Consider the following 56,141-nt stretch of genomic DNA (forward strand, 5'->3'; position numbering starts at 1 on the left):
AGGCTGCCCCAGGGTCCCCGGGGGACCCGAGAGAGAATCCCCCAGGGTCATCTCGGCCCCGTGTTCTGGGCCAGAGCAAGACCTGGCAGTTAGGGGAGGCGGGCAGAGCCCTGACCGGGTGCGGGTGTGTGGTGTGTGGAGGGCAATGAGGGAGAGAGACGGCCAGAGCCACGTTCCATCTGCAGCCACAGGTCCCCTGGCCTCTGCCACCCCGGGTGGCCCTTTCTCCAGAGCTGGCAGCAGAACTGATTATAGTAAACATGACTCATCCAGACCTACCGCTTGGCCACCGCCGACGCAGCGCGGTAAAGTCCCTGTTTGGATTTGAACAGAGAGTTCAGTTCTAGAACAGCACCGTCCCAGGCCGTGGACGTGAGGGGAGGGTGCGTGAAAGCTCCTTCCACCTTCTGAACATCCGCTCCACTCACTTGCCCTCTTCAGGTCTAGGTGTCGTTTAAAGGAGGCCCTGTCACATCTGCAGTGGTCTATTAGCACCTCATGTCGTCACGTCAGCAGGGAGCAGTGCGCGCAGGCAAGGATCCCAGGCCCAAAAGTACCCTGGAGGCACGGGAACTGGGAGAGGTCTGTGGTTAGGATGACAGAGGTCAGGCAGATGAGGGTGACAGCCCCCCGGAGAGTTTCTACTGTGGGGGCAGGGCAAAGAGAGAAAGCTCCGCAGGGAAAGCCCAAAAGCCACTTCCCACGTGTTCACCCATGGCCAGCCTGCTTGGATCCCACCTTTCTAGCTAACTCTGTATTTCTGCGACACTATCCTGGACAATATGCACAGATGTCCATCTGTGTTTGAATGGTGTGTCAGTCTTGGAAAAAGAGAATGAAATCTGTGTGGGATCAGACAGATCGATGTCGCAGAGAATCCTCTGATGTTTCAGGGATTGTCTCCTGGAAGCAATGTGTGACTGTGTGAGGAGTCAAGAGCCCTGGGCTTGAACTCCACATCCACTTCTTCACGGTGTGACCTGGGACAAGCCATTCGGCTGCTGTGTAATCTCTCTGTTGGTAATCAGGAGAGAATAATACTTACTCCACAGCGTCAGGGCAAAGATGGAACAAGCTCTGTAAAAGCCACACTAGCATCAGTTAGGTGATAATGACTGTGGTGACGATGACAGTCTTTTCAATATTTATGGTGGTGTCTTTCCAGAAGACTGGCTGGCCTCACCTCACCTCCTCTACTGCAATAGGCAGACAGCCTTTTTTTTCAGAACACTGGTGTCTTCAGATTAGCTTTTTATTATATTCTTAATTCTCTAATGAGGGGTTCAATACGGTAGCCACTAACCACATGTGGCTGTTCATTACTTGTAATGTGGCTGGTTTGAATTGAGATAGCTCTACGTCTAAAACACATACCAGATTGTGAAGACTTACCACAAAAAGAATGTAAAACATCTTAATAATAATATTTATATTGATCATATATTAAATAATCATAGTTTTGATAAATTGGGCTAAATGCGAATCTTAAAATTAATTTCTGTTTCTTTTTGCTTTCATTTCTAAAAAAATAAAATTATGAATGCATTCTATTCAATTTCACATTGCTGATGTAAGTGTTAGGAAAAAGACTACTGTTCAATGTCCAGCCCTCATTTCCCCCAAAGGCTGGCTGGTTGGGTGACAGAATGCTCTCATCTGTCTTTGTCTTACCCTTGGGAAGCACAAACCTTCTGGCTATAGTGTTTTCTGACATGAAGTTGCTTTGAGGCTTTGAATCTTGCCTTGTTCCTATAAACCAGGAGGCAAAGCTGGGCTCTGCCATCACGTTGACAGACGCTGTTCTGGAAATGAAAGCTCTGGCTTCTACACCTTTTCTTTTAGCATAGGTGAGTATATAAAGCCCAAGTCAAAAGGAAAATCTGCCAATGACCTTTAGTGTTTGAATGTGCTCTGATACCTTAACTGGTGTTCTCTTCTCTCCTCTATAAGTTTAAATCAAAGCACAAGACAGTTAAGGCCTTAGGGAATATTTTCACATTGTGAGACCTGTGGCCACCACTTGGAGAAAGAGATGTTCTTCTTGCCCTCTTTGAGCAGAGGTAAGCCCTGAAAACTTTAAACTTTAACAGGAACGACTTTACCCCCCCCCCCGCCCCCCCACTTACAGTGATTCTCCACAAGGATTTCAGAAAGGGAAGAATAATCCCTTCTCACCTCCCCTGGGAAGCAACTGAGCGTGTCTCACTTAGCTCCCATCGAGGAAGCGATTTCACACCAATCTCTTCGTATTTTGGTCTAGGCCAAGCAGAATAAGTTGCATTTTCTTAACTTAAAAATGTCTTCTAAACAGTTCAAAATCCTATTGCATTTCTTCTTTTATGAATGCAAATAGGCTCATAGAACACTGGCTGGGAGTCAGGGCCGAAGTGGGGATGTCCAGTCTGGGGTGTGAAGCTGGGCTGCCTGGTTCTGTGGTCAGAGGTCCTACCCACCCTGGCACCCTGTGTGAAGGCCCTTTCTGGCTGGCCTGCAGCACAGATCGAGGCTGCATCTGGCCCTTCCTGGACGCACAGCAGCCTCAAGGACATGGGTGACAGAGAAGCCCTCACTTCTGAGAGTGGGAGATGCTTCTCCAGCTTCATATGGGATATATTCCTACAAAGGCTCTACTCTAGGCTTGGCCAACTGCAGCTGGACAAGACATTCAGCTTCTCCATTAAATAAGGGGGTTGGCAAAATGGGTTTTACGATTCCATCCAGTTCCCAAGTTCTGTGACTCTAACGTGAGAAAGGAGAAACGGCAGGGTCAGGAGAATCAGGTTCACAGAAGAGGAGACTGAATATTTCTTCTCAGAACAGCACATACCCAGAAACAACACAGGTGAAAGGCGATTACTGTCAAATGAGGTTTCTTATCTGATCATCCTCTCCTTTCTAATGAGAAGCATGCCCAATGAAAACCATCAAATCCCCAGACTTGGATAAATCACTGGCTTTAATGCTTCCTGTCCTAGCACACCCATGCTGTGACTATCTTCCTGTGAAAGGGGGCTTGGGCCCCCTCAGACAAGGCCTCAGTAGGGGCTGTTCCCAGCTCCAGCCCCTGAGAACTTGAGATGCTGCACATCTGTTGATTGCATGGTTGGCAGGAAGGTGGTGGGTTGTGGGCTGGAAGGACATGAAAGAGGAGGAGAACTATGTCTCCAACTGGCAAAGGTCCGAAGCCACAGGAGTCGTCTCATAGATCTTACCTCCCCGCCCTCACCCTGCCTCGCTCCCTCACCTGCAAAGGATGCCTGGTGTATAAAAGCCCGAAAGTCCAGATGTGATCATGTTACTCCTTTATTTAAAAGTCTCCAGTGACTCCCTGCTGCCCACATTTGGGCATTTGGAGCCATCCATGACCTAACCCAAGCCTTCCTTTCCAGCTTGCTTCCTCACTCCCGGATCAGACTCTCTTGTCTTCTTTATCTTCCTGTCTCCATTCTTTTTCTGGGCTAGGTGCCCTTATAAAATGCCCCAACCCCATAGCTACCTCTTCAAATTCTTGTCATCATTTAAGGCCTAGCTGGTTCTGCTGCCTCCTTCATGAAGCTTTCCTGGATCTCCTGAGCCCAGAATTTTCTCTCCCTTATCTGAACATTCATAGTCTTCAGTTTATATCTCTCTTTTGATACTATTAATACTTGCTTTCTACCTATTCTTAAAATTATTCCTACAGGTCTTTGACTACGCCTTTATGTACCTTAGAGCTGTGGTCCCCAATCCCCGGGGCCGTGGACTGGTATCTGTCCATGGCCTGTTAGGAACCAGGCCACACAGCAGGAGGTGAGCAGTGAGTGAGCAAGCGAAGCATCATCTGTATTTACACCCGCTCCCCATGGCTCGCATCACTGCCTGAGCTCTGCCTCCTGTCAGATCAGTGGCAGCATTACATTCTGCATTATGGTGAGTTGTATAGTTATTTCTTTATATATTACAATGTAATAATAGAAATAAAGTGCACAATAAATGTAAAGTGCTTACATCGTCCTGAAACTGTACCTCCTCCCTCCCCCCAGTCCAGTGGAAAAATTGTCTTCCGTGAAACCAGTGCCTGGTGCCAAAAAGGTTGGACACCACTGCCTTAGACGATTTAGCTCATGCAGTGTACTTAGTAGATACTCAGCAAATGTGTCTTGGCTGGCATGTAAAATGAAGCTGGCACAGAAATGCCCGTGCTAGTGCTGAAGTGGCAGTGCGGCAGGACAGCTGCAAGGTGAAATGGAGATCTAAGGGCAGATGCCTCCCTGACCACCTCAAAGCACACAGGCTTTATTCTTCAAGAACTGAGTCTGCCACTAGCTTGCCAACCCTCTCTGCCCCCCAGAGAGGACCTATTTTTTCCCCTTCTCTTGTCTTCTGTGAGCCCCACACACCTGCATCCCTCTCAGGTGCAATAATGGAAGAGTTGGAAATACAAGATGTGCTTAAGGAAGAGAAGTACTAATTTTGAAAGATTATGTTGCGGTTAGATTAATCTCACAGTACAGGGAGTTTAGTTTTGATCACTTTCTGCTTATGGTTTACTTTTTTGTTTTTAGACTCTTTAAAGTTAGCTTTGGGGCCTCCTGGATTCCAAACCAGTGCTTCTCAAACTCAAACGTGCATATGAGCCACCAGAGGACCTTACTAAAGTGCCAATCCCCTTTCACAGTCTGTAATGTGGCATTAGTAACGAGCTCCCCGGCGGTGCCTTTGCTCTGGTTCCATGAACCACACCTTGAAAAGCAAGGATCTATAGATAATTCTCAAATTGTGTGCAGTAACTATTAATAAGTTTCTCAAATCACCTTTCTCACTTTGAATTCCTATCATATATTGTTTGTACTGTTCTTAAAGCCCATATAGCAGATTTTGCTTATAGCTATGCCATCCATCAGAAGTAAGCATCTTCAAAGAGGCATTTCTTCTTTATGTCTCTATATTTTTCCTCACAACCTTCTGCTAGCACGGAGTAGAGCTCACAAATGTTCAGTAAATGAATGAATGAGTGAATTAATGGTCCAAACAAAACTGTAAGGCTATACTCCAGGGCATGGTTGTGCCCTTCAGAGAAAGCGAAGTCCAGGAAAAGAAAGCAAGGTGTTCTATGGAAGCCTCCCTCTCTCAGGAGCTGAGCTCTTCACCTCGGGAGACAGGCCACTGTGAATTGACCAAATGCCCTTTTGGACACCGTGGGTTCCAGGTCACACTTTGGAATGTGCCACTGGAAAGGACACACCAATTAGCATATGGCAGTTACCGTATGCAAGGTGCCTCTGGGACTTCTCACTGCAATCCAAGTAATTATTCGAGTGCTAATTACAGAATCCAAGGATCACCCAGGCTCTTAGACTTTCTTTCATATTTCTCCCTCCTTATTTTTTCTGGTCACTTCCCAACATTTTGGCACTACCCATCACGTCATTCATAGAGCTTCGAGGGGGAGCGTTCTATAGGAAATCCCTTCAGAATACCCCTCTCTTCTTGTGAGCATCCTGTGACTCCCTACTGCCAACCAGAGTCTAGAACAAGTGCTCAGCACAGCCCTCCAGTCCCTTCCCCCTCCCGCCATGCCCTCTACTCCCATCAAGGGGACCATTTTCCAGTGCCCAAGCACATTCTTGGGCCTCCATGGTTTTGCTTTTGATGTTTGCTTTGTCTGAAACTCTTTCTCTCTCATCCACCCAGCAACCTCTTCCTCCTGTCCCTGCCCAGTCCAGCTTCCCTGGGTCCTTCTGACATCCCAGGCAGAACGAGTCAGCCCTCTCTGGGCCCGGCCTCCTTGCTCCCCTTGTGTATGTTTCTGAGTTTGTCACATTGCATCGTCACCGGAGCTCCAACCCTCTGACCCACCGGCCTTCTCTCTTGTGTCTTCGACACTCAGTGTGCCCTCAATTCATGGTTGTTGGAGAAATGAAGTGCACAGGGGAGCACTTTAGCCAGGCACTATTCATGACACCCTTCGTCCGTGCTCCTAGCAATCAGAAGGAATTCACATCCAGCCAGCACCTACTGTGCGCCAATTTTATTACCTCCCCGTCTTGTTTATGAGTCAGTCACAATTTCTCTGTGCAGCAGGTGTCATTATCTTCATTTTATACACAAAGACACTGAGGGTCAGGGAAGTTAAATTACTTGCCCCAGAACTTTCTGAGGTTTTTGTCTTCAAACTTGGGCCCAGAATTTAGCCATCTGCTGAAAGTTGGGACTCTGGAAGCCTAAGTCCCATTGAGGACGCACTGACTGCCTATGCCTTCTTAATAGGGCGGGCTGTCAGCAGCATCTGAGTCACTCGATCCTGATCCAAGACTTCAGATGTTTAATGGAATTTCCCCTTTTCCTGTCGCTGGTACATTCATATGACTCAAGTGGAGGGCATAGAGAAGAGGAAGCTGGCTGCCTCGGTAGGTATGACGTTGAGGGTGGGGCAATATTTCTAAACCGCAACTAGCTAAATGATTTCCCCTTCCAAGAGGCGTTATTGCTGGCCCTACTCATGCAGCCATCCTGTGAAAACATTTTCAAAAGTTTTATTTCTTTTTCTATTAAATTTAAAGACAAGTGATTTCATGCTTGCATGTCTGGAGTTTTAGATACACTGCAGCTGTGGGTAATAGACTAATCTGAAAGCAAAACAGACACAAAGACACTCACTATCCGTGTGACCCTGAGCAAATTACTGAACCCCTTTGAGCCTCTGATGATACCTTATTTGGCTGAGAGGGCTATATGAGAGTGTGGATTTGTGAGAACAGAGGATGAGCCTGTTATAGTGGCCACTCACAAATGCTTGCTGACTGTGAGGTCTCAGATCTTTTGGTCTTCCCTACCATGTATCGCTCATTGCAATCCTGCTCAAGCATTGAAGTGCTTAAGCAATTCTAGAAACAGGTTTCATATAAATTACAAGTAAATATTCAATGATGTATCTCAATATTTAAATAAAGGTGTCCTTTGGGATTCTATTTCTTGTCCAGAAAAATGTGGTCCATGTGAAATGAAAGGGAATGAAACTCACCCACTCACTGAGGATTTAGGGCCAATTGGACCACTAGCATCTGAATTCCCTGAGTTTTTTTCTTTTTTCTTTTGAGACAGGGTCTTGCTCTGTCACCCTGTCTGGAGTGCAGTGGCATCAGCATAGCTCACTGCAACCAACTTTAGCCTCCTGAGCTCAAGCAATCATCCCACCTAAGCCTTCTAAGTAGCTGGGACTATGGGTGCGCACCACCCTGCCCAGCTGATTTTTCTTATTTTTGTAGAGGCAGGGTTTCACTGTTGCCCAGGCTGATCTTGAACTCCTGGCCTCAAGCAATCTTCCTGCCTCAAGCTCCCAGAGTGATGGGATTACAGGTGTGTGCCACCATACCTGGCCTTATTATTATTTTAAAATGCCCCCCTCTAACCTATGATAATCACTGGCTGAGGGGCCCAGGAATCTGCATTTATACAAACTCATCAAGTGATTCTTGTGAAGATTAAGACTTCAGGTGACTCAACAGCTTTTCTGAATCCTGTAAAACTCACTAACAAAAGGTGCTATCCCAGACAGCCCTGTCCCTGCTCTGGTCACAGCCTTTCCTTCAGGAGACCCCAGATCCATGTTTGGCACTTGTCAACCCCCTTGCTGATTTCTGCAAACAAAACTCTCAGGGCTGAATGTGACTGGCTGACATGTGTGTTGGCAGAAAGACCGTGGAGATGTTAGAACTAGACACTAATCACTGCTGCTGCTCACAGCACCGGGATTTTAAAGCACAGCATATAATTAAAACCAAGCAAGAAGATTGATTTTGACAATTTTGGTACTGATGTCTGGCATTAATGTTGATAATTCAGAAAATCTGATAGTCTCTACAGGGAATGAAGATGAATGAACCTGCTCTGTTGTGGCAGAGAGCATTTAATCCAGGGAAACTGCTCTGTGTAAAACAGGACGTGTATTTTGGGGGCCACGGCACACCTGGATGTTAGACTTCTCTCTGTGCACACTGGCTTGGTGGCTCAGAGAGGTCCTTCCACCTGTGCCTGCCTCTGTGTCCTCTTCTTGGAGTAAAGGTGTTCTAGCATCCCATTAAGTCTGGGAGAGCACATGACATTTTGACATTATTGTTTAGACACAAGCACATCTGATACAGCCTTCCAAAAGAAGCCTTAAAAAAAGAAGCCCAAGAAAAGTCATGAAAAACCCCACATAACTCTTTATTTTTCAGCTGATTTTATTACCAAGGAAAGTAAGAGCTTCATTCATCCCAATCCCCGTTCAGTCCCTGAACCTCACCTCCACGCTAATGCTCCAGAATGCCTCTGAGGTAGGGATTGGGGCTAAGGTGGGGACCAGGGATGTCCCCAAGGCAGGCAGAAGCTGATGGAAAACCACAAATAGGAACGTGGCAGTCCTGTGTTTACCATGCGTCTTCGGGAAGGAAGGGCATGGTCACCGTGGCGAGGATTATTTCTTTTCTGAGAACCCGCTTGAATCCTGAACATTCTGCATCTCACATCCTCTGACTTGGCTATTTGAGTTGCAACACCCAACTTGGTGACTTTCAGTTAATAATAGATTTGCAAATACCTCTGCTTTTTCTAAGTTTCTTGATTATGTCAGTGGAAATATTTTCTAGTCACTGGAGGGGGAGAAGGAGGGGAGGGCAGGATATTGGAGACACAGTATGATCCCTTTTCCTCAGCAACAGGCTGTCCAGAAAACACTCAACTACGTTTCTAATAATTTTCTTAACATATTTGATATTGGCATTAGTTAATGTTGCTAAATTCCTTTATGATGACAGTTTGGAGGTGGTTTCCTAAGGGGCTAACCTAGTTTGAACAGACTTTTCAAAAATATTTTTACATTTTATAAAAATATTTAAAAAAAATAAGTAAAGATGCACATAGTGGAAAAAAAAAAGGCAAAATTATGAAGACAGTGAAAAGATGAGTTGTTGCCAGGGGGCTGGGGGTAGGGAAGAAGAAAGGGATGAACAGGTAGAGCGCAGACGATGTTTAGGGCAGTGAAACTGCTGTGTCTGATCCTGTAAAGGCAGATACATGTCATTACACATTTGTCAAAACCGATGGAATGTACAGCACCAAAAGTGAACCCTCTTGTGAATTATGGACTTTGGTTAACAATATGTTGATATTGGCTCACCAATGGTAATACATGTACTACACCAGTGTAAGAAGTTAATGACCGGATGTGGAGGGGTGAGGGAGTATATGGGAATGCTCTCTATTCTGCTCATGTTTTCTATAGATTGAAAACTGCTCACAAATTTTAAAACGAGATTTTAAAAAATAAGATGTATTTGGTAAAAGAGAAAATATTTAAAGAGTTCAAAAGGATATATTGTGAGGAGTGAGCTTCTCCCTATCCTTGTTCCCCGGTCTCCAAAATGCCACCCCAGAGGCCACAATCGCTGTTTAAAAGCTGTCCTTCCAGAGAGCTCTCTGCAAAGTACATGTCAATATCATAGCCTACCTTTTTCCATACAAATATTGCATGTTATATATACATATCACTAAAAAGAAATAAATCAGAGGACTAACACAGAACAGAAGGCAATAGAGGGAACAACATCCCCTGTAAACAGTGGTGGCCAGGGGTGGAGCACGAGTCGGGGGCACATTCGGGCCTTGAGGATACCAGAGAGGAGGTGACATCGGATGGGGCAGTTTCCATGCAGGTGTTGAAATAGTTCTTTTGTCAGAATAGCTGCACCAAGAAAGCTGTCTGAAAACAGCCTGCTCTGTTAGAGTAGCATGGTGATCACGCGGAACCCCTGGTCTCTTCAGATCCTTGGCAAGCACGAGCAATCCCTCCATTCCAGTGACGTCACCTCCCAAATGTCTTTGGAACCTCTCCTTTGTAGTCGCCCTTCAGAGTCTGTAGAACAATTTGTTCTCTTGCATTTTTTAATGGCAAGGGCCCTCTGAGGCCCGGAGACACCTGGTAGAGCTGCCTGTGTGCCCGATTTGCCAACGTGGTCATTCTGTTGTGTGCTTTTTATATGATGAAAAAAATAAAAAAGGCAAACAAACCAGCAACCCCAGCCTACTCCCACCACCTGCATTATGGTATGAAAGATGTGGATTCAGAGGGCTGCCTTGCGTCTTACAATACTAATATTAGAATACTAATAGGTCAGCTTCATTTGTTTCTGAAGTTTTTTCCAAATGAAATGAAATGAAGTGAAATTCAGGAGATGAAGACATTAGACCCACGCTGTCCAATACAGTAGCTACTCACCACGAGACTGTTGAATACTTACTACTCAGTAACAGGCTGTAAAGAATTTATTTATTAGTTTATTGTTCATTGTCTCTCCTCACCCTTGTCTCATCTCCCTACTGCACCCCACTAAAGCATAAGCTCCATGAAGTCAGAATAGCACTGGCACATAGTAGGCAATATAAACATAAAGATTTGTTGCATGACTGAGTAAATAAAAGACCCCACTTCTGTATTTGAAGAGTTTTCCTTTTGGTTGGGAAGGGAGCAAATGTACATCCATGAAATTCCTAGCTGACAATTTAAGGATATATAAAATTGATTTCCAGATTGTGTGGTGTAGAGTCTACATGCTATTAGAATTCACAGGAAGGAAATGTAAGTGAGGTCTGGAGACAGACCTGAGATGAAACTTGAAGGAAGTATATGACTTGGGCCTGGAGTTTGGGTGAGTATCAAGAAAGGAGATGTAACTTTAGTTAGATGGATGGTAGGCAAAGAATTAATTCTCCAAGAGGGTAATTGTAATGCATGAGGAACAAAGGGCCAAGGCTTCCATTGGGGGGCACACTTATGGTGTCAGACTGGGAGCAGGAAGAGAGACCAGCCAAGGAGCCAGGAAAGAGAAAATCAAGGAGGTACAGAGAGGCCAGGGGTGCTCTGTGGCCAGAAGCCCAGGAAGGATTTGCAGAAGGGGGATGTGTGCTCACGGGGTCCCATGCAGGAGCAGGGGCAGAGAACAAACACTGACATGAGGGGCAATTTTGACCTGAGGGAGATGACCATTTGTCATCACTTAATAGATTCTGAATTGCCAGGCTGTTTCTTGGTGCAGTTATTGCAATTTGGGGAGTGGCCAGTGTAGGTGCTACTTACTTAGGTTTGATTGATTCGTGAATAACAAAGGTTATAGATCACCCTATAATTCAGTCTCTTACCATTTTCTTCTAAAAATATATCTCCTTTGTAAAATAAGCTATTATTGATTTCTGATTATTAAGAAAATGCTACCTAATGTAAAGTAACTAAATATCAGTTAAATCCCATTGTTGTCAAATTCTATTATTATTAGTTACTGCTTAGCTAAATCTTGGTTTTCTTTCTAATTTAAAGGAAATGTTAAAATTTCTTTCACTTATTAAGATAAAAATCTAGGTCCTAATTTGCTTGGGACAGTCTCTGAGTGTGACTCCTATTCTAGCATCCCATCTGGATTAGGATTTGTCTGGGATTTTTCTTTCTAAAGGAGGTATTATTATTGCTGGCACAGAGAGAGGCAGGCGTGGGTTTCGTAGGCCTCTCTTTCCAGCGTCTGGTCTAGGCAAGCAGCGTGTGAGACACAGGACAGCAGCCAGAGCTCTCCCTCCAACATATGGTTACATCTGAAAGGCAGCTGGACGTACCTGTCCCTTCTCTTGAAGCTTTCCAGATGCAGTGTCACTAGCACCTCATTTCCAAGGACAGCATGCAGGGTGTCTGTGGATAAAATGAAGTGCTCTTGGACAGAAACAGCCAGGGGCAACCAAGGCACCCTGGTCCCAGGTGGTGGTAGTTGAGGCACTGTACCAGCTGTTGATCACTATTGGTGACTCAGTGTACCAGCCAGTTGTGCCGTGACCCATATGTTGGCCTATGTGATACCATATGCTCAAAGGGCAAGGCTGCCAGTCAGTGTGAAATATGGGAAAATACAGGCTAGGTGTACTTTTGATGGGTCTGGGAAATAGAGGTTGAGAAGTTCTACTTCAGGGATTAGAGGGGAGGGAGTAGTTGGAAATTTCCTGCTATGCTGGTTATGTCATTTATTGTATTGTGTAAACCTACATCTAGTTTTAATATTGCTTAGTGTGGTAGGCTGAATTATGCCTCCCAACTCTTCAATGCCCAAAGATGTCCATGTCCTAGTCCCTGGAACCTATGAATATGTTGTCTCACATGGCAGAAGGAATTTGCAGATGTGACTAAATTAAGGATCTGAGATGAGGAAATTATTCTGGATTATCCAGATGGGTTTTATGTAATCGTGGGTCCTTATAAGAGTCTGATAGGAGCTCAGAGTCAGTAGTAGATGACACGATCAAAGCAAGAGGTTGGAATGATGTGAGGAAGGGGCCGTGAGCCCAGGAATGCAGGTGGACACCAGAAGCCATACATGCCAAGGGAGCAGTGTCTTCCCCAGAGCCTCCAAAAGGAACCAAAAGGAACCAGCTTTGCCAACCCCTTAACTTAACGCCAGGAAGACTGATTTGGGGCTTCTGACCTCCAGAACTATAATAATTTCATGTGGTTTCAAGTCACTAAGTTTGTGGTAATTTGTTATAGCAGCAGTTGGAAACTAATACACCCAGTTATGCTTTTAAAATTTTATAATAAGCCTTTCTGCCAACAATCAGCTAAAAAAAATAGAAAGTTCATGTTAATGAAAAACTAGATACCATATTTCTGTGTCTCAAGATAGTCGATAATGAACATGTAACTTGTGCAAAGTTTTGTCAATATTTATTGTCCACCGTGGGTGTGTATCATGGGGTGGCATAGTGACATCACTGACCAGGAAAAGCAGAAGACACCTATAAGCATCTACTTCAAAAGTTTGTTGTAATTTTAAGAAGACTGGGCAGGGTGATGCAGCTGCAAGATGTGCCTTTACATGTGACTGAGTAAAGCATGACTTTTCATTTAGATCAAATGCTATTTCTTTCAAAGTAATTTCACTGATGTTCAATTCCAAGTTTTGTTATTATATATATACTATATGTATATATATTTTGTTAATATATATACAAAAAGTCAAGCAATTGATTTCAGTGTGGTGGCCCAAGAAACTTTTTTTTTTTTGTAAACAAGTCTTCTGGCTGCATTTAGATTAAAATCAGTTGTAAATGTTTATTCAAAGTATTCAATGAAGGACCAAAAAACTTAAGTGCTGGAAGCTTTTTAATAAATTGCTAAACAGGAAGGTATTGAAATTTATCCTTGTAAAAGCAAAAGAGAAATTGAACCATTAAACATTGAGCGTCCTTAAATTTAGTTCTCCACTTGCGTTTATTTTTCTCTGGACATTAGGTCACCTTACAAATGATCCACAGAGGTATCAATAAGAATTTTAAATATATGCTCTCATTTGTGATAATCTAGCATCTTCTGGGTTATCTGGGTAATCACCTTGTTACTGAAGTTAAAGCCATTTCTTTTCAGTGCCAGGATTTTGTTGGTGCTTAGAATTGCTGCCCCCTCATGACCTGCTGGGTGTCCTTTCCTGGGTACCAGGCCTTCTCTACACACTGCAAGACTTAGGGCTGGCAGATGATTTGGGGACTTCATTCTACACGAGAGCCTGTGCCCTGGACAAGGAGAGACGGAAGGAGAGTCACTGTGGCTCCAGTGTTCACCAGGGCCCCTATTTTTCTCTAGGCACAATCAGCAAGGGAATGAGCTTAAATTCCATTCAGGGTCTCGGTGAGCAACAGCTCTGGATACTCGAACACAACAAACAAATCAGAATCAACATCACTCCCCTCTTTTATCTTATGATAGTAATATATATTTATTGTAAGAAATAGAGAAAACACTGATATGAAAGTAATAAAAGTCAAATGACCCATAATCCTACATCCAAAAGTAATCTCCATTAATTTTTTGATGTATATCCTTTAAATATTTCTAAATATAAAATTAGATCACATCCTGTTTCTACTTTTCATTCACATATTCAGCAAATACTTACTGGGAGACCCCTGAGAGCTCTTGCTCACAGTGGAACAAGACAGTCCTGGCCCCTAAAGAATTACAGTTTGGTAGGGGAGAACAGACATTTCCACAAATATCCAACCCAATTCCAATGTCTACCGGAGCAGCCATTCCTTTATTTCACTAAACCAAGCATAAAAGTTGACACAAAGTCGACACATTGTGGTAAAAAACACATAACATCGCATCTGCCATCTTCGCCATTTTTGAGGGTAGCGTTCAATTGTGCTAAGTCTTTTCGTATTGTTGTGCAACAGATCTCTAGAACTTTTTCATTTTGTGAAACCAAAACTCTATACCCATTGAACAACTCTCCGTTTCTCCCTCTCCCCAGTCCCTGGCAACCAACCGCCTTTCTATTTTCTGTTTCTCTGAGTTTGACTACTTTAGATACCTCAACCAGATGGATATTCTTACCCTAACTTTGCAGAGGAGTGATTATTATCCCCATTTTATAAAGTAAATAATCTGAGATGAGAGCCTATATGCAAAGTAAAATCAAAACCATCCTCTCTCTCTCTTCCCCTTGAGTTCAGGCTGACCCACGTTGCTATTCTCCAAGCCCCTTGCCAAAGGGTCCAGACATCTTGCCCAGGAATGCTCTCTGCCCTTGCAGTAAGAGAAATCTCCCTGAACTGGTTTCTTGGTATCTTTCCTTCTAGTCTCTTCTAACTGACTTATCCTCAGAATGCCCTTAAGCCCTTGCACTTTTTTTTCTTGGCAAAACTTATACTCATCTTTCAGTACCAAGCTCAACTGTCTAGACTCTCCCAGTCAGAAGCTCACTCCTTTATTTTCCCTTTGCAACATATAAACCCCTAACATGGCTCACGTAGTTCTCTTATTTGTTTATGTTGATATCTTCCACTAGATTGTTCCACTGTCTAGGAGCAAGAGCATTTCATTTTTGCATTCCCAGCATCCAGGATGGTTTGGTGAATAGTGAGTTTAGCATGGCTGAAATCATCCTGCTTTCTGACTCTAAGCTTCTTCAAATTCCTTATCCTTTCTGTTTCTCTTTCTGACTGCCAATCTCAAATTCCCTCTTCTAATTCCCAGCTCACTTCTTTTAGTAAATGTTTCCTAACCTACTCTTCCTCTTGCCTGCCCCATAGGTCCAACTTAGGTGCTGCTAAATTGTTTCCTTGGGGTGACTTTTGCTTTTTTGTTGTCTCGGAGGGAAGGCAGGGTTTGCATTTCAAATCATAATATTAAATTGTGAGAGGAGTGTGTGTTTCTTAAATCCCTGTCAGGAATCCAGGTTTCACGGTGGGGCAAGGGCTCTCATTCTGGAGGTCCCCCGCACTCAAAGAATTCACGGGGGTGAGAATTAGGCTCTTGCTTTTATTTACCGCACCTCCAGGCAGAGTCTGGAGACTAGAAATGCCCCCAGGCTGCAGAAATGCTCTCACTTCAAGAAGCCTACCTGTTCTTGCCTGTGCCCTGCCCCTGTGGGGGATTTTATGTGAAGGAGGCCGGGGCACTGACCTGTTTGGCTCTGCACTGTTTGCGCTGTTGCCCTGGACACTGGGAGGACAACTGAGCCACTGTCTTTCACAATCAGCTCACCTGCTGAGTAATGGGCTGGCTGAGGGCCTGCCTCATGTCCTCCTGCCTGAGCCACAGGCAGGATTTCCTCCCTCTGAAATGAGCTGTGGTTCTTGCCAGCAGCACTGAAGGAGTGAGTTTCCACCCCTTGGTCCTTAGAATGAAAAATTGTACAATGGTAACAGGCCATTGGAAATGGGGAAAATATCCGTGCCCTTTGTCCTGAGTCCAGAGAGACCTAAAAATATCCGGGAGCAAGGAGGCACAGGCTGCATGGTGCAAAGGTGATGTCGGGACAACACTCTGGAAGCGTGGACATTCCCAGGCTGGAGATGACACCACTGGGCTTGGCACTTTCTCACCCCCCATCCTTCCCACATTTCTCCATTGGTATCAACTAGGGCTAGGAAAGCCCCTGCCTTGTGGAGAAGCAACCCAGAGTACAGGAGCATTTTTTCTTTAGAGTGGTTTTCTATTGCAACCAATAAAAGGTGATGAGACCCTTGCAGGCATTTTTGCCCAGAGAGTGGTGGGTGGGGGCAGGGGAGTGTGTGTCCAGGTGGGGGAGAATCTGCCGTCCACAGCACTGCTCCCTGCGTCCCCTTCTTTGCTGGGACTCCCAGGTGCTGGGCGTGGGGAGGGAGGATACAGGAGCAGGGAGCCACCAGCGGGAGCCACTCCCTGGGGAGCTCAGAGCACAAAAATTGGAGCATTTCCAGGCAACTTGGCTTGGGTGTGGCCAAACTTCCCAAACAGTTTTACTGTAGTACAGTGCAGAGGACTGAAGACCTACCCTGGGGGTCTCCAACCCGGGAGCAATTTTTCTTTGAAGGCTCATGGTTTTTTGTTTCTATGTTTGTTTTCTTCTTAACTCGGAAAAAAAAAAAAAAAATACTTTGAAACTACCCCAAGCTTACCGAGAAAGTGAAAGTACAGTTCAAAGAACTTTTCCCCATCTGAACCATTTAAAAGTCAATCACCTGGCTGGGCCCAGCGGCTCACGCCTGTAATCCTAGCACTCTGGGAGGCAGAGGCAGGAGGATAGCTCGAGGTCAGGAGTTCGAGACCAGCCTGAGCAAGAGCGAGACCCCCCCCCCCGTCTCTACTAAAAATAGAAAGAAATGATCTGGACAGCTAAAAATATACAGAGAAAAAAAATTACCTGGGCGTGGTGGCACATGCCTGTAGTCCCAGCTACTTGGGAGGCTGAGGCAGAAGGATGCTTAAGCCCAGGAGTTTGAGGTTGCTGTGAGCCTGACGGGCACTCTAGCCTGGGCAACAGAGCGAGACTCTGTCTCAAAAATAAATAATTAAATAAAAATAAAAATATACAAGTTGATCACCTACATATTCTATGAAAATGCCACTTTGATAACAGCAGTGACCTCTGAGAAAGAGGCTGTGATTGAAGGGAAGGGCCAGAGACTTTTGTTTTTCCTGTGTGGCTTCCATACTGCTTGATGTTTTTAACAATGAGTGTCTATGGGTGCAATACTTCTTTGTTTTAAAAGTAAATGAAAAGGTAAAAGTAATAACGAAAACATTTTTTAAAAGCATAAGTTACTGGCACAATGCCCAGTAGCAAGGACATTCTGTCCATAAGCCCAGCTGGCCTATTCAATCAGGAAACCCACGGGGACACACGCCTGCCACCACCCGTCCGTCCATCTGAACGCCCCACTCAGGTTCCTCCGATTGTCCCAGCCATGTCGGTTACCTGTTTTGCTCTGCCCCAGCCCAGACTTTAGGACCTGGTTGTTCAGGAAGGGAAAGGGCAGTATATAATAATGTAGAGTTACATACAGTTATATATAGTTTTTCATATTGTTCTACTAAAACAGCTCAAACTTTAACTGAGATGTTCAAGTATATTTTGCCCCTCTGAGCAGCTGCCCCCTCACAGCAAGCAGACAGTGCGACCTCGGTGTGGAGGAAGCCCCTGTGCCGGGGCACACGGCACTTGCCTCTAGTGGGGCCCCTGGGGACAGCGTACGGGCTGGACGCCTGCGTGCAGTGGCCCTGCAGTCTGGCTGCCTGAGTCCGTCTCTGAGCCACAACCAAGTCCCGTGTGAACTCGGACAACCTGTTTAACTCTCCACGCCACTGTAACCCAAGGCGTCAATGAAAGCATCGTCCACGGCATTGCTTGGAGGATCGCAGGAGCCATAAGTGTTAGCTCCTGTCACTGTGGCTGAATTTGTCCTAATGTAATGAAGTCCGCCACAGCCCAGCTGGAGGGCCCAGGAACATATGTGGGTTCAGCCTGTGGCTTCAGGAAGCCCCAGCACACAGCCCTGGGTAACTGGGGTGCATTTATTCAGTTCCAGGGACTGAGGCTGGCTTTCTGCACCCCCTTCTCAGTCTGGAGGCGCCGGGAACAAACAGCCAGAACATCCAGGCCTTGCTTCCCCGCCCCACTGCCTACTTCCTGCCCCATCTCCACCTCTCGCCACATCCTGAGGAAGAACAAAGCAGCAGATGGGGGAAATGAAACAGGACCAGGCTGAGTGGTTTCAGAACAGCACCCTGCACCCAGCTCCCAGCGGCTGTTGCAGGGAGCCTGGCCAGGGCCCCAGGGAGCCAGGATGACAAATAGCTTTGGCAGCAAGAGGGCAGGACCCCAAGGCTCCACCTCCCACCCCTCACTCTTGGGATGGTGATACCTCTAGGCAGCAGGACAAAACTCCATCCCTGCTCCCAGCCTGCTTCGAAGCTGGCCAGCTGCTCGGTTTGCAGGGCTGTGCCTCTGGGGATTTTTCATGACACACCGAGTCTCCCGGGTTATTTGGGGATGTGAGGTTTGTGTATGGGACTGGGAGCCTACTTTCCTGGTGAGGTCACTGCTCCTTGAGTTATTACCTTGCTTTTCTTGGCCTGAGCAAACAGCAGGAATGCCTTGGAGGAATGTTTGTGAAACACCAAATCTCTGCCTAGTGACACAGAGCAGGCCAGCTTGTACCAGACCCTGGGGGCTTAGTGCTTCAGGCCTGGGGGTACCAGCCTCTGTTACTGCCTCAGAACGGAAGTGCTGGAGCCCAGCTGAGGCAGGATGGGCAGGGGCCGGCTTCTCTGCTTGGGGCTGGAGCAGACGAGCGGCCCTGTGGTCTCCTGGGCCGATGTGCTCTGTCGTTTCATCGCAGGGCTAATTTTGCTGGTAGGGAATGTAGGCAAGAGGCCAAGGGCAGCCTTTGGCAGCTCCTGGAGAAGGAGAGTTGTTTGAATTCAAAAACTGGTCACCGCCCTGCACTTCTTGACTATGAGCTGGGGTCGGCTGGCCTGGCGTGCGGGCTGCAGGCACTGGCCCTAGTGCGGCACCTTGCACTGCGCACACGGGGAGCAGGTAGCCGGGGGCTCAGCCAGCCTGGAACCCCTGCCTGCCTGCTGCAGACGCCAAACCGTTCTATTTTCAGTCCCCGCCTAGCTCTTCAGCCCTCATTCCTGTCTTGAGCTGCCTGAGTCACTTCTCCCCAGCTCTGCTTCTTTCTGAATGGAACGGATTAGCATAACACCATATGTTAGAGGAGCGATTCACAATTTACAAAGCCCTGCCATGCACCAGATCTCTTCTGAGCTTTCATCAGCCTGTGAGGTTGACCGGGCAGGTAATTGAATCCACGTTTCACAGCTGAGGGGAAACGGAGGCTCAAATAAATGCAAGCAGCTTGACCACGCAAACACAGCCGCACACACCCCAGCAAGTGTGGGGCCGAGTCTGGGGCTCATCCCAGCACCCCACACTGTCCAGAGTGTCCCTGGTGTTTGGGGCTGGTGAGTGGGACCTGTAGGATCACCTGTGGTGTCCACTTCCTTTCTTTTTCATGGAGGACATCTGTTTCCCAGGAGCGGGAGGGTTGCACTTTGATTCCAGGGAATTTTAACTGCCGGTGGGCATCAGCAGGGCTCCGGACCAAGTGGAGACAGTTGCCTCCCCATTTGGGCTCCTGACCCAACCTTCCCTGGGCATTTCACCCCCTTCACCTTACCTTCTGGCCCCTAAGAAACCGTGTCCCCTTTCCTTTGTCCACTCACTCTAAGGTGTAAGCACCTGACAGCAGTTTAAAGGGTGCCCCCTGCATACCTCAGCCTGCCTTGCACCAGTGTGGCAGGCACACTCAGGCCGTTGTCTCCAGGACAGAGCGTGGGCAGATGACCCATGAGGACAAACGCTGGCCATGGTGTTGAATGGGTCCTGGAGCGCCTCTCCATTGTGCCAGGCATTACCCATGGCTGCTGGTCCCTGGGGGGTGGAGGGGGGGGCGCGAGAGTCCCAGGGGAGGGAACCAGGGCCAAGGGGGTGGGGGGCCCTCCAGGCAGCTCTGGGCACTGGCCAGTGCCAGCCAGTGTGGAGACACAGTGACATTTTCACACACATGCGGCTGTACGGGTACACACCAGCTGCATATTATTTCATTTAATCTCTTCTAGGACATCTGAAGCAAGATATGCCACTTTCTTTTCAACTACTGAGGAAACTGGGTCTCCGTGAGGCTCAACAAATTCTGACAGCGAGTGTTCCTGGCATTCTGGAATTCAGGGCATGGGGTGCCCGTGATGGGAGCCCCACCAGAGGCCGAGGAGCAGGGTGTGGGGAAACCGGGGAAGGGACAGGAAGGGGAGTGCGTGTGTGTTTTGACTGGGAAGATGGCACGGGGGGCATTGTGAGGGGAGACACCGAGAAACTGAGGACAAGCCTGTCCTCGCCGGCGGTTCTGCTGTGCCCAGAACCAGTCCTGCTGGAACAAAGAAACCATTTCCAGTGTTTGCTTTGCCTGTCCATCCAAGTGTTGTCCCCTGGAGACACATTCACAGTCACACTTGGAGCACTAGCCGGGGCATTTCTGATTTTAAAAATAGCTGATGTCTCGGCTGGGTGCAGTGGCTCATGCCTGCAATCCCAGTGCTTTGGTGAGACTGGGCAGGACAATTCCTTGAGGCCAGGAGTTTGAGACCAGCCTGGGCAACATAGTGAGATCCCATCTCTTAAAAAACAAAACAAAACAAAAAAAATCGGCGCTGGCCCCAGGCAAGGGGATGAGTCTTGTGGCAACTGTGTGCGGAGGAACAGCCCGGGGTATGTGGCGCTGAGTCTCAAGGACAGCTCAGGTCTCAGAAGTCTGAGGGGTGTGGGAAGGGCCTATTGGGGGCAGTAAGAGCCTCCCAGCGTGGCTCCCCCAGAGCCTGACAAGGGATGGGAAGGTGCTGGCACAGCCCCCGCTACCCCATCAATGACTGTGGTTCCTTCTGCTGCTGTTTCCCACCTCCCTGTTCCTCCCAACAAACCATATTAATAGGTGTGAGTCTTGTCCCAGGTCCAAAGTGACAAAAAATAAAATAAATTTTTAGGGACGTGGCCTGGGCTTTAGAAGGAGACCTCTGTCTCTGTGCATGGCAGTGATGCACTCAACACACACCTCTTGGTGGAGGCTGACATTCTTGTAAAACATTAAAAACCAAATGCAAATTCTAATCCTTAGGAGAGTCATCTTTTTGCCTGTGTTTTTTCTTGCTTGTCCCTTGGTCTCTGCCAATTTAGAGTTGGAGACAAACTGCCACATGATTCCTTTTAAAATTGGGCTCTGGCTGGTGCTGCTTCTCCTGCCTACTGCCCATCTGCCAGCTCTACAGGCAACATGAGCTCCGGCGGGGCGGGGAGGCGCCGCAGAGGGTGCTCAAGTAGGAACTGAAATATGGGCCTGGACTTGGTCCTAACAGAGGTGCTTTCATTACCCTAAATGTCCTGGAAACCCTGTTGCCTCTGGCTCCAGAGACTCCAGGCTTGGTCATTCCCGGATGGCCGTTTGCATCAAGCCTTGGCATCCTTCTGCAAGTGGCCGTGACATGAATCATGGGGGCAGTCCCCAGCAAGGCTGAACACGAGGTGGGCACAGAGGAGGAAGGCTGCATCCCCCTGCAGGCTGGCAATGGCTGCTGGGCCCACTGGGGCTTGTGGGGGATGAGAGGGTGGGGAAGAGGGGTCAGCGACGACAGGGAAGATTGTGAGCCCAGGGAGGACAGGTCGGCAGCCTGGGCCCCACCACAAGCACCCCTGGTGTTAACTGCTGGGCAGGGCCTGTGATATCAAAACCAGACATTGCCTTAGGATGGAAAGAACAGGCCCGGGGTTCTTTCTTACCATCCCTCTCATTTAAAGGAATAGTGAGGTCCAGACATCTAATTCTTTCCCTTTGAGAAAGTCAATAAGGGAGCCTCAGGCATGCTCTTGTAATGGTTTATTAACATCACAAACAAAGCATACTTTATTTTTATTTGAACTGGCCAAATAAAATGTTCTATGCAGGGCAAACATGAAATATTTAAATTAAAAATAAATAAGTTAGCTCCATCCTATATAAATCTCCAGCTGCCACATACAAATGAAAGATATCAGTTATAAATTAAATAAGTTAAAATAAATAGTTGTAGGTTGCTGTTAGGTCCAGCACAGATCACCTATTAGCTCCCTAACTTTGTTCTGGACCCCAGCGTCTACATTGAATAACCCTACCGCACAGTCCACTGGGACTAGTCCCTCACTGAAAGAGCACCTGATGCCCAAGTCTCCAAATCATGTTCAGATATGAGGACTGGATGTTCAGGGTCTCAAACAATGGCTGGAGAGAGACATCAGCAAGGTGAAAGCCCAGAAGCCCAGGCCTCTTATCCACTCCCAGCCTTCCTACAGTTCACCTGGAGATATGGAAACAGATAATTCAAACTCAGCAAAAAGCAAGGTATGGGCACAGCCTTAGCATAGCAGTCATAATATAACAGTTTGAGACCTGCAATGTGGCCAAACACTTCTTTGTATCAAGACATGGCAATGTCCAACACAGTCTTGGGCTAAATTTTTGGTTTCATTAAGTAAGTTAGATTAATTTAAACCTCTTAATTAGAAAAAAAGCCTTCTGAAGGCAGAGTTTGGGCAACAGATGACAAATATACAAGGCATATGTCACTAATCCCCTCCATAGGCAGGCATTACTAATTGATCACTGCACTCTTCTAGCTCAGGTTCCATCTCCACACAAAACTCCAGGCAGCCTCTACCCATCAATTGTGTTTAGCACTTGAGATGAAAACTATTTGGTAACCTTGGTACTTTTCTAGGTGCTGAACTATTTTGCATGAAGGGGTAGATATAACACAGGCACTGAAGCCTGACACTCATCAGTTAGGTGCCTTCAGTCTTATCATCTAACCTCTTTGAGTTGGTGTCTATTAAATGGGTAAAACCACCTAACTGAGAGTTGTTAGAAAGATTAAGATAATGTATGTAACAGTGCCCAGTATCATGCCTAGCGCACAGTAGGCATTTAATACATGATAGCTATCATTATCATTATTACTAGTATATTGTCATTTTAAGGCTACTGATGTTGACAATAGAGTTGATGGTGACATTTCCATTGAAAGAAGGAAATCATAATATTATATATTAGGATGAACCACATGAAATAGATATTTGTTTTTGACATACAAAAATGGCACTTGCTTCTGGTCCAACCTAATAATACATGATGATGTGTTTCATTTAAATCACTTTACTTGTTCCAACTTTATTAGATTCTTCCCTCAAAGGTTGCCCCTAGAGACATACTTCCACCATTCAAAAACTTCCTCAAATCAGTTGCTAGAGGAAGCAAAGCCCGGAGTCTGCTGGAGAGAAGTTGGGGACCTCGGGTCTTATTCCACCTCCCAGTATCTAGTCACGTAACCTCCACAGGTCTCAATTTCTCCAGCTATATCTGGGAATGATGGTGCTTTCCTCAACAGGGCTTTGTGAAGATAAGAAGAAATAAGGGATGAGAAAGCACTTTCAGAAGTGAAAATCATTATACCAAAGCAAGGTATTATCATAATATCACTTCAGAAAACAGTAGCATTCAACATTTAATTTTTAATGTTTTTCTATAGAAAAACTGCACAGAAAAGAATAGAGAATTCATGCAGTCATGCCAAATGACCATCAAAATCGATCTTGATGATACTCTCAAGTGCATTTTAGAACTACTAAGTTAATAGATAATGCTTTGTCCTTCAAAATCGTACCTCATCAAGGTGAAATCAACGTGATAATGGGAACAGTAAGAACCACTGTGTTTACAATTGCCTCAAAGTCAAGCTCTTAAATTTACACCAGAAAAATCACACCTTAGAAAAACTCACAAGGAAGACAGAGGAGTCCTCCTCTTCTTTTCTTGGAGGTCTTTAAAATGGGCTGGTGTGTTTTGCATAAAGATGGGGATATAAACTTTATGACCTCCTAAAGTCACTTTCAGACCAATGGCTTTAGCAATGAGCACAGTTTTATTTTGCCTTCGAGGGACATTGTTTTCCGTGCCCTAAGCCAGGGTGACCAGTTAGTGAGGGAGGATGATGTGTTGGGACCAGCTGCTAGCAGAGGTGAGTGTGGCTCAGCTCCGATCCTGGAGCTTTCTCCCCTTGTCCAGGGAACCTTGGCCAACGCAGGACATCTGGGGAGGGTCACCTTTAGTCAGCCTCAAAGGCGCTGTTAGTGGCTCCCACGTATTCCGCCTTCTTCTTGTGCCTTGTCCACATTTTCCGGAGGATGCTGGGGACACCGCAGGAAGCACTGCCTGTCAGCGGGAGGGAGGCTTCTGCTCCTTGGGGAAGGGTTGGGTACTCTTCAGTCATCTTCTTGAGATGTCTGGATCTAAAGTGAAGCCAGGGGTGGGAGGGGAGGGTGGTCACTTCACTGAGCCACACTTAATGTTTTCCCTTGAGAAGAGTGGCCACAGCTCTCTTCCTTGGCTCCTCCATCCCGTGACCAGGCTCTGCGTCATTGGAGGGCCACTGTTGGGACACTCACAGGGACAGCTTTATGTCCCTACCCCTCCCATCTCTCATGAACAGTGACTTTCCTAGAAAGGGCAGATGTCCCAGTGCATCAGCTACTGAAAGAACATGGGGGCAGGGGTTGACTCCTACTCCCATCTCACATGTGACCTCCGGCAAGTGCCTTGACCTTGACCAGCCTCAGTTTCCTCATGTGCAAAATGAGGATAATTTCATCTAACTCGTGGGGCTTTTGTGAGGGCAAAAATAAGATAATAAAGCATCTGCTACATTGTAGACCCTCAATAAATGTTCATTTTTCTCCCCACTTGCTTCCTTCAGGTGAAATAAATGGCCTCACTTTCCTGCAGCCAGGGTTCCGGAACAGATTGAAATGGGGCTGACTGAGCTTAGAGAGAAAGGGCTCATCTGCTCGTGCTCAGCTCTCCACACGTTACCTCACTGAGTTCTCACAGTAATCGGGACGGGTACCTCTGTCATTCCTGTGCTACTGTTTCGTTTTGTTTTTGAATGGCTGGGAACTCGGAGGACGGAATAACTGCCTGAAGTTGTGGTGCGTTGGGGGCAGTGGCAGCCTGGAAAGTAGATCGGGGTCAAGAGCCCAGCCTTTCACCGTCCTGAAACCCCGTGTGTGCTGCCTGTGGTGTGGACGACATGAGGGGCATAAACGCACATGCTGAATTGAAGATGCTCGCTGTGTTAGCGTGATGCCAGAGGCCGTGTTCCCCGGGGGTGCTGGGGCTCCCCCACTCCCGCTACCTCGCGCTGCTTCCGGGTCAACTTAGCGACTCCGGGTCAACTCTGGGGTTGCAAGTCTGGTGTGGAACCTCTATATCCGATGAGCTTCCTTCCCTGCAGGCAGGGGGTCCCTGACTCACTCATGAGGCATCTCTGACCCCAGTGTGCCTACGGTGGGTTCTGAATGTGGCTCGTGGTTACATTCATCTAATTAACCAAAAAACCCTCCCAAATGACACTTCTCCAAGGCTAAAGAATGGCGTTAATGAAGCAGAAACCATGACAAACACTCCAGCATGATCCTGGGGAAACCGCTGGCCTCATTAAGAGGTTTCCAGCCACGGGGCTGTGCACATCCCGAGAGCCTGTCAGCCAGGCCACCTGTCGCTCTTCTGCAAAGGACCAGGACGGCGTGGCGCCCAGCACTCACCCTCTCATCAGAACAGCTCCCTTCTCCGAGCCAGGGGCTGCCGCCTCCACTGAGATCCGGGGCCCTGGAGGAATCTGCAGAGAGGAATTGGGATGGTGAGGATGTGTCTGGTTCCTGCCCTGGCACTGACTGCAGCCCTTTGAAAGGGGGGTGACTGAATCGAACTGCCACCAACCTGGGCAACAGTCCTCACCCTTCAGCGGGCGTCTGACTCCCCTGGAGGGTTTGGCAGGACAGTGCTGGGTCCCACCCAGTTTCCAAGTCAGCAGCCCTGACCTCGGCCTGAGAATCTGCATTTCTAACAAGTTTCCAGGTGCTGCTGGTGCTGCCAGTCCTGGGACCCCACTTTGAGAACCACTGACCTAGAGAACTAGAGAAAGCGCAACTCGGTCTTACATAAGAACTGTCACCCTCACCCCGCCATCGCCTGTGTCCAATTTGTTGTCAAGTCCTGCAGATTCTTGCTTAATAGGCTGCCCAGGCCAGGGCCGGCCTCTCCATCTCCTCTGCTGCAGCCTTCAGGGCACAGTCACCTCGGACCTCCTTGTTTCCGACCAGGCCTGCTGCAATCTGCACGCCCCTCCTGGACTCCAGAACCGCAAGGACTCCCTGCTGCGGGGCAGATCGCAGCCAGCTCTGCAGCTGCTCCTCGGGTTCCTCAATGCCATACGCACTCCACACCACCCGTGCAGTGTGGCCTCTGTCACTCCCCCATGTGTCAACGCTGCCAGTTCCCACAGGGGGGTGGGGGTCACACACAGCTCGCACCTTTCCTTCATTCTCTGATGGAGGCCTCAGCTCTGCCTGCCCTTCAAGCCCACTTGCTCCAGGAAGCCTGCCCTGAGGCTGGTGGCCCAAGTTGCTCTTTCTCTGTCCTCATGTCCCCACAGTGCTGAGGGTCTATGTGACACACTTTGGGATCCCACCTATTTTGTCTTTGGTGGTTCTATTCATGTGTTTGTCCAGTCTCTTGGTCCCCACAGACACTGCCTGGCAGGTGGGGGGCCAGAGACTTGACCCCTTTGGTGCCTCCCAAAGGAGGTGATGAGTACTCGGGGACATGTGTGAGTTGAAAATTAACTGCTGGCCTAAACAGGGCTGAGTCCAGAGGTTGCTGGGTCAGCTGACGCACGATGTGCTTTGCTCTTCTGCCCTAAGCCCCATGGAAGGCTTCAAGTCACCACATTCCTCAAATCGCTGGGAAATTCCAGGTCAAGGGCACCATCCTTCACCATCTCCCGCTCTCCTGAGCCAGCCAAAGGCTGTGGGCAGCGTTACTGTGCCACCTTGTGGCCTCTCTGGAGCGCTCCCTCCCCACCGTGCCTACGGCCGGGTAGACATATCCCCAGCCCCCTTAGCCCTGGAGGACAGGGGGTTGGGGGCTCCTCATTCCACTCCTTTCCTCCTCTTTCCTTAGTCTAATATCATCCCGTGCATTTCAGTGTCAAGTCAGATTTAGCTGTGTGGGTCTGGCCCCTGTCCTGCCCTGGATCATGGGCCTCCGATGAGCTGCAGGAGCCCATCCCCCACCCCCGGTCCCAGAGGAAGGGGCCAGCCATGCTGCCTTGTCTTCCTCTTCATTGTTGTCCCCTCCCCTTTGTAACCCCTCTCTCCATCCCCACCCTGTGCCATCCCAGCTCCCTCTGGCCCAGGGTACCATCTGAGCCCAGCCTAAGGGCTGGGGCAGGTAAAAGGCCATGAGCCACCCTCTTCCCCTCAACCTTGCTCTTTTTCGGGGTTTGGCCAATAGCAGCTGTTGGAGCTGTCATAGCTTGACAATCTTCCCTCTGTGTCACCCACCCGGCCATCCAGTTTCCCCTGAATACAAGGTTGGGAAAGGGGCCTCCCTGACAAATAGCTTGTTTCATCCCTGACCTCTGTGTAGATTTCCTAGAATAGTGATGACCTAAATGAGATCCCTGGATTAGGTCTCCTGCCCAAACCAGGAGTGAGTGAAACACCAGCATCTCTGTCCAGTTTGTTCTGGAAAGATGAGGGGCTGGCACAGATAACATCTCGGGTCTCTTCTCACATTGCACTGTCTATGAATCTCGACAGCTGACACTCAGAGAGCCTAGGATGCCTGAGCCAACGTCACCTCCAGCCACTGCTGACTCTGCTAACTGAGAGGGAACCGGACATTCATGCCCAGAGGATGACGAGGGAGATGTACTGACAGACCCAGAGATGTGCCACCTGATCCCCCTTCAAGGAAGGACAGCTGCCCATCTGTGGGAGGGAGGATGGCAGGGTGAGCTTCGGCTGCAGAGGGCCACCTGGCCCAAGGTCACACTCTTCCCTGGGCAGCCCACATGCTGTGATGAAGTGAGGAGGGAACATAAAATCTCAGCCATTCTGGGCCAACTCAGACCAACCTGAATGGGCAACACTTGCCCCAGAGCTCCCCACCAGGAGGTGTTGGGCCTGCATCATGCTTCAGCAGCTCCCTCCACACAAGACCTGCCTTCCCCGCTCCTGTTACAGGTGTTGATCCCTAATACACATCAAACCACAAACTCCGGATCTCAGAGTCTGCTTCCGGAGAACCTGACCTGTAGCAGATACCCCCACAGGTATCCCTGCCCTGAGACGGCTGGCTGTTATGGACTGAATGTTTTTGTTCCCCAAAAAATTCATTTGCAGAAGACCTAACCCCCAGTGTTATGGTATTGGAAGGTGATTAGGTTTAGATGAAGTCATGGGATAGAGCCCCTGTGACAGGATTAGTGTCTTTATAAGAAGAGGAAGAGACACCAGAGATTTTGCTCTCTGAGCACGCACAGAAGGCCATGTGAACACACAGTGAGAAGGCAGCCATCTGCGAGCCAGGAAGAGAGCCCTCAGTTGACACTGAATCTGTTGTCACTGTAGTCTTGGACTTCCCAGCCTCCAGAACTGTAAGAAAATGTTAAGCCACCAAGTCTATGATCTTTTGTTACAGCAGTCTGAGCTAAGACACTAGTGTTTCATGTTTTCACAGTGCTGAGAACCTTACATCTCTTTCCCCCTGTAGCTGCACCTGGGAATTAGTTAGGCATTTCCACCTGGCACCCTACCCTAGAAACCAGTTCTTTCCTCCCATATATAAGATGTCCGTTGTATAATAGCTGCTTCTGTTTGCCTAACAGCTGCATTTCTAGCAAGAAAGAGAGAAGTAGCCAGTGATGTTACACAAGTGCACACAGCAGGACCAGCTGATAGCTCTTAGGAGCAGAAGATGGCCAGGTATGCTTTTCTAATAATTCCCAGGCCAGGAACAAAGAACGCTTAGTCTCTCTTCGTGGCACAATAGAATCAGACATGATGAGAAGTTTAAAGCACGACAGATACAACTAAGCAGGCTTATTTTACTTACCAAAGATTTTCCATATGCTCGATTCCCACACAGATTCGATGCTTTGGGTTCTGAAATCCCCACTGCAAAGTTGAATGGAGGAGACATTACTCAGTGGTACTTTTTGTTCTGCCTCCCCCAGGTTCTGCATCAATTCCCTTGCTAGCCAATCGATCGCAGTGGGGAATTTCTGAAGGCCTTCGTACCAAGAAACAAAACCAAGCAGTAGGGTCAGCCGGCGAGGCAACTGCCACTCTTCCAGGGGGCTGGAACTAGGGTCTGAATAAGATCAGTGTGTCTATGTAGGCTGATTGACTGAAACAAATGTGCCACTCTGGCGGGGCATGGTGGTAATGCGGGAGGCTGTGCACATGTCAGGGCGGGAAGTATATGGGGAATCTCTGTACCTTCAGCTCAGTTTTACTGTGAACCTAAAACTGCTCTAAAAAATAAAGCCTATTAAAAAAATCACATATGTGGAAGCATTTAGCATTGTGTCTGCATGCAGTAGGCGCTCAGAGAATGTGCCTTCAGCTCTTCCTTCCTTCCTAAGTTCTCAGATCACGAGAGGCTTAAAAGGCTCTTAGGAGTTAAGTCTCTACAGCTGGGATCAATTATTTAACACGGTGCTCCTGGACACCCCTCTAACAAGAAGCAGAGAAGTCACACCTGTGGCGGGAAGTTCAGCCCCTTAATGTGGAAGGACTGGAGTTTATCAGAGCAGAATCCTGAAACATCGGCCACATAACAGGTGTGGGTAGAAAACCTGCTTTCTTCTTGATGCCCCAACCTACTTCTGAGTAATTTCTACCCTGAAGTGCCTGGGGCTGCGGGTGTTGAGCTGAGGTGGTGGCGTAAGGTAGGGAAGGTTGGCTTTCAACACAGGTCTCTCCTGGTGCACATGTTCCAGGGCAGGCGCGCCTTATTGCACTAAAGCATAGAGAAATGAAACCCCCACCCCCAGGAAGACATCTCAGTGCAATACAATGAGATATTATGAGACTTCCAATATCAAACCACAATGAATGGTGCTCTGGCATAAATAACAGCATCTCGTATTTTCTTCTGCGTGCCAGGCACCGTGCTGAGTATAAAGCACATGAGTGTTGTCTTATTTCACCCTCACCACACCCTAAGAGGAGATAACATAATAGTCTGCATTTTCTCGTTGAGGAAACCCAGGCTTTAGAGATACATGACAAGTGTGATGAAGCCAGGTAAGGATGATTTAGCGGGTAGTGAACTGACCTCTTCGGTGGTCTTGCAGGCTTGGGGAGGCTTGACTGAGGGACCCCCTAACCCGGCTTGGGAGAAGGTGGAGTTTGCTGGGTGGAGACGCAGGGAGGGCAGTGGGAACAGTGTCAGGGAAGGTCGGGGAGGCAGGATAGAGTGGAGCAGTCACAGATGGAACCATCTCACAGTTCAGGGCTGCTCCACGTGATAGAATGGTGGGGGTAGGGGTGTCACAGGAGGTGGCCCTGGAGAGGTCAGCGTGGTCTGGAGCGGCAGGAGGACACAGCACTTAAAGCTGAGGATGATGGGGGCACATTTTTGCTTCAGGAGGACCCCTCTCTTGCCTTGCAGAGAGAGGGGTCCTTGAGGCTGAGAGCTTCGCTGACTGTTCTCTACACGGTGGAGATGAAGGAGGCTGAGCCCCGGCCGCTTGAGGTAGGTACCAAGAGGGTGAGGTGAGAAGTACCTGGGAGTGTGTGAGGGGTGGGGCAGGACAAGGGGGTGTTAAGGAAACACCCGGGAGACTTGCTGGAATGATGAATACTGGCCCCAGCTGAGAAAGGAAGAGGGGTTTGAACAAGGTGATTCTGAGGTGCCCGGGGAATCTCAGTGAAGAAATCCCACAGGCCCAGGAGATGGGGCTGTCACCTTTCCAGGCACCTGAGGCCTCAGCATGAGAGAGGTTCTCAGCCAGGTCTCTACTTTCAGAGCCCCCAGGGAGCCCAAGATTCCTCAGGGCATCTTTCTCCCATGTGAGAGGCTGCAGCATCCAGGTGCCTTCTCCCAGGGCTCTGAAAAAGGCAAGTCCGCAGATCTGAGATCCCTGGACACCTGCAGCTTTCTGAGGGAGTGAGGGAATGTGGCTTGGCCTTTCCTGTGGACAGCCCCGGGGTTTGCCTTTGACTCAGAAGCGCTCACTGCCTCCCACCCCCTCTGGAATCTATCAGATTGGGGGAGCTGAACAAATTGGATCAATGCCCAGCTCTGTCTCTCTCTCTCTCTCCCTCTGTCTCTTTTTTTTTTTTTTTTAAACCTGACTAGCATATTCCCTGCATGAGCTGACTGTCACGTGTTGGGCAGATTCTCTCCATTTCATAACCTACTGCTCTTGTCTGTCAGAATGAAAGACTGACTCAGGCAGCCCAAGCTTCCACAGACTACTTAGAAAGGAATGAAAGTGACCCCTAAAATCAGAGAGTTGGGAAGACATCATTCCCTGGGGGAAGAGGCATTAGCCAGGGACTCAAAAGACCTGAGATGTAATCTCAGCTCTGTTGCTAACAAGCAGTGCGACCTTGGGCAGGTCAAACAGTTTCTATGGTTTCAGCTCTGTAAATTGGCAGACGGGTGGCTGCAGTGGATCGGAAGTTCTCTCCCTTCAGCATGGGTTAGAATCACCTGGTGGGGGGTGCTCATTAAAACAGATTGATGGATCCTAACCCTGGAGTTTCCGATTCAATAAAATTTGCATATCCAATAAATTCCCAGGGTCTGTTGCTGCTCCTGGCACTCCACTTTGAGAACCACTGCATCAGATCATCTCTAAATCCTTGCAACTCAGTATGTTATCCCCAGAGCAGCAGCATATGGGAGCTTGTTAGAAAGATAAAATCTCAGGGCCCACCCAGTCCTACTGAATTTGAATGTGCAGAAAAACAAGATTCCCAGGTGATTCTTTGGCACGTTAAAATTTGAGAAGCATGGCACTAAATTCATTTTGTGATTTTGTAGAAATGATAAGTATTCTCTTTTTCTCTTTCCAACATACATGCACCCAGCCACCCACCCACTTATATATAGACACAGAGAAAAATCTATCTCTTAATTTGCAAAGCAGATTGTGGTTTTTCTAATGCTTTCACTTTGCATACATATACGTGTATGTGATCACTTAATAGAGAATATAGCTTGATTTATGTGTTCTTATACATAGGATCAGAAGATCATGTTCTCAGTGATCAAAGAAACCTTAGTGGTGTCATTTAGCGTTTACAAAATGGGAAAACGATGGATGAGTGAAGGGACCATACTGAATGGAGTCTTATTACAGTGCTCATAACATACAAAATTCCTAATGCCCAAAGGCTTTGAGGAGGACACCCCAGACTTTCTATTGTGTATGTTTGGAGTTAAAATATAAATAGGTGTGGGCATAACACAAACAACCTAAACTAGCAATTACAGGCAAAATACCGTCACAGACTTTGGTGGGCTAGAGGCAGATTCGTGTTTAGCTGCTTGGGGTGGAAGCCCTTTACAAAACTAATATCCAAGGTAAGAATATAATGTTTCCAGTTTTCAAAACAAATTTGCCCCTGAATTCTTTATATAGATTGTTGTTTAAGTCATTCAAATTTAAAATGGCAAGACTTTAGGATGGTAGTTTATGAAGAGCTGTACAATTAGACACACACACACACACACACACACAATCTGTTAAATAAATAACGTGAGCTTTCTTTGCTTCAGAGGTCATGGTTTTCTCTCCCCTGCAGAGCTTACCGATTTATATCTCCTCCTGAATACAGCGCCACTGCCTGTGGAGCAAGATGGGACATAACAGTATCTTTGCTCGTCACACACACGCAGAAGCCCCTGTTTTATAGATTGACGGTGTTATGTGGGGCTGCTGTAGGTGAGCCCCGGGGCAGGTGCTTTCGCAGTGGAAACAGCATTTATTTGGAAAAAGCGCACACCAGCGAGCTCCAAAACTCACAAGGTAGGCCGCAGACACCGCCGCTGCTGCCCTGTCCTAGGTGCGTGAGTGGCTCTAAGAGGGTCCTCAGGGTCTCCCCGGCCCGCAGCTCACGTACCAGGTCTGGCGAGGGCTTTGGCTAGAGGCGCCCCGGGCGGCCGCGCGGTCTGGAGCCGGCCCACCCTGCGGCCGTCGCCCGCGTCCCGCCGGTCACCGCGGTGCTGCAGCAGCTCCAGGGGCCGGTGTGAGTACAGGTCCGACTCGATCACCACCTACCGGGCGAGGAAGGACAGTTAGCTTACTCTTATCCTCGGATCCCACCGCCCCCAGGACCCATGAGCCTTTCAGATGGAGCTCGTGTTGACAAGGAATTGTTGGAGCCTTCCCTATTCCAGTGAATGGTGGCATGGTGCAAGAAAATGAGGGTTCAGGAGGTTGTTGGCGGTGGAGGGTGTTCCTCAACAGCAGACCCTGCCCAGGGTCAGGAGCTGGCCCATTAGACCAAAAATCCAGGTAGATCAGCCGCCGGGTGGCCTGGCATGTTTTGTTTTGTTTTTGCAGAGGCAGAGTTTCCTATGTTGCCCAGGCTGATCTTGAACTCCTGACCTCAAGGGATCCTCCCCCTCGGTCTCCCAAAGTGCCAGGATTACAGGCCTGAGCCACTGCACCAGCCTGATACATTTTGACGAGGGGACAGGCTATTTGAAATAAAGACAGTCCTGGAAATAGGGTCTTACAGTCTTTTCAGCTAAATGGATGACACCCTGGTTCATGCAGAGAACAGCTCCAGAGGAGGGAAGACCTAGGGAGAGAACTGGGGCCCAACCGATCCTCAGATTTTAAAAAGAAAGAAACTGCTGGCAAAACAGAGCAGGTGGGCTCCTCAAGCGCTTCCGTGCTTAGCCACGGTCACCTGTTGCGTAGCTATTTGGGGACGTATAGTCAGAAGAAATATCCCTTTTGGTCGGGGCCCACCAACATGGGCCTTATAAATTGTAATAAAAATACCTAAATCATTGAAATAATTTAACTGTAAACACTTAATACAAAAAGTAGCAGCCATTTTTATCTTACTGTGGAGAGTAATGAAGGGAATCTTAGCAGTTTGGGCTCTGATTCTGCATATTTATACACAGCCAGGACACTGGGGGTCATTCATGGGGATAGGGTTGGGGGGGGGGGGCAGACCTTTCATCACAGCTGTTCCTAATTTTATTTTCATTTATTTTCATTCTCTCAGCATTACACTCAGAGAGGATAAGGACTGGTGTTGTATTTTCAGACCCACTTTGTAGAAGGAGAAAGTAAGGCAGGATGTGAAAGCCTTTGGAGTGCACAGGAGGGCCCCACCACCTTCCAGCATTTTCCGCTCTGAAAGGCAGGCAAATGTTCAGGAACAAGAACCGCCACCTCCCCAACCCACTGTGTGTGCCGTGGGCAGGGAGAGAGGAGGGAGGTATTAGCTGCTCAGCCAGCAGCCGGGTGGATGTGGGCGGTTCCCTGGGGGTGGAGATGAGGCCAGTTACTTCCCAGGTCACACCTTAGGGCCAAGCGTCTCCTCAGGGTCTCTTCTCTAGTCCCCTAAAGGATGCCAGTAGCTTGAAAGGAAAGAGGAGAGGAGCCCAGCCTGGAAGTTTCCTGTTTCTTAGCTGGGCCTGGTACTTGGTTCTCATTTTCTGCAACAACAGAGGCTCTGAGATGGCTCCAGGGCCGTGTGTGAGGCCTGCATCAGGGAAGGGACAGCTGAGTGGGTGACTGTGGCCTCCTGAGAGGCTCCTGACAGGCTGGTTTATTTTCTGGTCCACAGGACACAGGCTGGGCTTGCTGCTGCTGGACTGAGACCAGGGTCATTAGTACACTGAGTATAGGGGTAAGACTGGAGAATTGGGTTGGGGGGAGGGGAGACGAACGTTTAATGCTGGAATTTTCCTTTCCTAGGTCAGCAAACTGCCTGCTGAAGTAGAGGAATGTACTAGGGCAACAGGCTTTTCTACAATAAAGTGATGCTCCCCGCTGGTCTCAGAAACAGGAAGAACAGAAGACTCTGGCTAACAAACAAGCCTCAGGAGTCCACCCACTGATATCTTCGAGTCACACTTTTGTTCGCCAGCCTGGAGGGCTGACAGGGAGTCAGAAAGACAGGAAAGACTTACATGGTGGAGAATCATCATAATTCGGGACCGAAGGGATTCATAGAAATGTTCCAGCCCAACTCCCTAATTTTACACATAGAGAAACTGAGGCCAAGAGAGGCCATGTATTTTCACAGAGCTGTAAGGGAAAGAGCCAGGATGAGAACCACAGTTTCATGCCTCTCAAGTGCTCTTTGTAAAACCCACAGAGGTGCCCACATCCAGACACGAACTTCCAAATGCAATTGATTGCAGTGGGCCATGAATCGCCGTGGAAGTGGCCCCATTACGCTGAAAGCTGACCTGACCCACACCTTTGTGTAAGTTTATCCCCTTGAGCTACTCCTATGATGTGGGAAGACTGGAGAGGCTCTCTAGGGAAGGAACAGTGTGTGGCTGTGCCCTGGTTTTGGAAGCAAATGCAACTCAAGAGGAGTCAGAGAGTCAGAAAACTGATGCTAATGAAGGCTCAGAAAGGAAAGAGATATTTGTAAAGGAAGGAACCTGACATCCATTCACACAGTAGCCCAAGGGGTAAGAAGAGATACAAATAAGAATTTTGGGCCAAAGAAAGTTGTAAATATTGGCAAGTCGCAAAATAAGAGTCATTTTCCCCCTGCAAGATAATGGAGCACAGTAGTTTTCAGACCACCAAGTTAAAGACAAAAAGGAACTCAAAAGGAAGCCCAGAGCCAGTTGCTTGAGGAAACAAGAGACTAGAGATAATTCTTTCCCCTTTGGGACTCACTTTCCCCATCTGCGGAAGGAGGAGGTGGACTGAGAGGCCTCCTCTGTCTCTCCTACTGTGAATGTGCTGTGTGGCTGGGGCTGAGTTTTACAAGCAGAGGACGGGCTGGGCTGATGGGGAAAATCAGAAGTTCAGAGGAAAGCTTGAAGGACTGATCTGTCCACGTGAAGGAAGACTGGATGTGCGAAGACAAGAGCCCAGCCGTTCGGCCAAATGACTGAAAAATCTTCAGTGAAACTTTCTTAAACTCTAAATTATCTGCAGACAAATCCTTCCCTTTCAATTTTTGGGAACACTTCACTCACTGCTCTTTGAAAGCTGGGAGTATTTTCCTTCTAGAATTTAGGCTTAAGTTTTTACAGACCACCAGGAGGATCAGAATCAGTTGCCCTGCAACCAAATTTTCCATCCATTAATGGCCCTTCTCTTTCTTAATGTATAAATGCTCTCAAAAGTCCTTAGAAAAAGGCATGCAACTGACAGAAAGGAAAAAGACATGAGTAAGAAATCCGTGGGGAAAGGGTATTGAAATGATCAATAAATCTATGAAAAGATGAATCACATTAATAATTATAGAAATACAAATTAATATATTTTCTTCTATCAGATTGTCAAAGATTGACATCATTGATACCACAGTGTTGGCTTGGCTGTTCTGGAAAAGGTACTTTAAAACATAGTTGCTAGGCATTTGCCAATGGCTATAAAATGTTTTCAATGCTCATCTCCTTTGGCTCAGCATTTTCCTGTCTATGAATTTATCCTCAAACATTTGGATAAGAACATAAAAATATGTTCAAGAATTTTTTTGTGGCATTGTTTTAATAGAAAAAAAGGTGAAACCCTACTTATTGATGATTTGCAGATCCATTAATAATGGATCTAGAAAACTACAGATTTGGTTTGGGTAAATATATCAATAGTACATTCATACAGTGATGCACTATGCAACCACTATAAAGAATGGGGTAGAGTTACACATATGAATTGGCATGGAAAGATGTTCAAAATTTATTAAATGAAAAAAGCAAATTGCAAAGCAGTATATTATCAGACAATAAAGCATAATATAAGTTAATACATAGGAAATTTTCACTTAAAAAAAAAACCAATACTTAGCAAATGCTTATATGTGTCAGGCTCTGGAGTAAACATTTTTTCATGTATGAAATCATTTGCTCCTTCCGCATTTGTCCTTAATATTTGTGCTCTTATCATGCCCATTAATGTTAAGGAAGTTGAGTCCCAGAATGGCTCAGGAACTTGCTCAAGGTCGCATAGCTGGAAATTGATAGAAGTGGGATTTAAACCCAGGCCATTTGACTCCAAAGTCTACACAGCTAACCACTCAGGGGTGGGGAACCAGCAGCTTCAAGGCCTCATGTGGCCTTCTGGATCCTTGAGTGCAGCCCTTCAACTTAATCCAAACTTCACAGACTAGGAGATGAAAAAATTAAATGGAAAATTCCAGAAACAATTCATACATTTTAAATTGCACATTGTTCTGAATAGTGTGATAAAATCTCTCGTTGTCCTGCTCCGACCCACCCAGGATGCGAATCCCCCCTTTGTCCAGTGCATCCACACTGTGTGCACCACCTGCCTACCAGCAGCCATCCTGTTAGCGAGGCTAGAAAGGCATAGCTAGGGTTCGGTGCCATCCTCCTTTTCAGGCAGCCACTGGGGGTCTTAGAATGTACCTCCCTTCAATAAGGGGGACTACTTACTGTATTTTATATCTTTGTAATGTTTAAGATTTTATAATAGGCATGTACTGCTTTTGGAATTAAAAACATGTATATAGAAACTAGTAAAACCCCATTTCATTCCTGGGACATTTAAAAAAAGTTGTTTTTAAATGGAGAATAGGCTTTTAACAGTTGAAATACTTAAAAATTCAAAATGATATTCTATGAGAAATTGTGGCAAAATAGAAACTCCAGTAAAACCAAGAAGAAACAGTTTCCTTTTTAAAAATAAAGTGCAAAGATGTATTGACAATTTTTATATAAACACATATATAAAATGAGAAATGCACAGCATTATTAGGCTCTAAAGACATGTAAACTAATTTTAAGATAATGCATAGGCATATTAAAGCAGCAAAACATAAAATAAAAAGATGAAAGCCAATGTTGGTGATGTTGGAAGGTGAATGGAAAAGCATTGCTGGAAGCCCCCAAAATGTTCAGAATTCCTGGCAGTATGTGACAAACTGTAAGCAGAAACCATTTTTTAAAAATCACTATTAAATTCTCTATACCTAGCACAGTGTCTGTCACACATAATATAAATGCAAATATTTGATAAATGAATGGATGGATGAACGAAACTGTTCTTATCTCTTTACCTGTGAATTCTACTTGGAGGTCTATGCACTGAAGAATTAATCTAAAAGAGTAATATTTTGTAAAAATAAGTTCATTGCTCTGCTATTTGTAATAGTGAAAAAATGCCACATTACAAAAGCCCACAGTAGAAAAATACCTAGGTCAGGGATGCTATAGCCTCATTGTGGACTCTAAACAAGACAAAAATGTGTATATAAAACGAGGTTTACTTTGTGCCTGGGGAAAATGGAAGAATAGGAGGGTCCAATTCAGGGTTGCTTGGTGTCTGGTTGAGGCTGGTCAATTATTTTGGTTAAGTAGAAGACAGACAGTACAGCAACAACCACAGGGGACAGGGAAAACCCTCCTGGTCATCGAGGGCAGGGGAGAGAGAGTGAAGAGGTCGGGCATTGCTGTACTAATGAAAGTCAATCGAAGCAGATCAAAACTAAAGTTTCCTTACATTCTTGGTCAAGAGGTGTTGAGAGCTTTTGACTCTTCTTCTGGCTGGACTGGACACTGCAGAGAGAGACAAAGAAGTGGTTTTAGAAAATGCCAGTGAGGGTGATGTAGCTACAGTAACAATACTGAGAAGGTTTGGACCTGAGGCAGGATGGGGGTGAGGAGGGGTGGGGAAGAGAGGACGAAGAGGCAGGTTCCCTTGCAGCTGAGGGTGTTACATGGCTTGAATACACCAAAGTTCACAGCATTATTCACAATAGCTGAAAGCTGGAAACAACCCAAGTGTCCACCAATAGATGAATGGATCAACAAAATGTGCTATCTACATACAATGGAATATCACTCAGCCTTGGAAAGGAAGAAAATTCTGATACATGCTACATATGGATGAACCTTGAAAACATTGTACTAAGTGAAATAAGCCAGACACAAAAGATTATATGTTCTGTGATTCCTCTTATATGAGGTACCTAGAGTAGTCAAATTTGTAGAGAGAAAAAGTAGCATGGTGGTAACCAGGGGCTGGGGGAATGGGAGAATGGGGAGTTGGTGTTTAATGGGCACAGAGTTTCAGTGTGGGAAATGAAGTTCTGGAGACAGATGGTGGTGACGGTCGTACAACAATGCGAATGTACTTAATGCCACTGATCTGTAACACTCAAAAATGGTTAAAATGGTAAATTTTATGTATATTTCACCACAATTTTTTTTTTTTTTTTTTTTTACAAAAAACTTAAATCCATTAACCATGAGAACTAATACTTGGTTGGGAAAAGGTGTGGATTTTATTAAAAATTGAGACAAAGGCATCTATTTTCCACATCGCTGCTAAAATGACCTACCTAGAACTGAAATCCCACCATGTCCCTGCCCTGCTTAGAACTGGGGTGACTTCTTAGCACATGTCAAATGAGTGACAGATGAGTGCTGTCCTCGTTAACCTTCTGCATAGCCCATGAGCCTGGAGCAGAGAGTGCTGGTTGGTAGCCAGGGCTCCCGACTCCCTCTCTCCACTTGGGTGCCAATCCAAACTTGACCCTTTGCCAGGTGTGTGATTTGGGGAAATTACTCACTCTCTCAAAGCCTCACTTTCCTCATTTGTGAGACTGGGCTATTAATGGCACCTTGCTCAGAAGGCTGAGGCAAGGATTAAATGAACTAATCTTTATAAAACCCTTGGCCCAGCACCTGGTGAAGAGTAAATTCCCAGGAATTAGAGGCGACTGTTATGGTTTTTCTCCTCTGCAGGATGAGGGCGGGTGGAAGGAGTGGGTGATGATGTCTACAGAGTGTAGCATTTTCTTAGGATTTCTCTTTCTGGAACTTTCCCTGTTTCCTCCTGCTGTTCCCTGATTCCCCTGGCCACCCTCCCCATTGTTGTCATTCCCAAAAGAATTATTTTGAATGCTGTGGTACTGCTCACCCCAGAACTAAATCCACTCCGGGGCGCCTCAGGAAATAACTTCTGGTACAACTTCTTAGTAAAACCACAGCTTTTATCTTTCATATTTACTGTGAATAGTGCCTATAAAACCTTTCCCTTAAAGGATTCTTTTTCTCTTTAGAAAGTAAAAATACACACGTTTGCAGGTACAGACTTGGTCTCTGTCCTGTGCCTTTAAAATACTTAAGAAACACCAGAATATTTGCTATTGCCATATTTTTGTGAGGTATCATGATGGCTCCATTTAAAAATATATAGATATTAGGCTGCACTCAATCCGTGTGTGTTGGAGAGTGGGATGAGATACAACAATCAATGTCATGACAGCCACGCTGAGCTGTCCTAGTGATGGCTTATATGTCTCATCCCTTTCACTTTTACAGCAACTCTACGAGGAGGCTACCCTTCATTCACTCCACTGCATAGGTGGGGGTGCTGAGGGGCACAGGGGCCACGCTTTTACCCACTAGACTACACTGCCCATGCTGCTGAGCTGGTGCTCAGAAAGGGTTGACTGTTGCACACTGATAAACATGGTTAAACCATAGCCTTTGGCAAAAGGGCACACCAGGGAGACTCAACCTTTGTTAGGTAAAGTCAACCCAATTGTATTTCTGCAGTTAGGGAACCTGGGGATGCAACGAGGAGTGACCAGTCTCTCTCCACTCAACACCTGCCAGCACCGTCTTCTCCCACCCTGTGCTCGAAAGCCTTGGAGAAGGCCAGATGGGCAAAGCGAGATGTGGGAAGAGGCGGACTTCATCCACTTATGAGCTAATGTAAACCTGCAAATGCTCCCTTTCTAGAGCACAACTTCCTGAGCAGGGAAATGTCCATGAATACCAACAAACACTTGGTTTAATACCAGGAGGTGGCCATGAATGAAAATGGCAAGAAAGGAACATAGGATTAAATATTTATCTTTGAACATATTCATTGCTACAAATACAGAGTAAAAATAGAAATCACTTTGTAAGTGATGTAGTTCATGGTGCTTACTACATGCCAGCTACAGTTCTAGATGCTTGAAGTGCTTCCCATATTAACTAATTTATTTCCCATAATAATGCTGGGAGGTAAGCTCTGTTTCTCCCTTTTACAGAGTGGAAACGCAGGCCCAGACAGGGTAAGTAGCTTGCCCAAGTCACACAGCAGAAGTGGCAGCAGCCTCTGAAACACTTTGTCTTTGACTTTTTCTCTTTTTAAAAAATTTTAAATGGAAATAAATTATAGAAGATAGACATACTTAACATTTTCACATTTGCTTCCAATTTGTTTTCTCCTCATATAAAAGAAATAACAAATTAGAGGTAATATTCTCATCTCCTTTCTACCCTTTCCTAATTCTCCTTCCCTACTACCCCAGGGCTACTGAGATCACTAATTTTATTTGCATCTATGTTTCCATCCTTTTCTCTAAGTATATATTCATAAACAATATATAGTATTGTTTTATTTTTCCAAATTTACAAAATGCTATCATACATGTATAATTTTTCAGCGTGCTTGCTTTGCACTCAACATTCTACTTTGAGATCTACGTCCATACACATAGATCTAGTTCATTCCTATTGCCGTCGTGTAGTGTCCATAGTATGATGCACACATTTGATCCATCTCATGGACATTTAGGTTATTTTCCATTTTGCCCTCTTAGAGTCAGCGCCACTTGAGCATCCACCTGTGAGAGCTTCCCTGGGCCATTTACCCACAAGTGGAACTGCTGGGTCAGAGTCAGCTGTGACTTTGAGTCTCCAGAGAGACTCCCAACTCCTGCACATGGGCAGACTTCTAGCTCCTTTCCCTCTCTCTCTCTGGCAGTACGTGTCTAAAGCTTAATTTATGTTCTGCTGGCTGTCCTTTGTGGCCAAGCTGAGTCTCTCCCTCCCGCCCTGAGCAATGGCCCTGTCGGCGGCTGACACGGGAGGAAGAAAGGAATTGTTTGAATGTGGAGTCACAACACCAGCAAACACCCAGCCTGCTTCATTCAAGTCTGACAGTGAGCCCAGGGTCTCAGCCTGAGTCACAGGCGTGCAGGCAGGGAGCAGAGGCGGCAGGAGAGAGGCCTGCGCTCTGGCGGGGGCCAGGGACCTGCCCAGTGTCCACAAGCTTGGAGCCACCTGAACCCTCACACAAAGCCCTTCCCTGAGACTTAACACAAGAGCTTGTAAAGTTGAGATTCTTGAGTCACACGTTTTGGTGGCGTTAGCTCCAGTCCAAGTTTGGCAGGACGGCCCTGGGCTTCCGTGGCCAGGCCGGCTGGGGGTGAGGGCACTATCTGACTGCTTCACTGGACTTTAGGCCACCACCGGGAGGGTTTCTCCTCCTGTTTCATGGCACAGAGATCAGACTTTTGAGCCAGCGGTTGTCATTTCAGAACCCAGTTGCTCACTGGAGAAAATGAAAGAATCTGTCTCGCTGCCCTGGGATTTTGTTTTCATCTGTGTTGCCTAAACAATGGCTTGCTGTCACTTTCGTTTGGCATATTGGACTGTCAGTATTGAATTAAGTGAAACAGGGAGTATGTAACTGCCCTCCTTTTCCCCTTGATGGTTTGTTTCTCAGTGATTGATGTTTATCCTTTTTCCTCCTTCCCAGGAAAAAAAAAAACAAAAACAAAAACCCAAAACAATCAAATACCACCAAAACAGGGAACCCATTGGACCTCAAAGTCCTGAGGCTAAAGCGTAGTGAAACAGCACGTGACGGTCGTCACCCTCCTGCACGAGAAGCCGCGTTAAGGAGACAGTCAAGGGCAATTTTACTCACCCTTGGAAGGAATCACGGTGGTGAAAACTTCTATGTTTTCGTCACTGCAGCTGTAGATCTGATGCATCGTGTCCGCCTTCTCTCCCTGAAGTGCCTGGGAACCGGGGGCCTCTCTCTGGACTCCTAGTCGCGGGGTTTCCTAATCCAGTCTGGCTCCGGGATCATTGTGCAGGTCCACAAAAGACAGGCTGGTGCTGTGAGCTCATCTCATTCCACAGTCTTCACTGCAACATTTTCTAATCCCATCTGTCCTTTTTTTTTTTTTTTTTTATGACTCCTATTATTGCAAACCTTTGATTGAGCGTGGAGGCTTCAATCCCCTCCCAGCTAGGATGTATTTAACATTTTTATTTTGCGGTGTCTGCCGCAGTGAATTTGGAAGTCTTTTGTGAGGTGACGATGAAGTGAAATCGCCTACCGCGTTAGCGCCAAGCTTGGCTGGAGAATTGCACCGAAAAGGAAACGTGGGATTTGGGACCAGCAATTTCCCCTTCTCATTTCAGAAATGAAGGGGCTGCTTTTTCCTTTTTTTTTTTTTCCCTCCAGAAGAACGGGGTATTCAGTAATCTGTCATGTGTTCACTTGTCTCCCTGAAAGTTTCTATTTTAAACAAAAGGACTGTGTCTCAGAGTGTTTTCCCCTCATGCCACCACACGACAAGGCTGACATTTCTAGAGAATCGTGTGTTTAGCATCGCTTTGCACAGCCCTACAGGTGCTTACACAGACACGGCGACAGGCAGCGCCCCCCACACAAGGAGTCCAATTACAGGAAGGTTATAGTTCTATTATCCTATATATTTACTATCTCATGAATCCTATTATTGGATACATATAGTATATGGATTTTATGCTGTCCTTTATATCTTATATTTATATATATCCTATATATACCCTATATTTTGTCCTATATATTCTCTCTATATGTGCCTATGCACAAATAAAGTTATGGTCAGAACATCTATGTATCATGCCAAACCAACTGCCTCTGATGACACCATTACAGCTTTACTTCTTCATAATAGTACTGAGGGTGGCGTGTAATATTAATAATGATAGTTGCCATTTATGAAATGCTCACTATGAGCTAGGTAGCCTGATATATAGTTTCATTTTATATCTATAACCACTCAGTGAGACTAGCTATTATTTTTGCCATCTCATAGGTGAGGAAACTGAGGCATAAAGTGATGAAGTAATTTTACTGAGATTAAAATAGCTACTTTGTGACAGGATTAGGATTTAATCCCTAGTTTGACTCCAAGGTCAAATGCACTTAACCAGTAAATTGTCCTCTATTCTTTACCTCCTGTCAGCTTGAATAACAAACAGAGAGAGGCTCTCTAAAAATACCGAGTTTTATTGGGAACAGCAGGGCATTGCAATGCAGGACACTCGTGCTATGACAAAGCGCAGGCATACCCAAGGAGGCTGTGGCAAGGGGAAGCTTAAAGGCAAAAGGAGGAGGACACGTAGGTTGTTTAGGAACAAAGAGGACAGTGGTAAGTAACAAGGGCTTATGGCAGGAGTTGATGTCAGTTCATTAGTGAAGACAGTGTGTCAGGCAAGTGTTCTTGTACAAGCCGCTAGCTGTCCTTGTCTGACTCATGTAGCAAGCTGTGGTTTGGAAAAATTTCTTGTGATAGTTCCTGCTATCAGGAAAATTGTGCCCGAGAGAGCGTTCCCACTCCCATGAGCTCCGGCTTTATTCTATTAGGGCTGATGTAAGTGACTCCATTTTGATTCTGACAACTTTGACACTTCATAGCCTTCCCCTTATTTCAAACGTGGGTAGACCTGATTCATAATATCTTAGACTTGGAGTTGGTGTCCATTGATATTTCTATAGTGGACAAATTGGGGGCATTTACTCACCAGGTAGTTGTCAATATTATGCCTCTTTCACTGAGAACTGTACCCAGCCATGCAGAGGATGGCTCTGGGAAGCCATGTTTGTTCTCCTTGAACTTGACCCTTGGCCACCTTTGACTGCACCAAGGTGGACACCTAACCCAGACTGCTGCCTCCTGGAAATTGAAATTGGGCTTTGGTCTGGGGCTAGAGGGGAGGTATACACTCTGAATATCTAGGGTGGTTCTCAGGGCCAGTGGGGTAAATTTGAAGGGAAGCCAGTAGAAATACATGGAACTGGTGGTCTGGAAGAGGCCTGGGGCCTGGATGCAAATTTAGTATAAAGAGTTTAGCTGGAGGAGGGGCCAGTACTTTCTCCGTGGCCCACACTTGGTGGGTCTGTGGCCATGCCTACAAAGTGGGGCCAGTGGGAGGGGTGGGGGTCTGAGGGTGAGGGCAGTGCTGGAGAGGGAGGAAGGGCATGGGGGATTGAGACCAAGCATAAGAGGCAGAGACCAGGGAGGGAGAGGTACTGCCTGTGCCCTGCCTTGCCATGCTCAGATAGGCCCTTCCTACCTTGGAGTCAGTGAGATACCTCAGACTCTGATAAATTTCCTTTTGGCTTAAGCTTAAGTAGGTTTCTGTCATTTTCAACTAAAAAGGATACTGTCTAAAAGACTTCTTTGTGTCTGTTGCTTATAAATTTTATGATCTCCCCAGTGATTAAATTTTTAGATAATGGAAAACTTACAGGTGTATCTAGTGCAATAGAAGTGAAGATCCAAAATTATGTTAACAGACTGGAATGGTGTACTAAAATCTACAAGATGAAATTTAACAAAGCTAAGTGTAACCATCTGTCTTTACATTTAAAAAAATAATTGATTAGGTACAGAATTGGGGTGACCTGGTTTAGCAGCAATTTATTAAGAGAAAATCTGGGGTTTTGGTTAACCACATGCAACATTAAAGAGCAGGGACTAAAAGACACAAAGTTTCAAGGACCTGATACTAAATTGAAATTAAGAAATATACAAATGGCCAACAAATATATGAAAAAATGCTCAACATCACTAATCATCAGGCAAATGCAAATTAAAACCACAATGAAATACCACCTTAACCCCATCAGAGTGACCGTTATTAAAAAGTCAAAAAACAATAGATGTTGGTGCGGATGTGGTAAAAAGAGAATGCTTATACACTGTTGGTGGGAATCTAAATTAGTACACCCTCTATGGAAAACAATGTGAAGATCCTCCAAGAACAAAAAGTAGACCTATCATTTGATCCAGCAATTCCAATACCCTTTGGTAGCTACCCAAAGGAAGAGAAGTCACTATATCAAAAAGACACCTGCACCTGAATGTTTATTGCAGCATAATTCACATTTGCAAAGATATGGAATCAACCTAAGTTCCCATAAATGGATGAATGGATAAAGAAAATGTGGGCTCTGTGTGTGTGTGTGTGTGTGTGTGTGTGTATGTATATATACACACACACACACTTCATGGTATACGTGTATACCATGAGGTACTACTCGGCCACAAAAAGGAATGAAATAACGTCCTTTGCAGTGACTTGGATGGAACTGGAGACTATTATCCTAAGTTAAGTATCTAAGGAATGGAAAAGCAAATATACCACATTTTCTCACTTATAAATGGGAGCTAAATGATGGTTGTATTAATACATAGTCATAAAGTAGTGTGCCCAGACTTCAACATTATACATTTCATCCATGTAAGAAAAAATACTTATACCACTTAAATCTATTGAAATTAAAACAAAAAGGAATTAAGAACTCTCTGGGAAATCCAAAAGCCAATCAGAATTGCCTAGTTTTAATCTCAAGGGGTCCAGACTGGATTAGCTTTCAGCTAAGAAAGCCCAATCCAGATCAAGACATAAGGCATATTGGATTATGTCTAATGAATGAGCCTGAAACACATAATTATATGGCTAATGTAAGGAAACACACCCAGAGAAAAACAGTTCTTAAGAAATTGTTTTTACCTCTTTGAAATATTTTTAAATAGTAAAAATAATACATGCTTGTTATAGCAAACTCAAAAATTATAGAGGGGTATACAGAAAAAATGAAATCCACTTCCCCCGTTCTAGTCTCACTTCCTAAAAGCAATCAAAGCAATCACTGTTTACAGATTGGTGAGTGTATTTGCAGATTTTTTTTCATGCTCATTCATACATATATTGACATGTACATAAGTGAGATATTCAAAAACAGAAGTGGAGTCATACTGCACATACACACAGGCATGGGTACATTTTTTATTTTTTTAGGCAGCATCTCACTCTGTTGCCCCAGGTAGAGTGCACTGGTGTCATCACAGCTCACTGCACCCTCAAACTCCGGGGCTCAGCTGATCCTCTTGCCTCAGCCTTCCGAGCAGCTGGGACTACAGGCGTGTGCCATCACACCTGGCTAATTTTTCTATTTTGAGTAGAGATAGGGTTTTGCTCTTGCACAGGCTGGTCTCCAATTTTGAGCTCAAGCGGTCCTACTGCCTTGGCCTCCCAGACTGCTAGGATTATAGGCATGAGCTACTGTGCCCAGCCTAGTTCTCATTCTTTAAGTAGATATGTAGGAGATCACTATATTATAGGAATTTATCCATTCTTTTCTTGATAGATCTGTAGCTTCCATTTTTTAAAATTAGAAGCAATGCTGCAAAGTACATCCTTGTGTATGCATCTGTATGCATGTCTTCTAATATTTCTGCAGGTTACATTACTAGTTGCCAAAGTACAGGTCATATAGCATATGCATGTTTAAAATTTTGAGGGATTTGCCCAAATTGCCTTGCAAAAATTCTGCATTGAGTTGACACTTTCACCAGTAGGATATAAGAGTCTTATTCCCCACACCATTGGCAATACTTGATATTATTAATCTTAATTTTTTGCTAAGACGATTCTGTTTGGCTTTAGTGCTCTGAGCCCAGAATCTTTTTTTTTTTTTTGAAACAGAGTCTCACTCTGTTGCCTGGGCTATTAGAGTGTTGTGGCATCAACCTAGCTCACAGCAACCTCAAACTCCTGGGCTCAAGTGATCCTGCTGCCCCAGTGTCCTGAGTAGCTGGGGCGATAGGCATTGTGTGCCACCATGTCCAACTAATTTTTTGTTTCTATTTTTAGTTGTCTGGCTAATTTTTTCTATGTTTAGTAGAGATGAGGTCTCACTCTTGCTCAGGCTGGTCTCGAACTCCTGACCTCAAGCAATCCTCCTGCCTCGGCCTCCCAGAGCGCTACGATTATAGGCATGAACCACTGTGCCTGGCTGAGAATCTTGATCATACTAGACAGTTAGGGTCTTTCTAGCCCAGGCACTTTACAGTCTGTGGAGCAGTGAATGGCTGAGTCCTCATTTTAGAAGGCAATAAGTATACACCACACCTGTGAGTACTGGGGCAACCCCTGTCCAGGATGAGGCTAAGCCTAAAGTCAACTCTGTTCTGGTCTAGGATCCTCTTCTCCCAGATTCTGAGAATTCACTGCTGAAATGGATGCCCACTTGCTGCCATTTTTACATTTGGCTTCTACACTTATTCAAAGGGCAGTCAATTGATGTCAATGGAAGACTTTCTTTCTTTCCTACATGCCTTGCAAAATGCTTGCTACCTGTTTGGCGAGAGGCTGTGTTTCCTGAGAGTTCTGGAGTTGCATCCCACCAAAGGCGCTCAAAAAGACCCTCTCTGAGGAAGTTACATTTGGCTCAAACCTAAGCAGTGCTCACATGCCGGCGTATGTAGAATCACTAGGGGAGCTTGTTAAAATGCAGATTCTGGTTCTGAAGGTCTGGGGTGAGCTGTTGCTGGTCCCAGAGCACACTTTGGAGTTAGAGCAGAGAGTTCATTTAAGGAGAGCAGAAGTTCCTAACCCAGATGCATTAGAATTATGAGGAGCTCAGGTCAGGTCCTGTCCTAGACTGTTTAAATCCGATTATCTAGGGCCCAGGCATAGGTATTTTTAATAAAAATACCACTGGTGGTTAAAATATGGTAGGGTTGAGAGCCATGGATGTGGCACAGGGGCTCTCAAATTTTCTCTAGACAGCAGCATCAGCATCTCCCGGGAACTTGTTAGACATGCGAATGCTTGGTCGCATCCTGTCTGCCAAGTCAGAAACTCTCAGGTAGAGCCCAGAAGCCTGTTAAGCCAGGTCTCCAGGGGATGCTGATCCCCACTACGTCTGGGAACCACTGGTGCACAGAGGAAGCAAGAGGGTTCTGACAGAGCCGCCTCCAAGAGTTGAATCAGTGGTTTTAACCCTGGCTACACATTGGACTCACTATACACCTTGATAAATGTCTAGGAGCCTGGGCCCACCCCCCATTCTTTCTAATTCCAAATATCCTGGAGTTGTTCCCAGTTGTTTTGTTTTGTTTTGTTTTGAGACAGAATGTTGCTTTGTTGCCCAGGCTGGAATGCAGTGGCACGATCATAGCTCACTGCAGTCTCAAACTCCTGGGCTCAAGCGATCCTCCTGGCTCAGCCTCCCAAAGTGCTGGGATTATAGGCGTGCACCACCGTGCCTGGCTAGTATGTGGCTTCAGAAGCACCCAGAGGGTGCTGATTCAGTGGCTGAGCAGAGAGAGGAGCAGCAGCTCTCAACACGAGTGGTGGACTACGTACGGCGGCCTGACTCGTGCTGTGCTGTTCATCCGTTCACCTCCTATGGATCCAGCCCCGTCATGTGCCAGACAATGTGCTGATGACGTTACTGTTGAACCTACTATGCACAGGCACTTCACCCACGAGCCCTACGGCAACCCTGCAAGGTGCACCTACCACCGTTTTACGAAAGAGAGTCTAGTCCTGTCAGTCAGGGCTCCAAGATCCGGACTTTGCTTCCCCCCAGAGTACCCATCTTTGCAGACTTGGGGGGCACCAGGCTGTGGGCCTCTGAGAGGCCTTTGGGTTTAATCTTCAGTGTCTTATTTTGTGAAACTGGAAGAGACACATTTGTAATTTTGTCAGGCATAACATTATCCTTTCAGTTCCTCTGAGAGAACCAGAGATGGTTTCAATCTTTAGCTTATGCGAAGTGCTGTTCTTTGTCTGTGAAAAAGACTCTTGATCAGAGGGCAGATGCTTGGACTGTAGAGTTGTCAGATACAATGCAGGATATCCAGTTAAATGTTACTTTACAATAAATAAAAAATAGGTTTTAAAAATTACAAGTATGTCCCAAATATAGCATGAGGCTAAAAATTATTTGTTATTAACTGAAATTCAAATCGAATTTGGGGCCAGGCGAGGTGGCTCATGCCTCTAATCCTAGCGCTCTGGGAGGCTAAGGTGGAACTATCACTTGAGGTCAGGAGTTCAGGACCAGCCTGGGCAAGAGTGAGACACCGTCTCTACAAAAAATAGAAAAAATTATCCTGGTGAGACCCTGTCTGTACTAAAAAAATAAATTAGCCGGGCATGGTGTGAGCTATTCAGTAGGCTGAGGCAGGAGGATTGCTTGAGCCCAGGAGATTGAGGTTGCAGTGAGCTATGATGACACTACTGCACTCTACCCAGGGCAACAGAGTAAGACTCTGTCTCCAAAAAAAAAAAAAAAAAAGAAAAGAAAAGAAAAATCTAAGTGGATGTCCGGTATTTTTGTTCGCTCAATCAGGCAAGCCTATTATAGTGAGTTTTCTGGCCCTGGTAATGAACATGCCCTGTTCTCTTTGTGACTAGTGATGCTCACGTGTTAGAAGGTATAGCCAGGGCTTGAGTAGGAATAGAAGAAAAACTCACCTATTTAGATTCTGCGATAATTGAGATAATTAGACACGCCTTAACCTAATAATACTTTAAAAAAATACCACTTACTATGTGCTAAGCACTATGCTATGAGCATTTTGCTTATTATTTTATTTACATCTCATGACCTTACGAATTGGCCCAATACTAGTGTCACCATTTTACAGATGGGAAAAATGAGACCCAGACAGCTTGGTGATTGGCCGAAGGCAGGGTGTCTCAACTGCGGCACTCTCAATATTTGGGGCCAAGTGATTCTTTGTTGTAGGGGCTGTCCTGTACATTGCGGGATGTTTAGCAGCATCCCTGGCCTTTACCCTGAGTGATGCAGAGGATAAACAAGATAAATAAGTAAACTATAAAGCAAATTAGATGGTGATAAGGTAAAAAAGGAGAAAACAATAAAGCAAGGAAGAGAGGAAGAGTTGGAGTGGATATTTGAAAATTTAAATAGGATGGCCAGGGAAGACCTCACCAAACAGGTGATCTTGAGTAAAGGTCTGAGGGAAGGGAGGGAGCTACAGATATCTCGGGGAAGAGCTCCTCAGGCAAGGGAACAGCAAATGCAAATGTCTTGTGGCAGGAATTTGCCTACCTGTTCAGGAACTGTGCTGGGATCTCTGAAATGGAGGAGTGAGGGGAGGGTAGTAGGAGATGAGGTCCGAGAGGTAGCAGGGGGCCTTAGAGGTGGGGTAACCATATAATTTACTTTTATTTTTTTTTTTGAGACAGAGTCTCACTCTGTTGTCTGGGCTAGAGTGCCGTGGCGTCAGCCTAGCTCACAGCAACCTCAAACTCCTGGGCTCAAGTGATCCTCCTGCCTCAGTCTCCTGAGTAGCTGGGACTACAGGCATGGGCCACCATGCCCGGCTAATATTTTTTTTTTTTTTTATATATATTTTTAGTTGTCCAGCTAATTTCTTTCTGTTTTTTAGTAGAGACAGGGTCTCGCTCTTGCTCAGGCTGGTCTCCAACTCCTGAGCTCAAATGGTCAGCCCGCCTGGGCTCCCAGAGTGCTAGGATTACAGGCGTGAAACCATATAATTTATAATCCAAACGGGGTTGCTTTTGAGGGTGAAAGTGGTCTCTGTTAAAATTATGTTGGGATGACAAGTATAAACTAGGATTATCCCAGGCATGCTGGGTCCTAGCAAGGATCTAGCTTTTGCCTGAGTGACATGGCTCTGAGCAGAGCTGTGACATGACCTGACTTGAGACCTGGTTACTCTGCTGAAAGAGACTCAAAGGCAGCAAAGGCCGAAGTGGGGAGGACAGCTGCGAGGCCACCATGACACCCAGGTGGGAGCAGGACAGTTGTGGGGGCGGCACTGAGAACCAATCAGATTCTACATATAATTCAAAGAGGAAGAACCAATAGGATTTCTGACCAACAAGCTGTGGGAGTGAGAGAAAGAGAGGAGTAAAGATGGCACCAGGAGAAGATGAAAGAGGAAGAGACTGGGGAAGAAGATGGCGTTGTGGGTCCAGTTCCTGGCAGCAGACCCAGACGAAACAGCGTGCAGGACTCTCGCTGGCCAGCGCACTCACGATCAACACCGGGGGAGAAGTGAAGCAAGCAGGATCGGACGGAGGAAGTTTCTGGGTGGCCACTTGGTTCCAGCTGGGGACTCAGCCAGCCCCACAGGGGAACTGTGAAGTTGGGCAGGCCCTTGAGTTACTCCAAGTCGAGTGAGGCAGCCGGACCTCCTGCTTGACCTTGTAACTGTTACGGGGCAGAGGTGGTTCTGGGAAGGGTTGAATCTGTTAAATGAAAAATCACAAGCTCTGTACATTTAGAAAAGGAGAGCTTTGTTTCTTCTAAAGGGTTGCAGCCTGCAAGGTGGCTATTCTGACAGGCTGGCAAGCGCAGCCTTCAGCATGGACCAGAGACAGATACTTGGAAGGAGGAAGGGTTGGGGCAGGGATTTCAGCTGAACAGTTCGGCCAACTATACGTATTCAGCAGGTTACAGAAGGAGTATGAATATTCATGAAGGTGGTCCTGATGCATGCATATTGAACAAACAGGCATGTAACATATGACCCATGTTCAATTTTGGGTGGAGACTTAACATTTAAATGTATCACAGTTAAGCCCTATACGTCAAAATGTTCTTTAAGACACAGAGACGCTAAGTGTGTGGCCTCTGTAAAACCAGCCAGAACCAGTCCATGGTCGGTCAGTTGGTCTCTTAGCAGGAGAGAGTTACTGAAATCAGTCTCTTGTCCAATCAAATCAGTGGTTATGGCTTGTGGAACAGTGGTGGGGGCTGCATCCAGTGGTGAAGCTGCAAATTGTTTAACATTGTTTATCTCGAGGCCAGTGCTGATTTAACTGCTAGAGAAAAAGGAAAACCTTGTGGCAGATAGAGCATCGTTTATTCTTTAAGTGCGGGGGTGACTTAGCCCTTGTCTGGCATGGCCCTAGGTCCTGTGTACCATTTGGTATCATATTGGCACAAAGAGTCTGTTCTGTCAGTCTCCTGATTTCTATTTTAACATTAATGCTGGTCAGTTGTTGTTTATAAACCCAAAAAGGGAGGGGGGATCATGAGATGTGTCTGACCTCCTGTTCTATCATGGCTGGTAGGTCAAGTTTTTCAGGTTTCTCTGGGGTCCTCTTGGCCAAGAGGGGGTTTGTTCAGTTGATTGGGGGCTTGGAATTTTATTTTTAGTTTACAAAACCTTGGGCAAGGTGGTTCTCCTTTGTGGAAGGCAAACTCTGTCGTCGCAAGCCCACCTGGGCTGGGCTGCCAGTCACCAATACTCTCAGCATCTGGGGAGGGGCGACTACAGCATCCACTACGGATCAGGAGCTCAGTTTGGGACCTGTGAAGTTTGAGATGGCTACTAGATATTCAAGGAGAGGTGTTAAGTGACTCTTGTCCCTTTTCTGCTGACTCCAGGGGCCAGCACAGCCTCTGAGTTCCTTCAAGGTGGCTTTCAACTCATTTTGTCCCAGCTCGTGCCGAACCTCTAGAGCAGCATGTTCCATAGAAATACAATTCTAGACATTTATATAACTTAAAATGGTGTGGTATTCACACTTAAAAGTTCAAACAAACAGATGAAATTAACTTTATTTTATTTCATTTATTTGTTTAGAGACAGAGACTCTCTCCATCATGCAGTGGCATGATCATAGCTCATTGTAACCTTGAAGTCCTGGGCTCAAGCCTCAGCTTCCTAAATAGCTAGTACTACAGGCACATGCTTTTGTAGAGACGGGGGTCTCACTACTGTTGCCCAGGCTGGTCTTGAACCCCTGGCCTCAAGCAATCCTCCTACATTGGCCTTCCAAAGTGCTGGGTTTACAGGTGGGAGCCACCATGGCTGGCCTAAAAGTAACTTTAATAATGTATTTTATTTAACCAAATATAGGCAAACTATCATCATTTTAACATGTAATTGATATGAAAAATCATGAAAGAGATAGTTGACTTTTTTTCATGCTAAGTCTTGAAATTCTGGTGTGTGTTTTACACTTACAGCACATTTCAATTTGGACTAGTCGCGTGTCAACAGCTGAATAGCCACATGTGGCTAGTGGCTACCATATTGGACAGCACAGTTTTAGAGGTTCTGCAACCTGCCAGATCTCTCCATTGGCTGCTAGACTTTGCACTGGACATTCTCGGTTCCAGCATCACTCTTACTGGAAGATTCCCAAGGTTATGGGCCCTCACACTGAGTAGTGACTGCTTGTGTGTCTGCCTGCCCCCAAAAGGCCATGTGCTCTATTCAGTGTAGGAACCCCCATGCCCAGCACAGTGTTGGGCACACAGCAAGTACTCAGTAATTTTATTGTGAGTAAATTATAACAACACTGTATTTATCTATAATTTGAAAGGTGGGAGATGGGCTCATACGGGCACAGATTTCTCTCTTTTTCTCCCCTTCAGGTCTTCCAACAATATCAGGATTAATGAAGACATACCTAGAGCTTCCTCTGGGGAATCCATTTGAATCTGAAACAAGGTGCTCTGGCTGGCAGTAAGAGGGTTTAGCACTGAGCAGGTCCTTGCACAAGGCATTATCACTTCCCTTTTGTTATTCTCCCTGCCCATTATTCTTTCATTTTCTATTCTTTGACAATAGCCCATAAATTAAAGCAACTAAGAAGAACATCCATGAAAAGAAGCCACAAAATGCAGAAGTGATGGCAACAATAGGTAACTCACATGGAAAATAAAGAGGGAGAGAGGTGGGGGGGTCTGTTGAGGCTCCACAAGACATTAACCTCCCAGGCTTTGGGCTTGGGTTGTGGGTGGTGAGTGAGTCCCTGAGAAACCACAGTGGGTGTGGCCTGATCTCCCTCTGGAATGTGTTGCACTCCTCTTTGGTGGTGATGGTTTCTTTGCCTTATTAAGTGTTTGAACTGTTATGTGATCATATTTTTTCTTTTACTTTAAAAAAAGATACAATGAGGCAAAAAAGCTTATGCTAAACAATGGAAGGTCTCATTTTCCAGCTATTTTTGAATGACTCTTTTTTTTTTTTTTTTTGTACTTTTCATTATGAGTAATTTTAAACACATACAGAGGTGGAGAATATAATACAATGAACCCTCTGGGACCCATCCCTCAACTTTAACACTTATCAACTCATGGATAATCTTTTTACGTCTACACCTCCCCCCACTCTCCCATCCCATTTTTATTTTGAAACCAATTCCAGACATCATATGATTACATGTGCAAATATTTGAGTCTGCAACTGAAAGGTTTTTTTTTTTTTTTAACTTAGAAAAATGGTTTTTTTTGGCTTCCTTTACTACCTCTGGTTTTCTGGTGAGATCAGAATTGCAAGTCGGGTCTCTAGGCTCAATGTTATGGCAGATTCTTAGGTATTTAAATGGAGAGCTTGTTAATGACATGAGCAACCGGAGTTGCTATTAGCTCTTGATTTATGAAGCCACATGTTCAGCTTGTATGACGGATGTCATTAACATCAGGCATGGCGGGCTCATTCATCTGTCTCTGCCCAGCGCTCTGCAGTCATGAACACACTCAACAGATGGGGAATTTCATGGCCACAAATGGAATTGTTTATCCTCTCATTGTTCTCGTGTCAGCAATCAAACTAAATCCATTACCCACCAATAAAAAGATCAGCCTGCTGCCAATTCAGCTGTGGAAGGAGCCAAAGCTATGTTGAAGGGATTTAGAGTTTTAGAAGGGATAAAAAGGTAATAAGAAGCCACATAAAAATTAAGATCCCAGAGAAGAGTTTAGTCTCTCATTCTAAAGCTGAAGGTTTTAAGGAATTTAAATGAGAAGGCCTAGTAATTCCATATGTTCTTTAACATAAATATACTCTAGAGACCCCTGATTATAAATATTGCATAGCTTTTATTGTGTGTTGATGGCTTTATTATTTCATTTCAAAAAATCAGAAGCACTCAAATTAGGCTTTGAAGAAGGAGGAAATGTCAGGTGCATAAGGGAAAAGCTGCGAAGATGTCAATAATGTTACTACTGGTAGGAAGATTTTCTTTTGTGTGGATAAATTGTTGTTCTTTATAAAGTTGTTCCTCACCGCTAATGGGTTCTCTGTACATTGATTTAAAAGAAGAGGCTCCTAACTTCTGTGGATCCATCCCTAGGCTGCTCTCCCAACATTCTCAATGGACCCCCCAGACTGTGACTTGAAAAAGTGGACCCTGGACACGTTTTGCTTTTTGCCAGATTGATTTTATATCAGGATATAACGGGCAAGAGATGTTGGTTCCACCATTCATTGGTTACAGCTGAGGATCCTGGGCATACAGGTTTCACATTTATTTACTCAAAAAAGTTTCAGACTTTGGCCAGTGAAAAATCAAGTCGTCTGACTGAGAAAAAATCAGACTGATTGTTTCCA

At 46.0% G+C, this 56,141-nt stretch overlaps 1 protein-coding gene across 1 annotated transcript; it reads right to left on the reverse strand.

Annotated features, from left to right (window-relative positions):
- Positions 1–23,800: 23,800 nt before the first annotated feature.
- Positions 23,801–42,716, reverse strand: VXN (vexin). The gene is made up of 6 exons (XM_069466436.1): positions 42,650–42,716; positions 38,438–38,493; positions 32,883–33,036; positions 28,858–28,919; positions 25,503–25,576; positions 23,801–24,191 (listed from the first exon to the last, which is right to left on the reverse strand). Exons 1-6 carry the CDS (start codon positions 42,714–42,716, stop codon positions 24,008–24,010), a joined length of 597 nt encoding a protein of 198 aa, XP_069322537.1. The 3' UTR covers positions 23,801–24,007.
- Between the last annotated feature and the right edge of the window lie 13,425 nt (positions 42,717–56,141).

The sequence above is a fragment of the Eulemur rufifrons genome, chromosome 3 (assembly GCF_041146395.1).
Source record: "Eulemur rufifrons isolate Redbay chromosome 3, OSU_ERuf_1, whole genome shotgun sequence".
NCBI classification, from domain to species: Eukaryota; Metazoa; Chordata; class Mammalia; order Primates; family Lemuridae; genus Eulemur; species Eulemur rufifrons.

Coding starts and splice junctions, on each gene's coding strand:
- VXN (XM_069466436.1), bottom strand. CDS start 42,716: ATGCATCAGATCTACAGCTGCAGTGACGAAAACATAGAAGTTTTCACC. Junction 28,920..32,882: donor CAAAGCCCTCGCCAGACCTG/GTACGTGAGCTG, acceptor TCAACTTTGCAG/TGGGGATTTCAGAACCCAAA. Junction 25,577..28,857: donor GAGCATATGGAAAATCTTTG/GTAAGTAAAATA, acceptor TCCTCTCTGCAG/ATTCCTCCAGGGCCCCGGAT.